The 63,652-nt window shown below is 40.5% G+C and overlaps 2 long non-coding RNA genes across 2 annotated transcripts; one reads left to right on the forward strand and one right to left on the reverse strand.

The window, feature by feature from the left end:
- Window positions 1-8,166: 8,166 nt before the first annotated feature.
- Window positions 8,167-22,080, reverse strand: LOC116216487. Its single transcript, XR_004159322.1, has 2 exons — window positions 21,856-22,080; window positions 8,167-8,354 (listed from the first exon to the last, which is right to left on the reverse strand). It is a non-coding gene; the product is annotated as an uncharacterized LOC116216487 (long non-coding RNA).
- A 15,930-nt stretch (window positions 22,081-38,010) lies between these two features.
- LOC109367045 lies at window positions 38,011-42,618 on the forward strand. The gene is made up of 2 exons (XR_002113782.1): window positions 38,011-38,067; window positions 42,424-42,618. It is a non-coding gene; the product is annotated as an uncharacterized LOC109367045 (long non-coding RNA).
- Window positions 42,619-63,652: the final 21,034 nt, after the last annotated feature.

A 63,652-nucleotide genomic window follows, 5' to 3' on the forward strand; every position in this document is an offset into this window, starting at 1 on the left:
GAAAGACGACTGAGAGGGGACCTGATCCAGGTTTATAATATCTGAGGTGTGGCGGCCATAGTGGTGAGGCCAGTCTCTTTTCAGTGGTACGTGGAGACAGGACGAGGGGAAACGGACATAAGCTACAGCATAGGAAGTTTTGCACGAATGTGCGTAAGAACTTCTTCACGGTGAGGGTGACGGAGCACTGGAACAGGCTGCCCAGGGAGGTTGTGGAGTCTCCTTCTCTGGAGATATTCAAGTCTCGCCTGGACGCCTACCTGTGCGACCTGGTGTAGGGAACCTGCTTTGGCAGGGGGTTGGTCTCGATGATCTCTGGAGGTCCCTTCCAACCCCTACAATTCTGTGATTCTGTGATTCTGTGTAGAAGTGGTGCTGAATCGCCGTTAGAGTAGTTGAGTACATTGCATCATTCTTTATGATCAGAGAAAGTGAGGGAAGTTAATGAGCAGCAAGCTTGCCATCATCACTCCCACAAAAACCATTTGGCCACACAGCACAGAGCACCACAGAGCTGAGAGATACTAATCCATGGGAAACAAGAAGATTCTGCTCACCACAAGCAGTAGTGTGATTAGTGGCAATGTCAGAAGAATCTGATGTGGTGGATGAACCCCTTGCCTATGCTCTTCCCTAATCAGATTTCTCAAATGTGACTTAAACAAACCACTGTTCCAGGGTAACCACATAAAGAATGCAAAACACTTAAAACACTATACACACCAGTTTCATTCCTGGGACTGTATGTAAATGCACCCTAACTTTGCTGACCACTTTTCTGTCCACATTCAACCCATTGCCAACTACATGTTCTGTAGCACAAACTATCACAAATTTCCCTTCCCACATTCAGAGCAGACACCAGCTGCTCAGTGCCACCACTTCAACTCTGCCACTGATGACAAAAAAGTTGTTCGGGCAGCAATAAAATAGTAAAGTTGGGAAAAGGAGCTCCCTTCCAAAGGGAATAAAGCATGATCACTCTCTGCTAGCTCCTCTTACCGTGGGCAGTGCTCCTGCCCATAGAAACAGCTGTAGAGCCATTACAATGGACAGGAAGGAGCATCAGGCTGCTGGGGAAAGGTGAGAAATTTTCTAGATGTTGGAAGGAATGAAAAGAGAAAGAAAGTGGATAACCCAGTGTGTGGGAGAAAGAGGAGAGATTTTTCTTTTCCTCTTTGAGGGAAAAGAATTTGGCAATATGTATAACCATGCTATGCCAATGGGTACCAGAGTTACAGAATGTAACTGATCCACTGTTTTTATTAGCATACATGTAGCCAAGTGGTGAAAACACTGCATTTCCCATCTACATTCCATTCGTGATCTAAGCATAAATTGGAATTGAATGACTAGATCACTTTGTAACTCTTTACAGAGCACACCATAGAAACATACTGAGTTTACACACCAATTGTCTGCAAATCCATCCTAGATGTTTACTGGGGATGAACAACCTGTTTGTAGGAGCACCAGATAATCAAGTTCAGTTGCTGCATTGGTGAAACTTGTGCTCTTAAGAGCTCCTACTTTCCCCACCACATTGCATGTACATCACAAACCATACATACAATACACAGAATTTCACCATCAGCAATGGTTGGTGCTGTTAGTGATTGCAGTCAGAGGTGTACTGAGATGCTGACAAGGAAGAAGAAGTAGATTTTTCCCACTTAAAGAGTCTATTTCTGTAAGTGTTCTTCTACATCTCATGTCCCACCATCTGGCTTACAAAGAGCAGATATTCTTGCTGTTTCAGAAATGAAAGCTCCAATAATCAGCAAGCCATTGTATGAATTTGTACTTGATGCATTCTTGCAGCTGAATTTACGAATCTATAATTTCCTCCTTGATGGCTTTCATAAATGATAGTGAGACTGAAATGGTTAGTTTACTTTTTTGTGGAGGTTATTAAAAGTAAATACACTGTTAACTGCATTTGTTTCCAGTGGAAATGTGCTTTGATCTCCAGGTGAGGTAATACATCCCTTCACCTCTTCTGATGTACTCTATCTGTTCTCTTTAGAAGTGACAATTGCAAGGCTATGTGTTATTGAAAGGTTTGCCACATCAGGATTTGAAAAGCAGATCTGTATGCAAATGTTTCTCTTTCTGTGGCTGAAACTACCCAGTCCCTGCAGTCTTTTCTTACAGTAAGCATTAGAGATTTTCAAGAAAAAAACCCCAGCAATTTGGACCTCCTCAGTCTAGTTACCCATTATCTAACCTTCTCTTCAAAATCAGACTAAATAAGATTCCTGACTCCAAACCGAGCTCCAAGGAGATTGAAGTACTGACACAGGATTCTAGGGACTCTACTTCAAAGAGACAGTGTAATGTATCCTTAAAAATGTTGGGCATTGGTAAGCTAAACTTCATTAAAGATGAAATAATTCTCCCTAAAGATAACCAATGTTCAATGTCGGGAACAGGATTGATTAGATGCCTAGAATATAGCCGCTCTGTACATTTATCTGTTCACAGGCCATTACTTCATGGGCATCATATTGCCCTCATCCAATATGTTTTGTTGAGCCTCCTGTAAATACTACCATACCAGTCGTGAGACTGTGGCTTTTGAATCTTCTTTAAGTCTACATAACATTAAAACAAATAAATAAGTAATTAACAACAAAGGTCTTCAGAATAAAGGCAACACAAAACCTTAGGAAAAAAGAATGTGATATGTTATGTCAGTCCTTCACCAAGGCAGCAGTTTTTCCCCATTCCCTAAATGTGTCCCAAGATCAAATGCACAGAATTGTAAGCATGCAGATCAGCAGGCCAGGGGAAGAAGGGCTATAACTCATGAAAGGCTTCTGCGTCCCATGACTGTTTCACATGAGCTAGATGGAGTAAGCAGGGACATCCTCCATAAACATTGAGTTTAACACCTTTCAGAAAATGCATCCCATTCACTGACGTGCTTGTTTAGCAGTAGTCCTTTCTACAAGTTAACAGGCTTATAGCAACCTTAAATTTATCTCGCTGCATAAACGATGGTTTCAAGCCTCAGTTCAGATGCTAATTGGGGAATATTATATGATGATCATCCAAATCCTGTGACACTGACACTCAGTACAAGCCAGGTGACATATTGTATGTGCACAGCAAGAAAAGTCACTTTCCCAAAAATATTAGAGTAAAATTTTGTTCAGAGAGTTTAGAATAATTATGTTTTATAGTGCTGCTTCTCTGCGTGTCTCTGGCTGGCAACACACGATATGAATTAAACATTAGATGTATTATGCTAGTGCTGCTAGATGTTTTACTAGCCATGGCTCCAATCCTTTGAAAAAACTGTCATGAAACTCTGTCATGATTGACTTTCTTGTTCAAACAGTGATGACTACGTGGTTATCCCCCATACCTTGGATCAGGAGTCTGAGTCTTTCAATCACCCAGAAGGGCTAAAAATGTTAAGTCAAGAAGTGTAAGTTTTTCTACACAAAGGGAACAATGGTGACTTTCCACAAAAAAAAATCTTGACAGCAGACAGATTGGAAGATATGGTGAGGGCACTGCAAGTCAGGATGATCAGCTCTGCCTCTGGTTTTAACTCTGTTCCATCCCTTTGTTTATCTGAATCTGTTCACTGCTTTAAATTTAAATTTAAGTTATTTGATATATTCCCCATTTACTTCCCTTTTTATACAGCACCTTGTACATGGTGGGGAGGAGGGTCCATTTCCTCTGTCTTAAATGACTACAGTATTATTAAGAGGTAGAGATATTTTCTTTAATGCTAACAGAACAACAAGAAAGGAGAATTCATTTCTAAACAGTCCATGCACATTATCTGTCCAGTAGGAAGAAAATAGATGCCTCATCTGGTGAAAACCTTCATGATGGCACCCCAATTGAGCTACATGAATTTACTGACCTAGTCTGTGAAGTGTAACAGATCCTACAAAAGAGACATAAAGCTAGATCTGGAATGCACTTAACCAGCAGTGCAGAAAAGACCTCAGCAGAACTGAAATGCAACATGTTCTCCAGAAAACTAGCCCAACAACATTGATTAATTACACTTAGCCATTTTTAAAAGAGATCCTCAGAAAATTAGATCATCTCCAAGTGGAGAGAAAGCAATGAGCAAGGAATAAGACAGCCAAGACAGTAGTGAGTTAGCTTCTAAAAACTGTTGGGATTCAAAAGAATTAAACATTAATTCTAGTTATTTAAATCATTATTTTAACTGTATCTCTCTATTGGCCTGATCCAAAGCAATTTAAGTCATAATCTGGAAACAAAGGCCTGTAGTTCCACTCAGAAACCAGTAGGTCTTTGTGTAGTGTAATCTACTGTGTATGTGCCCCATAAACTATATATGCATAGTTTTCTTATTAATAATGATGTGAAACATTACCAAGGCTGAATCTCAAGTGAGAGAAAAAAGTTGCTTAAAGTCATTCAATTGTTATAACAAGGCACAACAGAGAAATCCTTGAATCAATAAAAATTTAGGCTGAATCTCAGGAAAAAAAAATCATCATATAGTGATGTGTATTAAACTGTTAAATAGCCTTTTAGACCAGTAAGAAATTTTTCCCTAAGCATTTAGCATGAGATTGGACAGAAACTTGCCAATACAACCAACACACTGCAGGGTGATTCTCTTCAATGGAGCATATAGCCTGAAGAGGCTTTTTACATCAAACTTCAATGAGGTGGATATAGACAGCCCAATTTCTACATGGTACCTTGAAAGAAATGCAAACTCGCTCTAAGGACTTGCAGCAACTCTGAAGACCTAAGAACCTGTGCCTGTTTGCACACTGATTTACAGCCCAAAGATGATACTTCACTGCTCAGTCAAGCTGCTGTGCCTTTGGTACCATGCAGTATAGTGAGCTCTGAGAAGCTCTTACTTACATAATTTTGATAGCTCGTTATCTTAGATGACATGTTAGGACAATAAAGCTTCACAACTCTTTCCAGTCCTGCCAGTACACCTCAAGTAAACTTCAGCATCTAAGCACATGCTGTTTCCTAGTTAGTCTTGTCTAACAAAAAAAAAAAAAAAAAAAAAGGCGTTTTTCCACCAAAAGATTCCACCAAAAAATTCTCAACAATGTCCTTACTGATCTTTTCTGGAAGTGCAAAAATATGGAGAAATTTTTGTCATTTGTCTTTTTGTTGGTGGGTTGTTTGTTTTGTTTTTTTTTTTTTTCTGGAGGAAAAACAGTTTCAAAATACAAAGCAGATGACAAACTTCAAACACAAAAGGCAAGTTTGTGAGAAAAGGAAAAATCATTAGTACCAATCAGTAGTGTGGGTAGTAGTTTGTGTGACGCACAGATAGAGATGACCACGTAAGACACAACACAAGTAACCCAAGGGGGGTCTTTTGAGGCCAAATGTATGCTCGTTTGTGTAATCATGTAATGAATATTAGGTACATAAATGCTGTTCTTTTGCCTGCTGTCCTTCCACAGTTAAAAGAAAGAGATGCCTTCAGGTGGAAAATCACGCAACATGGATCATTGAAATCTATTACTGTTCCCTATCCTTTGACTTTAAGCTTGAATTAGGTAGCTAGTTGGGGCGTTACAACAGAATATTGAAGTTAGGTGGTCAAAAGCAGGTCTGGGTGTTTAGGCATCTAAGCAAATGTGTTAAAGTGAAAGAACTACCCTCACACCAACATCAGGTCCTGGATATCACTTTATCAAAGGAAAGAAATAGTCATGACAACTACTTTCAGAACCTGCCATCCCCGGACTCCCCGGAAATAATTACCTATGAGGGACACAATGTAGGAACTGCAGCTACAGGACATGCAAGCTCTTTGGGCTTCGATTTGAGCCCATGGAGATGATATATTTGCTGATGAAAACCAGAGGTTTTAGAGGTCTTCAGAGCAGTAGAGTCCAATCTGTTTTTTTCACATCTTCTCTCCAAAGTGTAACAATTATTACTTCCTCCTTTTTCCCATTTACAGCTCACACTGAGCCCTGTTTACTTTTGTGTGGGCAGTTTTGCTAAACAATTGCGCTGATTTCCAGCTCACGTTCTGCATTGCATGAGCAGAGTCTACTCTAAACAAGTAGCTTATTCTAATCATAGGGATACCTTTTAAACTGCTCCCTAAACTTGGGAATAGCAGCAGCACATAATAAAGTCACGCAGAGAATGGAAAGGGTACTCAGTTGTATAATACTAGCAATCTAAAGTTTCTTTTCAGAGGCACATTCATTCACATTAATTGAACACAGAATAATAGTCTAGAAGTTTAAGCATTAGTTTGAAATTTGGGAAACTGAAAGGATATCTGCAAATATGATGCCTAAACACAATAAATTCATCTCATCTGTAATCAAATGTAAAGCAATACAGTAGCAGCAAGAACAGTAGTGGTTTTCAGGGGCTAGTCTGAATTTTTAGGAGAACCAAGCTTTGGTCCTTTGCTTCTATCAGTGTAGAATGAAAATAACAGCTGTTCCCTCCTGTCAGACAGATGTTGAAACGATGAAATTATTAATGATTTGAAGTGCTTAGATTTTATAGGTACTCTGATAGACATGTGTCCAACCTACCCTTCCTTGCCATATAGTTTGCTGTACCAGTCAATCAGGTTCCTTCCTGTACCTTAGTGGTAGTGGTAGTGATGGAAATAGCAATTTACTGCTGTTTCCAAAACTGTCCTCATAACCAAAAGGATGAAGAACTTAAGCCACTGTACTGGACTTTTGTTGCAAGGTTTTGGTAGCAAAGGGCTGCGGGGTTGTCCTCTATGAGCAGAGTCCAGCACTGCCCAACATCAGATCAGATCCACCTCCAGCTGCTCTAACAGGGACCTGCTTCCAGGCAGAGCTGAGCTATGAGCAACACCGGTTCTGTCTCTGGAAGAATAGATTTTAAAAAGAGAAAAAACTGCTGCACAACAGCAACCAGGAGAGAGGAATGAGAAACTGTGTCTCTTTTGCCCAGAATGCTAATTGGTGAGTGATCACCTGCCCTTATCTCAACCCACAAGCCTTTTTTCATCATGCTTTTGTCCCCATTTTGCTGAGAAGGTGGAGTGAGAGAGTGCCATGGCAGTGCTGAGCAGTCTACTGGTGTTCAACCACCAAAGCTATACATTTAATGGTATAAATTTCAGATCTACAGATCAATGCATAGTTGTCAATTTTTTTTCTCATGGTCTTCTAGGAAAAGAAGCATAGCTATTACCTTCATCTCACAAATTGGGAGCCAAAGTCTAGAGATATTACTTCTCAAATATATATTCCTGTTTAAAATATCTGATAAAGAATTCCAGACACAGATTAGAACCCATGAATAACAAATCTTGTGAGCTCTCCTATTCATCTAATTATCTCCCATCTAATTATACTGCTGTATAATTAGATAAAACATGATGCTGTCATTGAGGAAATAGAGCATAGCAATAATACCAAGAAAGAGTATCAGAAACAATAACAATTATAGATATACTTTTCCATGCCTGGAAATTAACTGCAACTTTGCAATAATATTCAAATTTAGGGAAAACAAGGGGACCCTTAGCAGTGTCACTCTGGTATCATGAATTCCAAATATTAGAAAAGCAGTGTTACTGTCCAGAGGTGTCTGACATACAAAAAAACGTTCCTCAAAGTTTTTTGTTTTTTTTTTCTTTTGGATGATCTTCTGGTTCTGCCCATGCATTGTACTCTTAGTCTTGCTGTGCAGTGAACTAAGAGGCCACAAAGTCTTCATAATACAGGGTGAAATGCTGAATCTGAAATTCTTTTCCAGTTGTGGGGAAATGAAAAGAACTTTGCCTTATTGGTGTTGTGGACTTGTACTTAGAATAAATTTAGTTATTCTTGGTATGGCACATTTCCTTTTGTTTATCCCTCCCAACCATTTTAAAATAGCTTTCTAAGTCTCATAGAATCTCTCAATACGTGCTATTTAAAAACAGATTCTTCCTTTACACAGGCTTAAGAGCTACTTCTTGATGACACATCATTGTCCTGGGTTTCTTTGTAAATGCACCCATCTTCACAAAGGCAGTAATTCTGCTCCAGTGCTGTTTATAACGGGGTGTTCATTGCTAAACTAGGACAAAGACCTATTTTCTGGATCAGCTCTACGAGCTCTTCTCTCATGCCATGAACACAATCATTTACTTAGCTCTGAGGACTTGAATCCCAAATATTTTTAACAAGAAACATATTCCCAGAAACATGGCTTTTATTGTTTGTCCATCATGAAACACATCTACTATATTGCTCTGTTATGTCCTTCGTAAAGACATCCAAGTTCCTCAGATGGTGTCCAGCACAAGTTCCACATGGTGTCCAGCACAAGTTCCAGCCCAGACTCCAAAAGAAGTAGATACATATCTGTGCCATCTACTGTACCTGTGAAAGATTGAGGCAACTTCTTACAGAGTCTGAAGCAAAATATTAATCTGTTCTTTCTGATATGAAACTGACCAAGGCCTTCATTTACCCTCTTGACTTTACTCTCTTGAGCCACTGGGACAAATGCACACATAGCAAATGCTTTGGAAGATCACTTCAGGTCCTTAAAGGATAGTATGAGTACTGCCAAACAGACAAAAAACATTTCAGTAGATTGAGACCAGAAGATTAAGATGAATCTGGTTTAAATACTCCAGCATATGAATGTGTACTTGCTAACCTAAGCAAGAACCTAATTGAATTAGACATTTTCAAATAAATCTTGGGCTTGATGAAGTTGATGCTAGACTACTCGGTGAGCAAGCAGACTTTGATTAGCTCAGACCAGACCATGACCATGACCATCTTAGATTCATATCTGCTTTAAAAGGAAGAAATAATTTTAAAAAGCCTCTTTTCTGTGTCCACTGTAGCTATGGGAAGGAGTACCACATTTTAAATACTGAAAGAAAATATAGGTTAGAAGTCACAAAATATTTCTGTATCTGGAGCCCTGGGATAATTTAAACAGCTGACCACACAATCCAGGGAAAGTCACGATGTTACTGGATCTCAGCAAAACAAAACAAAACAAAACAAAACAAAACAAAACAAAACAAAGGAAGAAATCAAACTGTAGAAGACACTGATCACACTCTGGAATAATCTCTTGCAATATTTAATTTAATTCCAACTTTAGGATACCTTAAACACAGAATCCCATTTCTGGTCCTTAATAAACAGTCACGCCAGTGTAATAAACACCTCAGCATTTTCAGTAGTCACCCACACCTCCGCATACAGAAGTTGCTGCTGCACAGGCCACTGGGAAAATGGCAAGTAAATACTATAAACAAACTCAATTTAATTTTATAATTCCCAAGTGATGTGTATATTCGGGGTCCAAGTGCATTCCCCTTCCAGGTGCATTCTGTCTCCGGAATCCAACTGAGTCTTTGAACCAAGTGGAGACCTTACCTTTTCCTTGTTTTTTCTTTCCTCTGTTGCTGTCTGTTAAGTATTAGCCCATGACCTTTCACTGATTGGCTTCAATTAAGGCCATAGATTTCCTCTTCCTGAACCAAAGTCAGGTTACAGTGCAAGAATAATAAAGGCAAAATGACTATGTTGCAGTTCTCCATCTAGTCCTCAGCACTTGGAGTTAAATCTTATTTGGGACTTCCACTTCTCCAGGGCCTCAGAATACAAACTTGCTAGTAGCTTTTAGAAATCTCCAGTATTTCTCTGCACAAACATTTCTCATAGTTTGAGCAAGATTGTCCACCTTATGGATTCCTTGTCTAATAAGGAGTTTTAAAGTTTATGGCCTTTACGTACCTAGTATCATTGGAGATTCACTGGATTTCTTGGCAATGCCAAGAAAATCCAGGTGGGATCAGAGGTCTGGACCAGCTGTTGGAAGAAAAATAATCAAACTGTTCTTCGTTTAGAAAATGCTCCTTTGCTAATAATTATTCTTTTCCACTAAATCCCACAATTTTCATCAATTTACTACATAAACATATTTCCCTCAGGGAAAGTTCTCCTTACTTGGAAGAATATATCTTATTCCAGAATCTAGTTTATTCTCTTGTCACTGATATCACCTTTTCAAAAGAGTTTTTATTGTTCTTTCTTTTCTATTTTTATTGTAGTCCCATTCTTCCTGACAGCATATATCTTCTGATAATCATAGTATTCAGCCTAAATAAGAACAAATATTTGGACTATAGCAATATATGTAGAGAAAATGCTCATCCACTGAAACGTATGTCAAGATTAGAATTTCATGAGTATTTTTGCCATGTAGATGTCAAAACCAAATCCTGTTTTTTTATATATATAGTACTATATATATAAATAAATATATACTGAAGTTCAAGTATTATGCATCAAGTACTCTTTGGAAATGTAAGATAGAAACCTAAATGCCTTTTATAAAGGTTTCCTTCACCAATTCAGAAAGAAGCAGCACATATAGGGTCTCAATCATTCTTTATTTAGGTGTCACTCTCAATACGTCTTTATGAAGAAGGTAGGCTTACAGCATAAAACACCACCATGCAGACTTCCTGCAATGATGAAGACTGACCCAAGAATCACATTTCAGGGCCAAGGGCTGAAGAATTTCATTCATTCTCAAAAGATTCTTGCTCCTTCTAACTGAAGGGCAGCAAAGTTTATACAAATTTCTCAAGTTGAAAGGCACGAGACATCACAAGCGTCAATCTGCATCTGACAACTACTGACATAACCAAAAGCTCTTAGGAAAACAAATCAAACAAATAATGGTTATTTGGAAAAGTGATTTAACTTGATCTTGCTGCACTGTAAAAATTGGAATATGTCCAAGTTGCTAGGGGTATGGTGTGTTCCACAATCTCTCTTTTATGGGGCACAATCAACTTATCAAAAATGATCCCGACTAATTATTTATAATACAGGTTTTCAGATGGTGTTGGTTTTCCCCCAGTTTGACAAGCAGCCAACACCTATATTGCTTCCATCCACTACCAGGCTTCCTCTGCAGAGGGGACTTCATACTGTTTCGAACAGAGGAGATGAAGCAGCTTCTCGTGAACTCAGGAAAGGCCAGCCTGTTTTAGAACATCCATCTGCTTCACTTTAAACATTTCATCCAGGAAAATTTAAAATCTGTCATGAAATTTATGACGTCCTGCTGGACAAATGTTTTCCTTTGCTTCATATGGCACCGACTACTGTAATATAACAAAGTGGAAATTGCTTTTCAGAGAAACATGTAGAGATTTATCAGAGATATCTCATTTAGTAACATTCCAGTGAGATAGGGTCAGTCTCTCATATTTAAGAGGCATGAAGGTTTTAAATTATAAGTTAATCCATTATGAAGTTGTTGTTAAAGGCTTTTTGGAAATGAAGTATCTGTATTGTACACAAAACAGGAAATTAGGAAAACGTTAATTTCGATTCTATGTGCACCTTGTAAGAAGAATTGAAAATTCAGTGCTAAAGAGGTACAACTATTTCTGGTACCTACGGAACACGCATATCAGGGAACTACTGAACTTCAGCTGCAGGAATCTTATTTTCTTCTACAGACCAATGATCCAGCAAATAACCACACAGAGTAGGAAATCCAGGGACCTTGTGTAACTTCAAGTGACAAAACTCTGTGCAGTGGAGGAGATCCTTGCACTGACTGCAGTTATCTCAGCCAGTTTTGCTGACTGGCCTGCTCTTCCATGTGCTGGCAGGTTGCTGAATGATTAAATCCTGAGTTTCCGTATTAGCTGAGAATACATTGCTAGGAAAAGAGGAAAACAGAGGGGCCACTGCCCTTGAGTGTAAAAGAGGAGCACTAATTGGGCACGAGGATGGGAAAAGCAAAGGAGAGACGCTACTTTGATAGGGAAGTAGTTGGGCTTGTTATTAAGTTCAAATCTTTAATAGCCCACTAATTCTTTTGAGACTGCTGCCTGCTTTGTAATTGCTTTTAAAATCTCTATGTTCCCCTGCCTATCAGAGCAAGACCGACCTGCCAGAGCCATTCTTCCCAGTGCACAAGCAGGTTCAGCAGTTTTATCAGTTCTTTCTGTAACACCAAATTAAAAAAGAGCAAAGCTGGTTCAGTGGCTCTGAGGACAAGCAGCACAGTATGACTTGCCTCTGCAAAGAGGATACTCTCTCCCTTCCTAAAACAAGTCAGCCTCATCCCTAAAAGTGGTCAGGAAGAGTCCTTGGCCAAGGCACTGCCGTCCACTCTTACCAAGAGCAGAACAAAGCTCTTCTGATCACAACGGGAGCAGGTAAAAGGGATAGTGGCATACAGATCTCAAACCGCAGTTTAGGAGAGGCAGAGGCTGAGCTACACTAACTCAACACGCAATGTTGAAACTCTTCCGGGGTACTCATGGAGCCTCAACGTGTCTCAGGACATGTATTACAGGGTCTGGAGTGCCACCTTCTGGTACAGCACCCTGTCACATACCCAGCGCGAGTGCAAGATGCAGCAAATGTGGAGAGTGTCCCCATTGGGCTCCTGCCGCTTTGCTGGTCCTGCCTGGGCACAAAATGACTCCCCGGAAATCTCATCCCCTTGAGCCTTCGTGGTGCCTGTATGCTGACACAACAGAGAACAAGTCTCAGACACTCTAGAACTGAAAGAAAGTACTTGCCTTGTCTGCTCAGGCTCGCACCATTGGCAGAGGTGTCAAAGAAATAACTGTGCAGTAAACTAAAGAAATTTCCCCATCAGTGAAAGCCAAGAAGAAACCAAGTATCAAATATATTCAGAGGAGAACACTATTTGAAATATATAATATAAACATTTCTCTAGATTTCGTACAAAAGTTGTAGAATTCCATCCATGCTCTGTGCACAGTTCATTTATGAAAATGAACTCGTACAGTTCTGTGTTGTGTGTGAACTCTTCAGCAGTGTACTACTAGGAGCGCTGACTGCATGTAATCATCTCCCTAACAATACTACATCCAGCAATGATCCTAGCAATCCATAGTTCATGTAATGTGAACGGTATGTACCACACACAGCTTCTGAAAGAATGGGAAAAAAAATTCACCACAGAGAAAGATGAGCAATGACAAAAAGGCAAATCAACATGGACATTTCCTCGAACACTCTGTCTTCCAACCACTGTTCTGAGGAACAAGCCAAATGCAAATTGGCACATACAATTTCAGTTCCTGATCTGGATCAATTTTATGCCAACACAAGGATCTCTAAATATATTTTCACCTACTTCTGATGCAACTGTTTATTATCTGTGTGGTGATTCACTCTTCTCCATCCTGCCCCACCCCAAGCTGTCCATGCAGACTGAACCCTGACACCCAGAACTTTGCTTCCTATTACATTCTGGGAGTTCAGATATGTGGCACAATTTGCTAGGGATCACAGGAACCAGGAACCTGTTACTGGAGCTTCCTGTTGCAGCTGATTTACAGAGAGGACCATGAACACAGAGTAGATGGATGCTAAAAGCTCTGGTTTTGCTCCTAAGAGCACTCGGCTCATCTCTTGACTCTCCCACTCTGTCACATGCTGGTCAAGTCACTGAAGGTAGCATTTGTCTCCTCACATGTAAGAGAATCACATACCTTCCAGCTAGTTTTGATTCTGAAAGGGTGATACACACAGACGCACAGGGTGGCTCTACTCCTTCTCACCATGACCTCTGGGAGGATATACAGCACCAGACTGTAAGGCAACTCACCTGTGGGTATCTGCAACCAGCTGAGGTGAATCTCACTTTACTTATCCTTTCCCCTTCTATCTTGGGAGAAAAATCATAGAATAATAGAATATCATGAATTGAAGTGGGTCATCGAGTCCAACACCTCGGTCCTCATTCTTTCCTTTGTCTTTTCCAGCTAGCTGCAGGAGCAGGAGTATCTGTAAGCATGCTCATATAAACAGAGACAGACACCAAGAGACACTTCACCAACAGAAGGCAAATAACCAAGGGTATGCTCTTCACTTAAATGCTTTTCTTTAAACCCTTTGCTGAACTTGCTTGAATAAAACTTGTAAGTGCTGCATAACATTCTGAGTTTGACAAAGCTGAGCTTCATTAACTTTTGGAAACTAATATCTTCCATTAATTTACAGGAAATCACCCAAAAAAAAAAGAGCCAAGGCCATCTCATAAAACCTATAAAATTTTGTACATCTTGTTTGTCTGTTGAGGGAAAACAGTAGAATTGCTACCACCACCCCAGCAAATGGTCCGACTTCCAGAACTCCTCCAGAAAAGGCATGCTGACTGCTTATAAAAATATGCTAACCTCAGATCCATATCACATCTTGTCTGTGTGAAAACACAGAAACCTTCACCAGAGGCCCAGATCTGCAGAACACTGAAGGCTTTTGCCATCTCTCTGGAAGCTGATTAGATTCTGGGAAATAACTAAAGCTTCCAGCGACACAGTGAATTACTCCCACTGCCTTTTCCCTCGTGTCTTTTCAACATCCATAACTTTCTGCAAACTTTGAAAATCTTCCACTTTCCACAATAACAAACTCATTTGTCTATCTCTCCTCCAACTGAATTTCTGCAGGCTGTGTTTGCTGTGTTTGCCTTGAACTTTAACAATCAAGCATTGGATGGTCCTGTAGCAAAATGAAGCACATCTCGTTTGCTTTGTCCAGCTGCATCAGTGGGTCTAAGGTCAGACATTTCCTGTCTTTTTAGATGGAGTAGAGAGCTATTCATCACAATGGCATCCATTTTAATAATTAGCCCATAACTTCACAGCATTACACAAAATTTCTTACCTAGTAATAAAAGCTCAACAGAGTTCAGTAGCACCTCTTCTTACCAGCAACATAAAGATAGATTTATCTTAGTATTTTGAGCCAGTACCCTTATGTTTTCCTACTGCAGGCAACTATACAAACACCAGCCCACCCTAGAGAAACTTAGGGAATGCTGGAAACCTTGCAGCCTTTCACGGTGCTTCAGCACAATGCTGTTTCACTCAGCCCTTTCTGTCATTCGATACAGGGTAAATATCCAGCGCTCAGTGGCCTCCACACCATTTCCACCTGTGTGGCAGGCCAGTGCTCGCCTGCTGGTTTGTAACACAAAACATGTGGGAATACTGAGAGTCTCAAGAGGTCTGTCTTACACTTCCTGTTCTTTATTTACCTTTCTGCGTTCAGTTTGTTTTTCCATTTATATTTAGCACAGATAAAAGCGGGGTAACCGAGCTCATGTGTCTTTGTGAAATAATGGGAAGAGCTGGATGCAGAAGCCATCAAAGGGCAGGATGTGGCACCTCCACCCCTGAACAAAGAACAGAACTTTGAGCCAGCTTTGAACCATAACACATACAATCAAGTACTTTTTCCCAAACTCCTTAAGCAGGTGAAAATCTCTTTCTCAGGTTGAATAGATTTGTTATTTACAGTCAAAGTGTTGGGAAGGGCATAATTAGGAGATAGCTTTGATCACACCATGCAAAACCCAGCTCTTAGGGCCATGCAATTGCAAGGTGCCCCTTTCCCAGAATGCAAGGCAAAGATACCTCCTAGCCTCTCATCTGTTCATTCAGAGACAGGATCAGGGTGATCTCTAGCTCAGCCTGCCCAAATGGAGTTTGATAGGACCATTAAAGGGTCTTTGTGTGATTGCATAGTCCGGGTGCTCACTGCTTCCTGACTCTATCCACTTGAAAGGCTGTACTACCTTCCGCCAAGCTCTGTTTCCTCCATCATATCAGCCCCAGATGATGAACAGACAAGATGAAAAGCCTGGAGGCTTGGAAAGGTAGCACAAGGACCTGTACATTTAAAAATGTACTTAGTATGTTAGCACAGCTCCGTTCGTAGCTCCTGCTAAAAGACAACATGCGCACCATACTCGCTGGGACACTCATAAGAAAAATCATAGGTGTCTAAAACTCCAAAATGAGTAGGTTACTATTTTTAAAAATCATGTCTTAGATAACTCTTCAGACAAGCTCTAAAAGTACCGTAGTACCAGTACAGGGGTTGGAACCAGGATGTCATCATATGGCATAGAAATGACTAGGGGCTGCAGATCAGAAGTGAGAACAACAGCCCCCACAGCAATGCTTCCCCTGGTATACATCATCTTCTGATGTATGTCTATTATCACAAAAATTAAGTGTATTTTTTATAACATAGTTTGGTGCATTGGCCATAATCATATCAAGAAAAACTCCATTTTGTCTCGATTTTATTTCTTTATGTAAGACTGGGATTATGAGACATTAATCAATGAAGGTACTTTGTTAGACGAGGCACAAAGGTGAACGCACAGAGAAGGATGATCATTAGCTTATAGCCAAGCATGAGACAATATAGGCTGTGACAAATCCAGGCAAAAATGATGGGATAGTACATTGCAACAATAACAAACCATGCCCAGAATTAACTATGCGCACAGCACTAGGGCTTTCCTTCACCTCTATATCACTTTTAAAGAAGCAAATACTTTTCAGGAAGTTGCTGATTTCTGACAAATAACCTCAGGACTTCATCATCTTGAACAAAAAATAATGACCTAGACTATGCCCCAAGTAAAAAAGATGACTGTGCACCTGTAGGAAACAAAATATCTTTATCCCCAAAATAAAGATGTGAAAAGATTCAGGACTTTGTGAGAAAGCCCTCTACAACATAAAGAGACTCAGAATCTGATTAACACAGCAACTAATTTACCCCACAAGCCCTTGTGCAGGTTTTTACCAAATAGAAATGCGTATCTATATTGAGATTTGTCCACTAATTTAAGCTTTATTTTGAGATTTTTGGCAACATCTTTGGCGCTTTTATTTTGATGATTGTCACTCAAAGACACGACCACCTGCAGTGACCTGAAGTACGTTTGATAGGGGATTTATTTTGAGCCCATCCCTGCTCTTACTATCACCAGAAGTTGTTTTATGGTGTTTCAGGAACAGAGCAGAATAGAGCTTTTTAGAAGATGCATGTAGGTTTTCCCTCAGACTCTGACCGCAGCTTTCCTTTATTAGGGACAGGAGGGAAATGTGTTAAACCTTATAGCCCCAGTATAAATTGTAGGGGTCTGACTCTGCCTTCTGGGCAAGGCCTCCAGTGGAAGGCGGAGTGCAGCTAGCATCTTTCTGGGGTGGGTAGACAACCCACAGATAGTAGGATTTATAGTACATGGTGGGACCTATGACTTTGATTTCTAGGTACAATAGTTTTACTCCAGGAATCCCAATGCAAGAGATAATCCACATTCATGGCCTCTGAGAAGTTCTGCTCATGCTGCAGTTCCCCACATGTGAGCCAGGGCTGGCACAGTGACTTCTCAGGAAAGCTTCATAAAGTGGAGTGGAAGATGGGGCTGTGGGGATTTGCTTTGAGCCCCTGAGCCACAGTACACTTGGCTCAGGTCAATGACTCCTCCTAGTCAATGTTAAAGTCATTCATGATTTTTTTGTCTTAAACAATAAAAGTAAAGTTTTATGTGTCCAGAAAGGGTAATAAAAATGTAATGGACGCTCTGAGAGCCTAAATCAAAATCCACCGAAGACAGTGTAAGGGGTTTTGTAGTTTCCACAGACTTTCAATCATGCCTTCTTTACTTCGGTGTTTTTTCAAAAGACCTTTCCGGCTATCAAGGAGGAAAAACCCTTCTTTTTTTAAGACAACATTCTGTGCCTCTCCATGAAGTGTTTGCCATAGTGCTCTTTAGAACAAGGTATAAAAAATAATTCCTTCTTAATATAAAATGTAGCAGTATCTTAAGTCAGAGCATCAAAATACTGAACTAACATTACTATGGCACTTTTGGGGTGAAAATCAGATTGAACCCCATGGGAAGAAAAGCTGTAAGGGAAGGAGAAAATTCTTTAATGACAAAAGCCACTTGTAAGCAGGAATGTTTGCATGATATTGTGTAGGTTATTCTATCTTCTTTTTTAATGTCACACACAAAAATCTCTGCAGACTTAAGAGAAACAAAACGGCTCATGGATATGTTCATGTCAGACTGAGTTACCCAACTGACTGCTACTGACACTCTTTGTTAAGACTGTTTGTAAGTACTTTGAACCAAAGCCTCCTTTACTGTACATAGAAAAGCTTCTTTCAGATACCTTTCAGTCAGACTATCCTTTCAAAGTAAGAAAAATCCTTTTTTGCAAACATCACTGCATGTTTAGCTATTGATTTCTAAAAGAAATAAGACACATGAGAAAAACTGTACCTTTGAGGATTACACTCTTCAATTGGGTGGAGCTGCTAAATTAATAATTGAGCAGAACTGGATATTACCAATGTGTTTCTCTATTCAGACAGTCTCACCTTGCTGCAGCCCAGATATTTTCAAGCAGAGCTGGAATTTCACAGGCTTTTGCAAAGAAGTGAAGCAGTAATCAGTTTTTAATAAAAAGTAATGAAGGAAAGGTGCCTACAGACTCTTTCAGAAGGGCTTCCTGGCCAAGAGGACACAATAAGGCATGCAGTTCCAAAATGTGTCTTTGTCAGGACCATTGTTTTTTCCTATTACTACATATACTGCAGAATTTCTCTTATGCACAAGTTGTGCACAGATTACAGCTTTCTCCTTATGACTCTGACAGAACATAATCATAGAATCCTAAAATGGCTTAAATTGACATTACGGATCACCTAATTCCAATCCCCTGCCATGGGCAGGGCTGCCACCCATCAGATCAGGCTGCCCAGGACTCCCTCCAACCTGCTCTTAAACATCTCTGGGGATGGGATATCCTCAAGTTCTTTGGGCAACCTGTTCCAGAGAAGCTGTTAGTGTTAGTTAGCTTTTCTTTACTTATTCACTATTATTTGTATTGCATTCCTCTAGGTCAAGAAAATCTAGTGTTAACAAGTTTATGATTAAATCTAACACTGGTGTAAATAATTGGGATCAGCCCCAGCATCTGACCCAGTCTTGAGTCCATGACTCTGGCTGGCAGCCTTCAAAAGGAGCATTCCCTTTTCTTTAGGAGATGTCTCAGTTTATTCTTTAAAGCTGGGTTTAGTGGGGCAGCTTTCCAGTCTGTGTGGCTTCCCTTCCAGACCTTTTTCAAAACAGCCCTTTAGTCTCTTGCTCTGTGGTTTCTTTCACATTTGAGACAAGCACTATTCTAAAACCCGCATGTTAGGATCTGGGATTAAAAATAGCCGCTGCAGATGGGTGAGCATGAAGTAGCCATTCATTGCAAACAATGGCCACACCGGAGCCTGTGCCAAGTTCTCAGCCCTGCAAAGCAGTGCAGGCCCATTGACAGGCGCAGTGCTGGACCACAGCTTGTCCTGGACACTCTCAGTCCTTTTGTGTCTTCCCATCTAACTTGCAAAATTTGCAGAGTACATCTGCTCTTCCAGAGGAGATCCACAGCACATCCAGAACTGCCACAGGGGCTTGTGTTCAGTAACCACCAGCAAATGTCTAGATTAAGCTCCTACAGTCAGCACTAAACACCAAACTGTAATAGGCATAATCTGATACTGCAGGGTATTTCACAAGATCCCTGTGAAAATCTGCAATGTACTATTACATATAAATTAGTTCCAGCAAATGTAGAGAAGCACCTATAATTACTAGGAGTTGATATGCAAAAGAAAAGAATTCCTTCCTCCAGATTGTCCATAAATACTTGTTTGAGGTTGCAAATCCTTTAACACACCTTGAACCCCTCAATTTTCATCAGAGTTGTTTCAAAGCAATACTTACCTGTTTGTGCTCTATGTACATCCCATCCCTATGTATCTATGCCCCATACCTTGACCAGGTTTCACTCCCTTTCTCCCCATTACCTCTCTCTACTTCCTATTTCAGAAATCATTAACTCTTCAATACACCTCTGTCCCACAATCTGAGACACCGTGGCTATGAATTTTTTTGCTATTGTAGAATTTAAAACAGTTATACAACTCTGCAAAGCCAGAATAATCATAATTATATATTCATTTATTATAAAATCATAATTACCTTGTTAATTATTATTAATAATATTATTGATTGTTATTAATTAGATATCATAATTATATAATCATTATAGATTCATTTTACACACAAGCTAAAGCAACAAGAAAAAGTCCAGTTAGGCTAAAAGGTAAAGTGGAGAAGCCGCATCAAACCCTTTGCTTGATAGGGTTCACTGGCTTCATTACTGTTTGGTAGGGTACCACTGGCTTCATTAAGTGCAAGATCAAATCTCAGGTACTAAGTAGGTAAATCAGGTAGCCTGAGATTCCAACCTTCTGAACAGCGAACAAGTCCTACTGAGAACATAGACTGTTGAGAGCTCAGCCAGAGTCAAACTTAAAACCTTCTTGATCAGTTTCACACCATTTGACTTGACCTAGTTGTTTATATGCCTAAATAAAAAATTTGTAGATGTGTGCATATGTATAATATATATATATGGATATATATTATATATATATTCACGTAATCGTTCATGTTGGTTTTCACAATTTTTGACACAGGAATAACATAAGTGAAGAGAAATTAGATTTTCTTTTAATTTAGTTGTGATATTGATCCTTCACACAGAGAATTTTTCTCTCTGTCTGATTCTTTTCCAGTATTCAAAGACCTCAGAAAGCTAAATATTGGGATACTGCAGAAGAAGCAAGTTTAAGTGATGTGTAATTTCTCCAGTGTAAAAGAACAAATTATTCTTGTAAAGCTTGTTGTCTTAGAATTACAGAAATTCTGACCTGAGGGAACCTATGGTGGTCCTTAATCCAGCACTCCTTTCAAAGCACTGTTGTCACCAATGTCAGGTCAGGTGTGTTATGGCTTTGTCTAATCAGTGCTTCAAATCATCCAAAGACAGTGACTCCCCATATACTCATTCCAATGTTGCACTGACCTCATTTCTTTTTGCTCATGCTCAATCTGAACTTCCCCAAAAGCAATTACTGGCATTGCCCGCTGTTATTCCTTCTGCCATATTGGAGAGCAGTTTGGCTCCATCATGACTGGGAGGGTGGTCAGGCACTGGAAGAGGATTCCTGGGGCAATGTCATGGCACCAAGCTTGCTGGAGTTCAAGGAGCATTTGGACAATGCTCTCTGTAGGCGTTCGGGAAACTTTGGAATGTTATGGGACAGAACCTCCCCTGGCACGTCAGTAGTAGACAAGAGTAGGAAAGAGAGGCGGTCCACCTGATTCAGCAACCCACGAATGTTTGTATAACTTGGGCTAACCAAACAGGAAGGCAGGATTTCTGTTTAGCCTTACAGTCTGCAGCCTCGCCCTTCAGAACCTGCCTAATCGGAATCCCACTCAATTATTCTCGGGACTCCGAGATATTTGAGAAATATGTTACCAATCTTACATACTGCGAGAAATTTTACTATTCAGAGGCTAACATGTCCCAGTGCCTTATTCAGTCCCTTAACATGACGCTCCCTTGGACCCCTCCGGGGTTGCAACTGTTGGGGTCTGAAGGGGTGAGCAATGGTACCCAGTTCAATTCTCAGGAAACATGTGTTGGATTCGCAGGGTTTGGGGTGGACAGACAACTATCGGACCCCATGATTAAGTGGCACTTCCTTGGGGAGGATAGCCCCTATCAGTCGTTAAGTTTTACCCTCGTCAACCCAAGGGATTCAAAAACATTTTCTTGGCAAGGGCTATATTGTGGGTACACTTGGAATCAAACAAAAGTAGGTTTCCCCAACCCTAACAACTGCACCCAAATTACATAAACAACATCTAGTATAAGTGCACCACCTGCGGCCCCCGCCGTAGAGTATGCAAAGTGACAAACTGGGAATGCTGTTGTAACATTACCCGACAATGGGAACAATAGGGACAGGGGTACCCCTACCGATTGGGAGAGTCTCGTAGGTGGGGGGAGACACTATGGATGAATGACAATAAGGCATTACCCCCAGGGGTGTTCCTGATATGTGGAGATCGGGCTTGGCAAGGAATTCCCCGCAGAGCGGTTGGGGGACCGTGTTATCTGGGGAGACTTACCATCTTGTCCCCGAATCTCTCAGAGTGGTTAAAAATATCGAATTCGAATGTGGGGGGTAGGCACAAAATATCAATACAGCACCTGACCGAGGACTGTGGGGACAAGGTCCGGTTATGGGGCGCTATGGCGCGTATTTTTGCCTCCATAATAGCCCCTATCGGAACAGCACAGGCATTAAAGGAGATCGAACGATTAGCGTGCTGGTCGGTAAAGCAAGCCAATGTGACTTCACAGCTACTGACAGAACTGCTGATGGGTGTGGATGGAATACGACACGCAGTGCTGTATACAGAGCTGCTATAGGCCTTTGTTACTAGCCCAGGGACATGGATGCCAGGAATTCGAAGGAATGTGCTGTTTCAACTTGTGCGATCATTCGGAGTCCGTGAACAAGAAACTACAATGGTTGAAGTCACATGCCGAGAAGATATCAATACAAGAAGACCCATTCACAGAATGGCTGCAGGGGTTGTTTAGGAACTGGGGCTCCTGGCTGATTCCCATAGTTAAAGGACTTGGTTTAGCCTTAGTCGCTAATAATCGTAGCTTCTGTACCCTGCTTTATAAATTGTATCCAGAGACCAGAGATGTTTGCAGATAAACTATAACTTGTAGGCGTTGTGAGCTATACGGGATGTAACGGGGCAAGGCTTTCCTGCCATGGGGAGGGGGAGATGTAGGCATTCGAGAAACTTCTGAATGTTACAGGACAGAACCTCTCCTGGCACGTCAGTAGTAGATAAGAGTAGGTGACACCCAAGAGAGGCGGTAACGAAGTAGAGACACTATAAGTAGAAGTGTAGGATGCAATAAAATCGCCATTTTCCAGCATGCCACATTGAGTTTGGTTGTGCTGTTATTGGCACCTGAGCCATGATAAGCCAGGTTCGCTGAGAAGAGCCACATCATCGGTATCCGATGCAACAGCTCTCACAGCCTTAAGGTCTGACTTTTGAGTAGTCTTGTATGGAGCCAAGATTTGGAACCAATGATCCTTATGGGTCCCTTCCAACTGGGAACATTCTATGATTCTGTAATTCTATGATCTGTGTAATTCTCATTGAGCAGCTTTTGGCTGATCACCTGAAGCCACCTCTTCACAAGAGCATGGATTCTCATGGGTTGCAGCTGCCACTCAAAACTACCCTGGGTGTTCTACACTGCAGTAGAGCCTCTTGAACAGAAGACCTTACAGCTGAGTATCTGGTGATAAACAAAGAGAGACAGACAGGCTCTTCATCTTGGTCAAGTTATCTCTACTGGAGCCCAGAACTTACTCCCTTCTTTGTTGAACTTTGTAAGTTTTCTGTTAAGCCAATTTTCAAAATTCTTCAAAGTCCTTCAGAATCGAATATTTCCATTTAGCGCATTGATTCCTCCTTTTAATTTAGTTCTCTCTCCATATCCACTAAGAATGTGCTTCCCTCCTCATGCCTCCATATTCACTAAGAATGTGCTCTCCCTCCTCATGCATTGCTGAAAATAGACCAATGTTGATGTCAATATGAATCCCTGAGCTATTACTGTCACCCCTCTGGGATTGGTGCTTCACTTCTTACTCGCTAAGTGGACTTCAGGCCCTTTGATCTTAGAGCTCTATACAATTTTCAACTCACCTAATAGTTTATTTTTCCAGGTGGAAGAAGGTAGAGTGTGCTTTACCTTTGCCTCGTTCTCTCTGAAGCTTTTCTTCCAGCCAGAGTAAAAGAGGGTTTACAGAAATATGATGCTCTGTATTTTAATCAAGTTCACTAGTTTCCAGAATCCCAGAATTGAAGAATTTTAAAGATAAGGGCATGGTGAAAATTGATACTTTTGTCACCGCATTAAGTTGCATCCACTGAGGTTGTCTTGGAAGCTTTGAGTAAAGCTGTGAAACATCTTTTACATTTTACATAAACAAGGGAGCTGGCAACTCAGAGACTAAGAAGAGCCAATTCTCTTGGCCCCACAAGCTACGCAGCAGCAGCCTAGCGTGGCTGGGAGCCATCAGGCACAAACCACCATACGCAGCTCCGCAGAAGTCAGACCTCTGGAAAGAGGTCATAGGAGGAGGCACCAGGACCCTGTTGGAGACCCACCACTCTATTACAGAGCAGAGCTGGCTTCCAGCTGGCTTCCAGGGGGACCTGGCAGCATCTCACTTCAATTAAGTAATTTTCTGATTTTGCTGTTGAAATCCTTCCCCCTCATTTTTAACCAATAGCTCCATTCACTCAACTTCACTTTTACAATGAGATAATAAATTTCTGGGGGGAAAGCCATGTATTTCAGTCTCTACTGCACTAAGCATAAAAATGAAATAACAGTGCGTGACTGTTCTTTAGTGGCTTTTAAATTGTTAGGAAATGAGAACTCCGTGAGCAGGTAGAGTGCGGGGTTTTGATGACAACTTATGAATCAGACAACACACAAAGGAAACAAAGGGAAAGAGAAAATTATCTTCCTAATTTGTTCACAAACAGATTGTCAAAATGTGCTCCTGCTGAAAGCAATTATTTTAACATTGAAATGACTAGGTACAAACCTGGTTCAATTGTGAACTGATGGCATGTGAACCCCTGTGAGATGTAAGATGGAGAACAGTACCAAGGAACCAGCACAGTGTGTGTCCCAGAGCCACCATCCAGGTGAAGGCAAATGAATCATCACAGAATCACATCGTAGAATGGCTCAGGCTGGAGGGGGCTTTAAAGACCATCTAACCCCTATGCCATTGGCAAACTTGTCACTCAGCAGATTGGACTCCCGGGGCCCCACCCTGGCCTTGAACACCTCCAGGAATGGAGCATCCACAACTTCATTAGTACATGCATTTGTACCTGCTCACATAAGCAAGCTTCCAAAAAAGAAATTCCCAAAACAGCAGTTAGTCCCTGAAGACATTGGTTCTCAAAGCAAATTGATTGAATTCAGAACATTTTAATTTCTCTGCAACTCCAGTATAATGACAGGGTACATTGGCCCTATACTGTGGCTGGAAACAGTGCTCTGAAGAACAAAGATGGCCTTGAGAGATCATAGATTTTTAAAAGAAAAAATGAGCAGAAAAACAAAAACTCTTTTAAGGGTGTGGCTGCTAATCTTTGATATGAAAAAGAGAAATTTCCCAGGGGTAGCACCACTTCCTACAGAACCTGAGGATTCTGTAAGTGATTTCATCAACCTAGGATTACAGGAAGGGAGGACCCTTCATCTCTTTCCATCAGTGATTAAACCTTCCCTGAGCTGACATGGGTCTGCTATGGGCAGTGGCTGTGGAGATACTCAGAACCATGATAGAATACCTGGAGACATCTTAGAAGGCAGTCCCATAGCTTCCCATGCACTTTTCACACAGTGCTGGATATCCACCAGACCCACATACTTCACCCCATTGTAAAACAACACCTAAAGCAGTAAGTGGCACTAACACTATCCTGTGATCTATAGACTAAAACTGAGTCCAAGCTGTTTCTATCAGTCAGCACTGCAGCGCTCATGTCTGTATCCACCAGTAGGAGATCACTGAAGTATCAAAACTAAGGAAACATTCTCTCCGTGATTTGTCTTGGAATAAATAATCCAGGTTCAACTGATATGCAGCAGGGGCCTGATCCTACACTGCCTTCTCAGGCTACCACAGTGACAGAAAGTTTTCATCAAAACAGAGCATAAAAGCACAGTTTTTAATTCCCCCTCTTCCTCTGGTATGTTACTACAGCCTGTGTTTCTGTAAGCAGTCATTCATTTCATTTTCATTCATTCCCATCTATGAGCAAAAAGATGCAAAGTACTGTTCAGGAGAAGATATGAATACTAAAATTAGACTCAATTCTTTTGCTGTGGCTTCAGAGGTAAAAAATTAAAGCTTCCCTTTGGGAAATATTCATGGTGATTATTGTTATAATAAACAATTAAGTGATGGAGTGGTTACATGAGATCTAGGGAGACAGCATCTATCTGTCAGACTGCATGCTGAAATGGTGGTTTTTTCATATATAAATGTGTCTTCATGGGCACTGAGCTCCTAAGATCCCTAAGGTGCAATAACCAGTTGATTTATGGCAGCATGGAGCTGCTTGCAGCACAGATTTTGTTGACTTTGAGATCAGTCACACAAAGAAAAGTTCTTTTAACATACATCGAAATTAGTGTTAAAAAGAGATGCTGAATCTGACAGAACATACAATTCTTACAGTCCTGCCTGGTCTTCCACAGTGTCAAAGGGACCTTAATATTTATGACAGAAATTTTCAGGTAAATAATTTGGCTTGTTCTGTAAATCGGCTGTTACGGTTCGTAATCCCTCAGATCTCTCTCAGATGAGGGACCTCCCAGAGACTGAGCTATTGTTTGCTGTTTGAACTGACAGCCCGGCCAAGAGTTAGGACTAAAATGGAAACAAGAAGATCTTATTTCCACCCTAATGGAAAAAAGTATTTCACAATGTGATAAGAATAAAATAATTGAAATATTGCAGTCTTCTTAAATCTTGTAATGCCCTTAAGCCTTTCTGCAATTGTAGCAGAGACACAATTATCATTTAATTTTCCAAAGATTTGGAACCCTCCAGAAAAATAATCACTTAAATCAGCTTTCCTTTCTCCTCACACCATTGACTTGTGCTTGGACAATGCACTGAAGAGGAGAGCACCACGAGGACAACGTAAAGCTGATGATGTTTTAATTGGCACTCGGAGCACAAAATGAAGAGCAGAGTCTGCCCTCCTGATGACTGATACTGCTCTGATAAATTATTTTTTCTTTTTTTAATGAAAACAATTAGGCATCAGTCATCCAGCACCAAATCTGATCACATTGTGCAGGAAACAACCTCCTTCCCACCTGCTGCCAGCATGACACAGCTCTGCAAAAGAAGTGGCCCAGTTGCTCCCTGTTGTTTCTCTTGGGAACTCATCAGTCAGGGCAATTGTCATTAGGAAGGTGCGAGAAATTTTGCTAGTTCGAAAAAAAAGTTTGTGTATCACTTCATCACAGCTGAACTAGGCCTCCAGAAGAACTCCAACGGCAATCATTTCTTCTTTTTGTTTTTATCAGTACTGACTCAGAAAACACGATGAGATTCACTAGAAAGAAAATCAGCACCATTCCTCTTTAAGTGGCAATTACAAATGCATTAGATGGAGAATACTACATCCAATTGCTGCTGCCTCGGGGCTATTTGCAGCCAGCTTTCAATCTGTATTACCTGTGTTTTAATGTGTGACCACCCTCCAACTGCCTTTCCACAACCTTTCATTATCTCACACAAGAGGCACTCGAGATCACTATCCGTGGTGATACTGACTAAAGGTTAGACCGATTTTTAGGCTCATGCTGTTGGGTGGAAATGATGTGATCAATTGTGTGGATTAAATCTACTACAGTAAATGTAAAAGATGATCCAGGGCCAATTGTTCATGTTTTTCCTCTGACATTGTTGACCAAACTCTGCATACATTTGCCTCAGATGGACACCTGGCTCTTGTCAGCTGTATGTGAGTTCACCCAATCCCAGTGGAGGGGACCCAGGAGGACTGCTCATATTTCTGGATGGCTGAGCAGAAAGCCAGATCTCGTCTAACACCTGTCTAAATCTCACCTAAATTTTCCTTCCAGGTATTTGTGAGGGTCATAAATTATCCTTAAAGGTCAGTGTTGAAACAAGACTTTTTAAAACTATGCGTTTTCAAAAAGCAATCTTTTCTACTGTGATACTTTTCACTGTTGATACTTTCCTTTCCTTGGGAAGACTCATCACCCTGTACTGCTTGAAGCTTTTCCTGGTTTTAAGCTGCAGAGTGCTGTTCCTTTTGCAAGTGAGCAAATGGATCTATTGTTGTGAGCAGCATCAACAGTTTGCAGAAGCAGTCGCAGCATGGGCTGCTCTCTATTAGCTGGTTACCACAGCAAATCCATGCGAACATCTCCCCAGAGGGAGTGCAGAAAATCACACTGCGTGCCGCATGATTTTGGGCTCTTATTGTGTGGGTTTTTTCAGTTTTTACAAGGGAACAAAACCACACTGTGAAACACAGAGCAGTTCTTACTGAACCCCAGCAAAGCCTTGTTTTTGGAACAGCTCCCGAAACTATCTCATCAGATGGAGAAAGTAAAAAAGAAACAATTGTGAAATGTATCAACCCAGGGCCATGGAGCGCTGATCTCCTTTCAACAAGCTGCATTTTCCAAGCATGTCATGAAACTGCAGGTGGAACTGATGGGGTCCTGATGAACTCCAAATGCGGATGCCATTAACACAGCCACTCTGAGAGCCCCTCTCCTTGTGTTGCACTCCACGACCTGCTGCAAAAACAAGCGTTCCCATTCATTCTCCATTCACACCAATCTTAGATGTTGTATTAATTGAATGGTATTACCTGCAAGAAAATAGGGGCAGAAATAAATAATCTTTCCTGACATAAAAAAAATAATTACTGCAAATTCAGAGTGACAGTGTACCTGAGAGACTCAGCGAAACCAAACTCACAGTAAAAGTAGAATACGAAGTGTCTGAATTTAAAATAGCTCTCTATGTGAACTTAAAATAATCTCCTGTTGTTCACTGTTCCAATAGGAGTTTTCAAAGAGTAGCGGATCGATTATTAGGAGGAAAAGATCAGGAAAAATGGTTATACCACAAAGATAAATCAAATACACTTGAATGACAAGCAGCAAACATCTGGTTATTTTCTTAAATGAAGGAGCAGTATCGCAAGGCTTCCCTCAGTGCCAAAAAAATTTGACACATCACATCTTGTATCTACTTTCTATAGGCTTACCAGGAGGAACATTTTCTGTGTATATTTGTTCTTCCCTGTCTTATTCTGCTTCCTGAAAATTTAGTGCTCAGAATGTCCAGGGCCCTTTAAAGCTAGAGAAAAAGAGAGGGCTTTTAGCCCTTCTTTGCCTCCTGTGACATGATTTGCCCACAGTTTAACACGGACTCCTGCCTTCTGAGCTGAGAAGACACAGCTGGTTGTATTGCTAAGCTGCAAACATCAATGCATGCCAGTTAGGAGATGAACTTTAAAAAGCAATGCAGAGAAATGTCCATTTAAAAATGTGGGTTATACCTGGACGTCTTTTTTATTCCAACTTTAGAACGTCAGCTTTTACTTTTTCGTTCGTTTCCAACAAACACACACAAAATCTGTTTTCAAACAGTATGTGAAAATATAAATTCTTAATATTTCATTGTTACCCCTTGTTATCCCCTTTGGGACTATATTATGCTCTTGTGTCTACCATTCATTTCTCCTTGTCACACGCTTTCTGCTGTACCTTTTCTCCCATACTCAAGGGAACTGTGTATCCTTTCTTCCCTGTTGCCCTTGATCTCTCCTGTTCCCTTTGTATGGTCACTCAGTCTCTTTCTTCAAATCAGCGCCTCCTTTCCCTTGAGCAAAATCACACTGTACCTGGCTCTTCTTCTGACTATTTGTGTTTTTTCATCATCTGCTGTTGGCCAGAATGATTTCTGGGAAATCTGTCTTCCTAATGGCCTGCTTCTGCGTCCTCCTCAAACAAGCTGCCTCCCAAGCATTCAGGAGCCAGAGGCTGCTGTTCTTTCTATCCTTGAAACACTTCCCTCCCCCTCTTCCCCCCCCCCTTTTTTTATCATCTACTTTTTTTCTTTTTCTTCCTAACTCCCCATGAGATGTTCTCCATTTTCTCCTCTGCAGTTTCACTACGTGAAAAAAGTCTTTCAGGGTACATGTTACTGGCTGCAAAGATGATATGACTGACAGAATTAATTGCACTTTCAACATCTCACCCAGCTTCAGAGGTCTAAAACTTAGCTGAATAGTTAAGCATTTTTATATGCTTATGGAGTGTCCTCTTTAAAGCCCTCAATTTATGTACCAAGCAGGACAATTTAATCTAACCTTTGCAACAAAGACAATCTCCTGTGAGTAAAGGCTGAGAGAGCTGGTCCTGTTCATCCTGGAGAAGAGATGGCTCCGGAGAGACCTTATCAATATCTATCAATACCTTATGGGAAGGTGTCAAGAGGATGGAGCCAGGATCTTTATGGTAGCGCCCAGTGCCTGGACAAAAGGCAGTATACACAAACTGGAAGATAAGAGTTTCTGTCTGAACGTAAGGAAGAACACCTGTGCAGGTGGCACAGCTTATCTAGAGGCTATGAAGTCTCCTCCTTAGTGCTCTTCAAATGCCACCTGAACATGGCCCTGTGTCTCCTGCTGTGGGTGTCCCTGCTTGAGCAGGGGTTGAGCCAGGTGGACCCTGAGGTCCCTGCCAACCTCAATTATTCTACAGATTTTTGAGTCTATCAGTTCACACAGTTAACACATGCCTTTGCCAAACTCATGCAGCATATTTTCACATTTATTAATTAATTAGAGCGGTAGCACATTAATTGTTCCAATGATGCTTTCCTTCAAAATTTCATCTTAAAACCTCTCTTATTCTCATTCCCACTGGTGTTATGCCTCTACTTCATAGTCAGTACCATAACTTCTACTGAAAACTGAATCCAAGCATTAATTTAATCTTACTGACACATTTTATTATCCTTAACCATTACAAATTTATCACTGTATAGCACTTCTTTTCCTATATGACTCAAGAATTTTCTGTTATTTATTTTATCATATTTTCCTAGGTCTATCTCAGCTTGACATTTGGCAGTTTGCAGTTCATTCCTCCACGTTTGACATCTCTGACTGCTCAGGGCCTTTTTTCCACTTCTATAAAACTCTTCCCCTTCTAATCTCCTTCTTAAGGCAGCTATTTATCTTACTGAACCTGGAGAGCTTCTCTGCAAGATTTTCCTCATGGTCAGAATATAAAATTCTGTCACTTCAACAAAGAAATTTGTGACCACTCACCCCCTGGAATAGCTGGCCCTAGCTGTCATCAGTACCACTTGTTCTCTAGTCTACACCAGTCAAATTAAGACTCTCTCAATGCTTAACACATATCAACATAATCCCCAGTAGTCTGCATCTCCTTAACACTGTTATGGTATCTACTCATACCTGTTGCTTTCCCTGATACTCTTCTCTCACCCTTGAGATCCAACACAACATCACTGTCTGAAGAACTTTTGTTACCAAATGACTATGTTCAGGAGTAATTATGGTTTATTCTGTCCTTACCTTTATTTCTGGTTATCTTGAACACTGTTGAACAATGTTTTCCTCAATACCCAACCAAGAATGCTATTCCACTTATATGTCTTGCAAGAAAAAACTGCATCAACTACTCAAGCATCTTCAATATTAATGTCATCCCTTTGCAACCAATTCCTTTATCAACTTCATAACCTTGTTTCATCTCACTACCTTCCTCCCATATTCTTCTATTCTTCTCAGAGTCTGGAAAATTACACAAGTGTACCCCCGTGTAAATAGTATTTTGCAGTGGTGCCTGACTCATTTGTAGAGGAGCATCATGGCTTTGATACTCAGGTAGTTTCATAGATTTGTGGGTTGTTTTTTTTTTTTCCTGTTCCCCATAGGATCCCTTTTAAACTTGCAACCATATCATAGCTTCTGTGTACATATACACCTCTGCTGACAAGGTCATAAATTTTTTTGCAGTGAGGAATTCTCATTTTCTTAATCTTCCTTCTTCCTTGTGTCTCCTCTGAGATCATGCACTCCTTTTGTTCCAAGTTAAACGGAGGTTTGGTAAGAAAAAATCTGCTTTGTGTTTATAAACAGCCAAAGGTAATGCGTTTCTATGAACCATTCTATAAGTTAGGAAAGGGTCTTGGGCACTGATCATTTAATATTCAGGAAACTAGACTTGATTGCAATGTACATTTCATATATAAGATAGATTTCCAAATACTTATTTGGGGTCAGGTTAAGAAAGACCTGTTAATCATAACTGGCATTTATGAAAGTTCCTTTCAAAGGCAGGGTTTGTTCTTCAATTGTGTTTACTCCAGCTTGATCACACTTGTTCCAGTATATTCCTTATCTGATGCGTCTTTTTCCTATGTTGTCTGTATTTCTGTGTTGTCCATACTTTCTATTTTGCTTTCTTTGCTGTTTGGCTTCCTTTCCCTCTTCCATTTTGCCTTGCTATCTGTTCCTATACACTTTCCAGGAGCATCTCACACCCCTTGACATTTCTCCCATACATACTTGCAGGAAAGAGACATGAACAGACCTTCTAAGTTCTTGACTTTCTAGCACTGTTTGCAGGCACCTCATGAAACAAATCCAGGTTTTTATTTTTGCTATGGATTAACCTTACCACTTTGGTCATTTCTTTTGTTTCACAAGATATCTGTGTTGGCTTAACTAATGAGAAATAGATATCTCATATTCACTCCAGCTTATACCTTCTTCTAGTATCTACACCTGTGAAACTATCTAATATGTAGGTGTGTACTTCCTGGACATGTACTGTCACTTTCATCACTATATCACATACCAAAGCTGCATTTCTGGTAATAGCCGTCACTCTAGACTGCATGAAGTTGAAGGTTGTAGGTTATTTAATTGCATCATATCACCTTCCACTTCTGCAATGCACAGCTGTGAATATAGAGCTGTACACAACAGATGAGTAGTGCTTAAGAATCTTTCAGAATCTGAGGTTTTAAATAATCTCAAGAGTGACTTGAAGAATTAAGTACCTACAGAATTCTATCAAACTATTCAAAATCCGTTTCATATTTATCTTCATCTAAGTCCATGGAGCATTTAAAGCAGTACAAACTTTGTCTCCATCGTAGCATTTTATGTGCTACTCTATTCTTGAAACTTAATAACATTTAACTTTTCTGCAGCTGGGTTAATTTTGGATGTCTTCAATGAAGGAGATTCCACAAGCTCCCTGCACTACCTGCTCCAGTGCTCCATCACCCACATAGTAAAGAAGTGTTTCTTCATTTTCAGACGGAACCTCACATGTTTCAGTTCATGCCCATTGCCTCTTATCCTGTCACTGGGCAGCACTAAAAAGACAGTCTGGTCCCATTCGCTTGACACTTCCCCTTAAGATATTTGTATACATAGATAAAATTCTGTCTCATTCTTTTCTTCTCCAGATTGTACAGTCCCAGCACCCTGTCTTTCCTCATAAGGGAGATACTCTAAGCCCCTAATCAACTTTATAGCCCTCCACTGGCCTCTCTCAAGGAATTCCATGTTTCTCTTGTACTGGAGATTTCGGCGCTGGGCACAGCACTTCAAGTGCAGATTCATTAAGGCAGAGAAGAGAGGAGGATCACCTCCCTCAGCCTGCTGGCTATGCTCTTCCTAAGGCACCCCAGGATACTATCAGCCTTCTTTGCCTCAAGGGCACATTGCTGATTCATGGAAACCTGATGGCTATCATGGCACTTTAGCAGAATAGTTTAGCCTTTCAATTTTCCCACAGCTGCCACAAGCCAAATGAAGAATATAAATAAATAAATAAATAAATAAATAAATAAATAAATAAAATAGGAAAGCTTTTAGAATTACATTATACTTTTAACAATCATAGAATCTGAATGGTTTGGGTTGGAAGGGACCTTTAAGATCATCTAGTTCCAATCCCCTGCTATAGGCAGGGATACCTCCCTCTAGACCAGGTTGCTCACAGCCCCATCCAGCCTGGCTTTGAATGCTTCCAGGGAGGGAGCATCGACGCCTTGCTGGGCAACCGGTTCCAGTGTCTCACCACCCTCACAGTCAAGAATTTATTCCTAATATCTAATCTAGATCTACCCTCTTCCAGTTTAAAAACATTTCCCCTTGTTCTGTTGCTACCTGCCCTTATAAAAAGTCCCTCCCCAGCCTTCCTGTAGTCCCTCCTTCAGGTACTGGAAGGCGGCTATGAAGTCCCCTGGAGCCTTCTCTTCTCTAAGCTGGAGAGTCCCAGCTCTCCCAGGCTGTCCCCGTAGGGGTGCTCCACCCCTCTGATCATCTTCGTGACCCTCCTCTAAACCCTCTCCAACAGCTCCATGTCCTTCTTGTGTTGGAGGCCCCAGAACTGGATGCAGTGCTCCAGGTGGGGTCTCACAAGGGCAGAGTAGAGGGGCAGAATCACCTCCCTTAACCTGCTGGTCATGATTCTCTTGATGCAACTCAGAATACAGTTGGCCTACTGGGCTGCAAGCATAGCCCAAGACAAGACAACAATAATCTTAACGATATTCCCTGGATAAACCCCGCCTTCTTCCACTTCTCTTCAGTTCTTCAGGATGCTGATTTCACAGGCCAGCTGTGATTTCTTAAGTGTGTCTTTTGTTTACTGAAAGCTACAAAGTAAAGGAGACAGCAAAAAGATCTAAACTAACATGGTTGATTATTTATGAATCTCAAAGAAAAAAATAACCCCTAACAATCATTCTGACTTTCTGATGAGCATAATTATCAATGTTTTCAAACAAACAGAGCCAGTTGTTCCGTTCTATTCTGTCCTGGACAAGCTCATAAAGCTGTTATTTGTTTGTGTAGTGATTAGCTCCAGTGACCTAAAGCATTAAGTTGTTCCATTTTGTTGCAGTAGAGATTTCAGCTGTAGGAATGTTCCTCTCTTCCCAATGCCAGACAAAATGTAATAGGAAAGACACTGAGCTCATATATTCACTCAAGGCACCGGTTAGCTTACATCTTGGCTGCACTGAATCAAGGTGACTCCATTAAAGATGTGGCAGGGAAAAGATGAGGGAATTAAATTGCTGAGATTGCTCCAAAAGCAATCTCCTTATACTGCCTTTTCTCTGCTTCCATACTGTCTGCCCACAAGAACTTCTACAATTTCCCATTTCAACATATCCTTTTTATCAAGGATCTACTATAGAGCAATATTTTGTTAATAGTTTATATGAGTGACTCTGTGCTGCCATTTAACTGCTGACCAAAGGACTTTATCTTAGGCAAATTAAGACATTCAAAACACAAAAACAAAGAGTTTGGTGGAGTAAGTTAGGTCAGAAATGATCAGAAGAACATCTGATCATCCAGATCAATCACCTGCTGAAAGTGGGGCTAGCTTCAAATTTGGATTCAGTTCTCTCCAATCAAGTTCTGCATATCTCCAAAAGATAAAAAAACCCACAATATCTTTAGGCAGCCTATCTCTCCCAAGGCCACCGCATATTTATAGTCACTATTCTTCAGAATGTGTGCATTCCCATCTGACATATGACTTTCAAGAATCCCTGTGTTGGCTCATTTTCACGCTTGTAATCCTGGTTAAAATATCTCCACAAGCCCTTGAATGTTTGGCCTGCACTACTGTCTGAGTTATTGGAAAGGAGGAAGAAAAGCTGGACCAAGAATCAATAATTTCTACCCCCAAGCAGTAGGCAGTCACGTGTTACTGCCTTCCTCCTGCCTGGTTGGACCACAGATTCTGGAAACCTTCCATGGAAAACTCAAGGTGCAGCAGAATTTTTTCTAGCTATGCCAGCACATCACTAGCTCCTGAAGAAAAAGCAGCAGCTCCTGTAGCTTTAGGTAGATTAGGGTTGCCAGCTGAGCTGTGTGAAACAAACTTCTAGTTTGCACCACAGCCCACACCACTGAGTTATTTCCACCCCAGTAAAAAGCTGTTATGATAATAATCACAGAAAATTGTACAGCCCTCAGGCAGCTAAAAGAAAGATATATGGAAAATTGAGCAAAAGCTAAAAGGTCTGAGAGCATCAGAAATTTCCCAACTTCCTTGTTGGACCAAAACTAAAATGAAACAATTCCTGGCCAAGACTTTAGCAGAAGCTCAGCATCAGACTTGGGACACCGGTGTCAAACCCTCCACCTGAAGTATGCCTACATACTAGACCGCATGAAACAAAATAGCAGCATGGCCAGGAGTTTTAAAAGTAGAAACTCAGCTCAGACCTCTGCATTCAGATCCATGCATGTAGGTAAAACAGCTTTTTTTAAGAACGGAGCACTCAAAGCCATCAACACCAAACACAGCTGCTGGGATCCAGTATTTTTTTCATACTTATGTATTTATTAGCCCAAATAAAAATGTCAAAGCCTAATATTAATCTCCTGCTTTTTGAAACTCTTGGCTTGAGCCTGTTTTGTTTCATTTTTGTCCCAACAAAGAAATAAATCTGTCCAATCATTCAACTCTTTGTGAATATTTCAGAACTGGGAGACTATCCAGTTACAAGGAAAAATGGTTTGAAAGGCAACCCACACATGGGATCAGATGTAGGAAGCTCCTGTCAGCTCCAGAAGAGGTGAATTCTGTTTGTGTTTAGGTAGGAGAAATACAGCACATTTGCTACTTTCAAAGAGCAGGCAGTGAGAAACGTGAGACTTCTTCCAAACTTCCACAAAAGCTTGAAGAATGTTTTGTTTGTTTGCAGGAGTCAGCTGAAGTACAACTGGTGCCAAAAGGAACCAGTTTTAAAAATCAGTAACAGCTTGATGCCTTGCTCATACACAGCAGAGCTCAAGCAGAGAAGCAGATCGGAGACCAAACGCCCACTGGAAGCAGAAATCCATCCAGAACATTGCTGGAATTCATTCACTGATCATGATGGTCCCACATCTCCAGTGCAAATGAACTGAGCTGCCAAGAAGTTATTGTCTGGAATGACCCAGACTGCAGAAGCCATTAGATGATGATGGTTTTTTAATATCTTCTTGGAAAAATCAAAAGCTTTGTACCAGACACAGGAAGATATTTGTGCTATTATAGAAGAGAAAGGAGAATGTAACATAAGGAGAAAATAAAAAGAGAGTTATTCCCCTTATTTTATCTTCGCACATTCATATCCTTTGTGGAATTTCTGCACCTTTTTTTTTAGTGATTTAACCTACCATAGACATTGATGCATTAAGGTGCTTGCTATCTGCATTCTCATCCTAAACCTCAGCTTGACACCGTTTTCTCCTCCAAGCCCTCTTCAAGCAGAAGTAGCAATTACTGCTGCTGCTCTGGAGCCCTCTGGTCCACATCTGCTTCTTCAGTAACAAGGTGCTGCCAAGCAGAGAGGACCATGACTGAGCTCTCCTTTCCTTTCCCATTGCAGGACAAGAAGATAAAATCTAGCTTAAATGGCTCAGGGGATCAGGAATGACAGAGACAGACTGTGCAATTCATGGAATCATACAATCATAGCTTAGGTTCAAAGGGACCTCAAGGATCATCAAGCTCCAACCCCCTGCCGCAGGAAGGGCCACCAACCTTCATATCTAATACTAGTCCAGGCTGCCAAGGGCCCATCCAATCTGGCCTTCAACATCTCCAGGGATGGGGTATCCACAACCCCTCTGGGCAGCCTGTTCCAGCACCTCACTACTCTCATAGTAAAGAACTTCCCTCTGACATCCAACCTAAATCTTCCCTCTTTCAACTTAAAACCATTTCCCCTTGTCCTGCTATTTATCTACCCTTGTAAAGTTTACTCCCCTGCTGTTTGTAGGCTCCCTTTAGGTACTGAAAGGCTGCAATGAGGTCACCCCACAGCCTTCTCTCCTCCAGGCTGAACAAGCCCAGCTCCCTCAGCCTGTCTTTGTGGGGGAGGTGATCCAGCCCCCGATCATCTTTGCAGTCCTTGTATGGACTCTCTCCAACAGCTCCCTGTCTTTCTTGTAATGGAGACCCCAGACCTGGACTCAATAATCCAGATGGAACCTCAAGAGTACAGAGTAAAGAGGGGCAATTACAAAGTCTTTTCCCCTTTGAAAAACAAGTTTACAACTTGCATGGAAGATTTAATAGTAATAATAATAATAACCATGTAGGATTTCTAAAAAGCTTCTGGGATAATCAGACGGCTTGTAGCTTGCTTCCAAGCAGAGCATTAAAGAAGATGCAAGGGTCTGACAGAAGGATGACTGCATACTGGACCTACCAATATGGGGGGAGGGGGAGGAAGGGGGGAAGGTGAGGGGTGAAGGATTTAGGGGATGCTGTACACAAAAGGCTGCTTTTGTTCCAGCCATCATAGTAACCCTTGTGAAGATGTCCTGGTTTCAGCTGGGACAGATTTTTTTACACTTCATAGTTTCTGACATAATGCTGTTTTGGTTAGAGGAGAAAAACAGTGTTCATAACACATCAATGTTTCTAGTTGTTGCTGAGGAGCGTGGTACAGCACATTTCAGTTTCTCAGCTACTTATACCATCCTGCCAGCGAGGGGACTCATAGAGCACAATGAGCCAGAAAGGGCCAGAAACATGACAGCTGACCTAAGCTGGCCAAGGCAATATTCCATACCATTATGACAACATGGGAAGCTACTGGCAGCACTGTTCTAATGGATGGTGCCTTCTCCCTATAACATCAGGTATGATGAGTGAGTGAATCTTTCTCTCCATCCCTCCCACATTTGCAGCTATGCCCCCTCCAGCAGAGTTTGCCACGTGAAACGTCCACAATAACTCAAAATCATCAACAAAGAACCAGCAGTAACAATTTTCTTCCCTTTGCAGAGTTACCCAAGCAGCAAGCAAAGCCACCTGGCCCCTTTCCAATTCCCTCTCTTGGACAGGTCTCCAGGCTCTCTTTCACTGCTTCTTTCCTATGTGCACAGTAGCCAAAATTTGTCACCTTGTAGGCATGTAATAGTTACCCATTCTCATGACACCTTCCTACAAATGTTTTTTATTTGCCCTTCTGCAAACCAATAGATCTATAAAATATGGTCAAAGCCAGGGGGTTCTTCAGATATTTTCTCTGAAAAAAAATAAATACAAAGCAATGAGTTATGGTTATTAAAATAAGATGTAGTACTGCTTTGCAGACAATCTCTGGCTTTGTTTTCTCAGGCATTCAGCCAACAGGGAGGCGAAGCAAAGAGCAAAACTGCAGAGTGCAAAGTCTAATTTAAAGAATAATTATTATCATTATATTGCAAGACCACATTCCCTCACTGGGACCTACATAAGAAGTTCCAGTCTCCAACTGACATTTGGCAGTCAGGCTCAGAAGACAGGGATCTTGCAAATGTTATCTGTAGCAAAAGATACAGAGTGGTGGGGTTGGGGCTTCAAATAGTATTCAGAGGGTGCTGAGACCACCCTGTCTCCAAGGAGTTCTCAGCCTGAAAATGAGAGCTGTCACTGAAGTGGGGCAGGATATGAGACACAGTTCAGAGTGAGGTTATGGAGACCATATCCTGCCTTCAGGTGAGATCACAGCAAAATTCCAAAACCTGTAGCCTCCTCCTGCCAAATGTGCCTCTGCTTCTCTATCTTCAAAACCTGCTACACACCACTGTTGTGAGGGATCCTGGACCCTGAACAAGCAAGATCTTACAAGACACCGCCATCCATCCTAGGCAAAGCCACATGATTTGATGACAGTACCTAGACTGAAGGTATAAACCCATCCCAAGTAGCTCCTGCAGTTCTTGAGGATATTTAAACATGTCAGATGGTAACTTGAAAAGGTTGAACACTTAGCAGTGTGGAGAGCTGCCTGAAGTTAGCTGATAGCAATATCAGGTTAAGGGCAATGGCTGAATCTCCTTCCCACTCTCTCTCCTTCCCACTCCAGTGCAGGAGCAGTTTGGGACTGGAGTACTTTCAGAGACCCCGAGGCCTGATTTCAAAGCTGTGTTATAAGGAGCAGAAGTCAATGGTGGGATAAATATAGATATCTTGTCTGAGTTTTTGTTTTTACAAATGCAGCCCCAAGTGACTGAGACATATTGGTGAGTCCAACACTTGCACCCAGTGCACCTACAGAGCACACAGAGCTCTCCTGCCCCTATCACAGTGCTGATTTAATTTGGAATAGGAATAGTTGCCTTTGTGCAGAGGGCTCCTGATGTCTCCGACAAAAATGATATCCAAAGAAAAAAGAGGCTAACCATACAATGCAATGCAGTATAACTGCACAAAGAGACAAAGCAACCCCAATGAGAAAGCCCTCATCTGTGTCAATAGCTGACAGGAAAAAGATAATGTTAGCTAAAAACATCTAAAGATTCCAAAAGCCACATTAAAAGTGCAACAATAGTAATCATTAAATGTTAATGATGATGATGATGATGATAGCAATAATAAAAATAATATCTTTTAAGAGACACAGCAGGAGTGTGTGAGAATTTGCGTTTAGAACAGATCAGATAAGATTTTCATTTAATTAAAGCTGATCAGAGCTGCCAGGCTGAACCCAGCTGAGGCGTGCTGAAGGAAGTAAGAGGGCTGTTGGGGAAGGTCTGAGCTTTGTGGAAGTGTCCGTGAGCTTTGACATATCCTTGACACATGTCTACACATCCTCCAGCACCTGGACAGGGACAAGCATATGGCTCTGAAATCTCCCCCTGACCTCATTATCCAAGGGTCACTGGCTCGGCGGCTCCAACAGCTCCCGACTACCTAGGGAGGATTTAACCCATGACTGCTCACGTGGGCTGAAATGCTGGAGACAAAGGATTCCTCTCAGACATTTAATTGAAAGCAGTTGAAGGCAGAGGCTTTGAGATTTTTGCTTCTTATGAATGAAGCTCTGCAAATGAGTGGAGCCAAAAAGTTTCAATATTGTCGTTTCACCACCAGCAGTGGCAGAGCAGGACTTGCTCACGCTGCTGGCCAAGCGGTGGGACTCCCACCTGGCAGGAAAAAGCACAAGGGTGTCAGAGCATTTCACTCCTTATGGCCATTAATCTTTGGCCTTCCATCTACCAGCACCATTAATTATCAGTGACCGAAAAAGGACCAACTACCAGAGTATGAAGCTGATGAGAAACCACACAAAACTCAGCAGCTCCTGGGAAAACAGCAAGTTTTTTGAGGCTTGATTCAAGAGGTGGTGGCTCACCTTTGGGAGCTGACAGCTGATGCACAGCAGGCAAGGAGAGAAGAGAAAAACCTGCTTTAGTGGAGAAAACTGTAGAAAGCCAGGTGAAACAAAAGCCAAAGAAGGAGTTATGCTAAGTTATGTATTTGACTCCATAGGGAGGCAAAGGAGAAGTCTTGCCTTCCTATAAGGAGCAGAGCTGCCTGCTGGATGGTGCTTGCCTCCACGTGCCCAGTTCTCCTGGTACACAAACCAGTTAGTAGGTTTAGAAGTAGTGAAGATATCTCTACACAGTGCTGTGTCAGAGCAGATACAAGAAAAGAGGGATAAAGGTAGTAGCTGGAAGGGGCTGTCTGCTGGCTAGTTCTACTAGCTCTGCTGACGTACAACTGCTACCAAAGCCATAATATTTATAGAAATAGTCTCCTTTGACCAAATACAAGTGCAACACTGCTGTATTACATTATGCTGCAGAGATTGGCCCAAAAACATCTGCATATCATGACAGAACAGATGCATGGGATCTGAACGCAATGAGACAAGTTTCCAGTAAAAAAGCAGGGAGTAAAGAAAGAAAAGCCCAAAGCTATCGCTGTGTTTAACTGCATTCTCTAACTTTCCGTGTTTCTTAATGAAGAAAGAAAATAAAATGCTGAAGGGAATGATGCTTAGAAATGTTTCCATAGCCTCAGCTGACAAGGAAGTCAATCCAAACAAGAGGACATAGCTTAAATCTTCCAGAAAATCATCCAAGTTACAGTAAGTCTGAGATATCTCACAAGTGAATGCCTCTCTCTAAAATTACCAAGTTTTGCTATTAACCTCAGCCGGACCAAGGTCTCACCCAATATTTTGATTAGGAAGCTCTCTTTTATTGCACTCTTCTGGATATAACATTACCTTATGTTGTCTTCTGGGCCCCACAAAATCCCATTATAATTAATCTTACTTCTACGATAACTCTGGCTCAAAGGTTGCTGTCATAATGACCATGAATATAATTGCCTCACCATGCTGCAAGCTGTAGTAAATCATCAGCCACCATACAAAAGATCAAAGTAGGCTAATTAAACTGTATCTTTAGCTGTCTACTGCAGACATTTCAAACTGCTTTGGCTCCCAGCTGGAAATCAGTGTTTCACAAGAGCTAAAGCAACTCTGAACAAAGACCAAGGAAAATATATACTTGTACTTAAACAGCTGCTTATTCTGTCAAACTGTAATAAAAATGCTGAAAAGACAACTTGTAGATAGCATATAATACAGTCAAAAGCATCCACAAGAATCAACAATAGTAAGAACCAGGCAAGATTGTACAAAAAATATTAAATAGTTTCTTGACTTTAGTCATGTAGAAACAGCATACCTTAATTTTCTTAATTGACAAAGTGTAAAAAGTAGAAGTACTTGGCAGACCTCTCTCGGTTATCCACAAATACCACTGGTTTTCCAGTGAAGGAATGGTACTGGCTCCTACGGCCATTTATTAACTTCAGAACAACTGGAATGTTAAGGAGCTGATCCTTCACTGTCTCCATCTAGAATAAGAAGTTGGATTAATGTTAAGGAAAGTATCTCTCCCTCCCAAAGACTTCCAAAATCAACAAAAAGTTTGCAGTGAGGCCTGAATTCACGAATGGTAAATTAATGTTTTCACCTAATTCACAAAGAAACTTAGATTTTAAAAAGTGGGCTCTCTGAGCCACATCATAATATGTATTCTATGTCAATTACACATCATCTGATGTTTCAGAGGAATCAAGATCAGGAACTGAAATGCTCTTTGGGCTTTTCCATGTTGAGCTGAAATCTGGCCAGAATTTCTTTTAATACCACATTTTCCTGCATGCGTAGAAGGCCTCATCATAGTGATTCCCTTCCTCTCCTTCTCTTCCAGTGCAGGGAGACAATACCTTATCGGACTGCAATGCTGCATTAAGAGATGAGGAAGAAGAGAATCTACTAGGGGAGCCCAGTTACAAAGAAAGAAAAAATGATGGATTCAATACAAATCTGACAAGGCATGAAAGCAGTGTTTCCAAATCAAAATATTTCTGGTTTTGGCAAAATACAAAATACACTATTTTATGACGGGGTTTTTTCAGGAATTGGAATTTATGAAAAAGAAAGAAGTGTTGCTTTTCAGAGAACGCAGGTTTTTAAAAATGTGTTAAAAAATATTCCCATCCCAAAGATGTTGTCCAGAAAATGTTTTCTGAGTTGAACCTGAAGATGTTTAGCTGCCAAAAATTCACCATAAACCTCATATTCCCTTCAGAGTAAAAAGTATTTACTCTAAAAATTCTAGAGGAAGGATTCTTCTGTGCAATTTTTTAAAACATCAGCAAAACTAGTTTTTGGCAACTGGATATATATAAGTTACATTAGCAAAATGTTACTTTCTGTGTTGAAAGTCAGCAGAATTCAAACCTACCAGGGACTTCTGCTAAAGTACAGCTCTGTTTCCAAGTTGCAGACAGAATCAGAAAACCCAAGGAAAACTTACTATCACCAGCTGATCTCAATCCTTTCAGAACTTCACCTTGTCTCTGACAGCATCCATTGATACAGATTCCTGTGTGACACATACAGCATTCACATGCAAAGTGAGGTGAAATGGAGAAATCAAGCTCATCAACCATAGATGAGTCTTGGAGGTAATCTCTGGTACCAAACACAGCAACCTATAACACAAGAAGCTAAAGCAAAATATAATATTAGCATTGTGACCACAACTATTTCAAATAATAGGCAATTAATAGTTTGAGTAGGTCTTTTTTTCTCTCTTTAGTTGAGCGATTAAGCCCACACAACTATGTGTGTTGATCAGCCCAAATACTTTTTATAATTATTAGCAGAAATGAAATTAGAAGTGTGATTTGGATCGAAATGAAAAGTATTATCCAGTCCAAAACAAAGTACTGTTTCACTATAAGGTTATTTCACTCATTTTATTAACACATTTTTATAAATGTTTATTTTGAAATGGGAATGCTACCTGAAAATGGCAAGTTTGAAAACTGTATTTTCAAAACATGGAAAGAAAATGTATTGCCATTTTCAATGTACATTTTCCTCTTCCTTCTACCTTCTTTTGCCATATCCAGCCCACACTGGTGGTTTTAGTCATTGACATTGGTATTTTCCTGGCCACATCACAAGTACCTCTGAAATGGACATCAGCATCTCAGTAAGCCTTAGCCCAGCATGAAAATATGAAGTACCTTGGATGAAGTGAACCCCTAAGTACATATTTCTACCACCGACTCTAAAGCACATCTAAGCAAGTAGTACAGGTGACTTAGAATCATAGAATCATAGAATGGCCTGGATTAGAAAGGACTTCAAAGATCATCGAGTTTTTTTGCTTCTTATGTTTCAAGGTAGGTGAATTAAACATCATCTCTTCAGCTTGTCATTTCACTGATAATTTGTTGTTTGGTAACATCAGGAGCTACCCAGCTGCACTGAAGCACCTTCAGGTAGTGTTTGGCTGTATGCTCTTCATGGTCTAGGTTATTTCAGATTCAGAATCATAGAATCAAAGAATGATTAGGTTGGAGTGAACCTTAAAGATCATCTAGTTCCAATCCTCTGCCACGGGCAGGGCTATCACCTAACAAATCAGGCTGCTCAGGACCCCACTGAGCCTGGACTTGATTGCTTCCAGGGATGGGGCATCCACAACCTTTCTGGGCAATCTATTCCATCACCTCACCACCATCACCTCATCCCCATTCATGGAACAGATCCTCTTGAAGGCCTACTTATGCACGTGGAAAATAAAGTTGAGGTGATTGATGGTAACCAACACACCTTCACCAAGGCAAGTCATGCCTGACAAACTTGGTGGACTTTTTTATGATGGAGTTACAGCATCAGTAAGAGTAACTGACATCATCTACCTGGACTTGTGCAAAGCATTTAACACTGTCCCACATAACATCTTGATCACAAAATTGGAGAAAAACATATTTGGGGGTGGACCACTCACTGAAAAAGGAATTGGCTGGATTGTCACACACAGAGAGTTCTGGTCAATGGCTCAATGTCCAAGAGGAGACCAGTAGTAAGTGGCATTCCTCAGGGGTCAGTGCTGGGACAAGTGCTATTTGACATCTTTGTAGCTGACATGGACAGTGGGAACAAATGCACCCTCAGCAAGTTTGCAGATGACACCAAGCTGAGTGGTGCAGTTGACATGCTAGAGGGAAGGGATGCCATCCAAAGATACCTGGACGGGCTTGAAAGGTGGGCCCATGCCAACCTCATGAAGTTCAACAAGGTCCTGCACCAAAGTCGGGGCAATCTCAAGCACAAAGACAGGCTGGACAGAGAATGGCTTGAGAGCAGCCCTGAGGAGAAGGATTTGGGAGTGTCGGTTGATGAAGGATTCAGCATGAGCTGGCAATGTGCATTTGCAGCCCAGAGTGCCAACTGAGTTGCATCAAGAGAAGTGCACCTAGCAGGTCAAGGGAGGTGATTCCGCTCCTCTGCTCTCGTGAGAACTCACCTGGAGTATTTTGTTCAGTTCTGGGGCCCTCAACATAAGAAGGACATGGAGCTGTCGGAGAAGGTCCAGAGGAGGGCCACAAAGACAATCAGAGGGCTGGAGCACCTCCCCTACAGAGACTAGTCGAGAGAGCTGGGGCTCTTCACAGAATCATATCATAGAATCATAGAATTACTTGGGTTGGAAGGGACCTCAAGGATCATCAAGCTCCAACCCTCCCACCACAAGCAGGGCTGCCAAACTGCACGTTTAATACTAGATAAGGCTGCCCAGGGCCCCATCCAGTCTGGCCTTGAACACCTCCAGGGATGGGGCCTCCACAACCTCTCTGGGCAGCCTTTTCCAGCACCTCTGTAAAGAACTTCCCCCTGACATCCAACCTAAATCATCCCTCATTCAACTTAAAACCATTTCCCCTCATCTTGCTATTTATCTACCCCTGTAAAGAGTTGGTTCTCCTCCTGTTTATAGGCCCCCTTTAGGTACTGAAAGGCTGCAATGAGGTTACCCTGCAGCCTTCTCTCCTCCAGGCTGAAAAAGTCCAGTTCCCTCATCCTGTCTTCGGAGAGGTGCTCCAGCCTTCTGATCATCTTTGTGGTCCTTCACTCCATAGCTCCCTGTCTTTCTTGTACTAGGGGCTCCAGACCTGGACGCAGTACTCCAGACGGAGCTTCAAGTGGGCAGAGGACAGTCATCTCCCTCCCCCCTGCTGGCCACCCCTCTTCTGATGCAGCCCAAGGTACAGCTGGCTTTCTGGGCTGCAAGCGCACACTACTGACTCATGTCCAGCTTTTCATCCATTAGGACCCCCAAGTTCTTCTCCACAGGGCTGCTCTCAGTGAATTCTTCTCCCACTCTGTACTCAAGCACAACACCTTGCACTTTATTTATTTCCACTCCAAGTAGATCTCTTTAGTTCAGCTCTACTTATTCTGGTTTTGGCCATGAATCAGTATTCTCCCTCAAGTGGCTCTTTGTTCTGAAATAAGAGCTGTGCTTGTATGTGTTTGGAAGAAACATTTGAGGCTGACATACTTTAGGATAAGTATGGTATTCAAGGTTAGGTAAGAAGCACTTTCACAGTCATCAGATCAACAAAAAAGTAATTCATCTGTAATTGAAATGACATCTAAATGCTTCTCCAGTCGAATACTCTCACAGAATATCCTGGGAATAAAAGATGAAAAATATCCAGCATCTACTATACTGTTTTTGACTGTTCTGACCATCTTTCTCACCTGTTTGTCCTCTTGCGCCAGCCTTTGAATTTCCAGTGTGACACATTAGGTAGGAAACATGATTGGGTTGGACCTGGAATTATAAGTAGAGGAATCAGTGTCCAGAGCCAGGCAGAAATAGAGCAGTCATGTATGATGCCAGACACAGCCTAAGATAATGTGAAATGTCCTCCTCTTTTAGCACTCTGCTTGCATCAGCAGTAGTAGAGGATGCTCCTGATCCTTCCTAATATCCAAACTAAATCTGCCCTGAACACAACATGAAACCGTTTCCTCACATCCTCTCACTTGTCATCTGAGAAGAGAGTGACTCTCTCCTTGTTGCAACCTCCTTACAGGAAGTTGTAAAGGGTGATGAGCTCTCCTCTGAGCTTCCTTTTCTGCAGATTGAACAATCCCAATTCCCTCATCCTCTCCTCAGTCTTCTTTTCTGGTCCTTTCACCAATTTCATTGCCTTTCTCTGTTCAAAAGAACTCATCTAAGCCATTTTCATGCTTGCAGATGCTACGTGCTCTCCTGAAGCAGCATGTTTCAGAAGTTCATCACCCATCATTTACTAGTTCCTTCCTTCTATTTGTTCCAAGCGGTAGATCAGAAGAATCACATACCAGAAACATTTCTTTCTCTTCACTGACTCAGAAGGGCACTTAGGCACATCACTGAGATGATTAAAGACAGTGAGTCAGAGTCCATTTCTTAAAGGGATTTATTAAGTTTGTGATTTCATAAGATAACATTTTTAATTGTTTCTCTTGTATTAGAGATTATAATTAAAAAACAGAATTGACATTCCTACATAGGTATAAATAGACCTAACTAGGGAAACAAGGTTATATACAAATGAATTGATCCTACACTGAGCTGTCTCTGCCATGGTAGTCCTGCTTTTTCAGTCTGGCTGTGAGCTTCTGCCTGACCTATAATGGTAGAGGCCCATCCTAATGGTCCATCCCTAGCACTGCTCCAGCCACAGGGCAAGTCAGTCCGTCTGGTTGAACATCCAAAGAGCTGCCTGGGCCTCAGAGTGATCTTTCTGTGCTTAGAATAGTGGGAGCTCACTGTCAGAGCAAGGAGATATGAGCACAGATGCATCACTCAGTAGCATCTCACCACAGAAGTGACCACACAGCAACACAGCATCTGCTTCCAGGATGGTCGTAGGAGGCAATTGGCCACTTCTCCAGTAGAAGATGAAGTCCCCAAAGTATCTAATTAACATACCTGGATTTCTAGGGAATCTGTAGGGTTCACAAGCTCATGAACTGCAAAAGCAAAAAGAATTAGTAAATAAGAGGAGATAAATAGGCTGCAGAATAGTACCCCAGACAACAGACAGATTGGTGTAAGTGAGACTCTAGAGTGAAGCAATCAGATCACTATTTGTCACACAGTTTTGCTTCAACTAATTTGTTCCTTATATCCAAATAGATTGCAGTGAGAGTTCTTTGGAAGAGGACCAGAAAGTTCATTCGGAGTGCCAGGAAATGAACCAACCAGTTTCAACGTTCATTTTTATAAATATTCCTGTTCATAGTGAGGTTTACCTCTGGAATATCCAGCTGTCAGTTACAGATAGTTTGATCAGCTGCATTCACTGCCCAAAGCCTAGCATTAGATTTTGCTATGAAGGTATTTGCAGGTACTTTACCCTTGTATGGTACATAAGAAAAATTAAAAAAAAACAAACAGTATAAGGTGGCAGTGAGAGGTCACCCTTGCTGTGACTGGGTGCTCTACAAGCCCTGAGTCCAGGTGGTCTGCACTTGGTGTGTGCTTTTGGAGGTCTGTTGTCTCCAGTTCAAAGTAGTTTCCCTGAAGCAGAAGGTACAAGATACAGCCAGCTCTACACCAAACCATTACAGATGGCATCAGACCCTTCTAGAGTCACTGATTTCCCTGTCATTCACTGGAAGGCTGCATCAGCAGTTATATCTACAGAAATAATTCATGAGAAAGCAAATCTGAGCACTGCCTTCTCCTAATCCATGAAGAATGATGTTGTGAGTGGAAGGTCCGTGGCATACATAATAAATGCACTCTTTAGAGTAGCTGCAGAGGGGGACTTACCTTCAGCCATAGGAGAGAATTGCATCTCTGGAGATATTATTACCAGCTCTGAGGCCCAGGACACTCTCCCTCTGAAGTGATATATCCATCAGAAGAACAACACATTGCTTTTGTCCTTGACATATGAGGTATTTAGGACCCACAGCCTAATTCTCATCTGCTGCTGTTCTGGTTCATGGTGTCATTAGTATTTATGGACTTTTGCCATTGCAGCACACAGGTTTCCTAGGGAACACGATACATGCAGCAACTTCCTCACAATTTTATTACCCCTCCGACGCAATAAACCTTACTCCCCTTTTTCTATCTGACATGTTTCCTCAAAAGAATGCTTATGGGGGGATTGTTAAAGTCTTTCATGCCAATTCATAGTCCAGCTCTTGCCAATTTTCTATCCCTTTGCTTTTTAAACGTAAGAATCAAAGTAGGGCATTTGTCCTACATATTTTTCCTCTTTATGTTTCTATCACACCTTATATAAGATATTTGTTACTCATCCTTCTTCTGGAAATTTGGAGACATTCGCAAAAATCAGTTGGAGATATAAGAATCTCTGTGTCCAAAAGACTGTTAGCACATCAATCCAATCCCATGGTTCCCATCTCTTAGTCCACAAACCTCAATTAAATTTCCAGAGATTCTTGTATGTTCTGTTTGCATTAACCTCAGAGAGCACATGGGTGATCCAATATGTAATAGAGGATATGCATTTTCTCTACAAGCATGTATATGTATTTTCTCTACAAGCATTTGACTGCATTTCAGTTCATTTTTTTGCATTTCAACTCCATAAATCTTGTATACTCCACTCCAAAACAGTTCTTGACACTTTCACTTATTCTGAATAGTACTTTCTCTCATCTAAATTAATGGCTTTGCTTGAGTAAACACAGTATGAAGTGAGAGAAGAGGGAGAGGATATCTTCCAGCTTTTAAGCTTAGGCTTCAAATCAAAGAAAAGCCGTAAATAGTGAAGATTTGAATGGTCACACTTTTCTCCCTACCTCATCTCAAATAAATAAAACTCCAGCACAAAAGAAAAAAAAAGAAAAAAGAAAAAAAACAAAACAGATTCCTATAGTCTGAAGAGGAGTTTCCCTTTAACCTCTTAATGCACTGTATCCTGAGATCTGTCAGTAGTGTCACACACACATCTCCATTATCCATGACAAAAAATCAAGCAGAGAATAAGGGAGAGAATTGATTTCCTACAGAAGTCAATGTTATCTGGAGCACTGAAGTGGAGCAGGGCACTTTAGGATAAACGCTTAATGCTTTATCTGATCACATAAATACTTTCAGATAAAATAAACTGGATTTAAATAACATCCTAGCTGTGACACAGACTGACAAAAGTCAGGAAATGCCCAAGATAAGGCCACATCCTTTGCCCTGTGGAAAAAAAGGGAGAGAGATAAAAGGCTCTGTCCATGCTAAGACTGATCCATCAGCTTCATCTATGGGCTGTTCATCACCATCTGAGCCTTGTGTCCAGACTTACAAGAACATGTGAAGGTAGGAGGGACATCTACTCTTGCAGAAACCATTTATGAAAGAGTCACATTTTGATTCAGTAGCGTTTTCCTGAAGATCAGTCAACTTTGAAGTCAACTACCTAGTTAACCGTTCAGCATACCTGAGCAACCTCTTCAGAGAGGTCTGCTGGATGTAGAACTTATAAAGCATACTCTCCATCTCTGCGTTTTGACAAAGGGATGGGCTCTTAATCTTTAAGTTTACTTTTGGCATCATGATTGCATTTCTCTGCCCTCTGCTTATTTCACTAAGTCGTTTCTGTGTGGGTCCAGCTCCTGTTGGCAAAGTTCCAACCTCTAGTTTTACTTGATTTCTTTTTTTCTCTTAGATCTTCAGTTCTTATCCCTGCATCATCTGGAAAATGTCAAATTGTTGTTTGCTGAGAATTTGCACAATAGAAGGTTTTATTAAGTTGAAATGAGAAAAATGAGAAACACATCAATTTATTCCTGAAACATATGAAGGATATTGGCTGAAGGTTGTGAAATTCTGCCATCCTTGATCTCATAGAACAAGAAAGAAAAGCTCGAAAGATGTAGTGGGTATAAGTAACATTAAAAACATGAGTGTAGATAGGAGTTTGATTATTTCGGAATGCTTTTATGAACAAATCCCAAGGATGCAGACTGCCAGAGGTGGGATGTGTTAGTTTGTACACAGTGGTATATGCATATTGAAATAATTCAGTAGCAACAGAGATAAGACTTAGATATGATCTTAAGTCATTGTCAGTAGTTCTCACAGGTTGTTTCTGTCAGCTCCTGGGGCAAAGACTGATTCAGAAGAACATATGAGCACATGCTTAACTCTTAGCAGGTTTCTGGTCCTGTTGAAGTGTATGTGACTAAATTGCTTCAATGAATTGGAAGTTCAGTAGCTGTACAAAGTAAATGTGGAACACTCATAAGTGAGCACTATAACAAACAAAGACTAAAACTACAAGACAATTTGTTAGACTTCTTGAAAAATAACATTAAAGGCATAAACTGTATCACTGCAAAATGAATGCTGTGTTTCTAAGACTACATCCTGATTCTATCAAAATCCACATGAAAAACAGGCACAGATAAAAATTAAAATTGTAACAAAGGAGTTGATATAAATCACAATTGTGCAGTATCTCAACACAGTGATTATTGACTCAAACCTATCACTATTTCACAACATTAACAAAGGTTCCACTTAAGTGGTTTTAAAATAAGTACATTCATGATTTGTCTTTTTACCAATGGGAAAGAATTAGGATATATCATAAAGGTAACATTCCTTGTAAAGTAAAAATGCTTATTTTTCCTGGAACAAACATATAAATAAAATCCTCGCATAACAAATGCATTATGGACAGCTCAGGTTTTATGCTGGCATCCTAGAAATCAGAAGATATGGCTGAAGTACAAATTTTAGATACTTGTATAAATAACACTAACACACATGAATGTCAAGGGATCAGTTGACTAAAGGTCGCTGAAAAAAAAATGCTTTCAGTCACTTTGTTATTTACCAAAAGAAGAAAACTGAAAGGAGTTAGACAAATTTATGGAGAACAGATCCATGAAGTAATACTAAAAGGTCCAGAAGGACAAGACTTACATTCTTTCCCAAAAAAAAGTCTTCCCTATCATTGCTGGAGAAGAAGTAGTAGACTCGAGTGGTCATTGGTATTAATAAGATAGTGATTTTTATGTTATCATTTATATCTACCACAGTTAATTAATCTTAGCAAAATAATTCCATGAAGTCAAAACCTCTGTCTTCAAAAGTCTACATTTTACTAGAGATCTGGGAATCAATTCAGTTTCCTCAACGTTGGGCTTTACTGTCTTTAGAGATGCCTATATCTGGATCCATCTAGGCTTGGAAATTCAACTCAAAGCCTACAGGAAACCTACACCCTCATCCACTTGAAGCAACAGTGGAAGGGTTGGAAGAGACCCTTAAAGATTGAATCCAATTCCTGGGAATGAGAATGCCTGAGGGCATTTCAAATAGTATTGAATACCTAAAAAAATGGAGTGACACCTATGCTCAATAGATTCAATCAAATTTAGGGAACGATTTGACTTTTCACAAAAGAGACCACTACTAGTTAGTTTCCCAAATGATGCCTTAAAATTCATTGACAGTATTGAGCCAGATGGTGTGATTCACTTGCCTAAACAAAAGTGCACAGTGTTATTCAAGTTATCCCAGGGTGTCTGAAACATTTAATGGAGCTGGTAAGCAGATCAGTGTCTATCTGGATCAGCAACTATATGCAAAGGTTCCCTAGGCATCTCAGATAAGCTGAAACCATATCAAGAAGTTGACTCCTCTCCTCAGCCTTTGGTAGCAGATGAAAGCTTCATTCACAAATACACACCAAAGTTTACTTACTGATACACTGAGTGCAGTCTTGCCTACAACATCTTTTATTGGTGGTGAGTGTCCATCCAAAGAGACATTGTAAAACAGTGACCCACAGATCTTTGACAATCATCTCTCTGTTCCTAATCTGTCTCCACAATGTTGTAAATCTGCTAATTGCAGACAGCAAAGCACTGTCTTCACCTACACTTTCTCCAAAGACACAGTACATATCAGCACCCTATGGAAAACTGGATTCAGAAAGTACATTGGGAAGGATTTAACATCTACAGGGAAAAAGATTTTCTATGCAAAAAGCAGAGTAGATGCATATTTATCAGTAGTGTTGAATCAATCTGGATGATTAAAACAAGTTAGTGGAATGAGTCTTAATTTTGAAGTTGAAACTGCATGCTGCCACTGCACCTTAGTTTCTATTTCAATTAAATACAAGCTAATTACAGCCAAATATTTCAGGGAAATTTCAGAAGAAGATTTAATGCTAAATTCTATCACAGAATATCAAGCCTGAATCTTCAGTACAGGATAAAAGAATCAGACTTTACCGTACCAATAGTTCAGAGTACGATCAGTTTAGCAAAGACAGTCGCTCTCCAAGTACCCGTCTTTTTCCGCTTAACCAATAGACCACTGATGCACACCGAAAGGCATTCTAATTTATTTTTGCTCTGTCCTGCTTACTGATTAGATTACAGATCAATGGAGAAGAAACTTGACAAACCACAACAGTTTTTGTTTTGAGTCTGTTTTCAGCTGCAGAAATATTACCTCTGAAAAGCAAGAGTTTTCTGGCAAAGAGCATGAACGTTGCACGCTATACTCCATCGCTCTTAAAACAGGCCACAGTTTCTGACAGTCTCTGTATCTGCTCCTTCATGGCATTGTTCCATGGGAAGAGAAACAGAGGGAAGATTGATCTTGTGAGGCTCCAAATGCAAGAGTGTTTGTAGAAAAGGAGCAGTTGCTTATTATGACTTTCCTGATCTGACAAAGAAGAGCACATGGTCAGGACAAGAGAATTCTAGCCAGGCAATAAATATGGAGTGAAAAAACACATTAATACACTCACTTACCACACACAATGTCACATAAATCATGTGGAATACCATTCTCTCAGGCTGAACTGTAACTGAGGGTGGCAAGTTTAACTTTCTAGTCATTAAGACTGTTTGCATGTCTAAGAGCCTGTTAAGAGCTGAGATGAGAAGTTGACCTCTTTTCTATACAGACCTCTGCGAAGGGCAGCAACAACCATATTTTTACCCAGTGCTGAGAAGAAGGTTTCAGACAAGATAGATACACATAAATGTTGAGTTCTCATTTGGATGCTATGCCTTTTTTTTAGGTTGCTTTCTTCCTATACAGTAATTTATTTAGGTTGAAAATAAGTATTTATTCTTTTTGTATATGGAAACATAGCAGCAAGACTGCAAACACTGCTTGTTACTGCCCTTAGAAGGAAGTAAGAGCCAGTTGGGTTGGGAAAGCAAGAAAGATCCCCTTGCTGATACTTGACTCTGATTGCAGCCATGAAAGAGGACTGTGTACATTCAGATGTCTACTCTGCAATTTCATAGCATTATCCTCGGGCTTGCCTTCTGATTTTAGCTACAGTCAAAATCCTCATTTCTTCCACAATTACAATTATTTTCAGTTTCAAATTCTTCATTCCTTTTCTCTTAAGCGAGTCATCCTGCACATTATTTCTTTTTACAGAGGAAAGAGCTGTTGAAGCCTCCTTTTTACTGATCGCTGCATACCTGCTCTGTAAAACACACCACTGGGGTGTATGAACGCTTTCTGATGAGAGAAAGTACCCTTAAAAATAAAATCAGAAAGGTGTTCCTACTGGGGTCTATGAGCCATGAGTTCACTCTCACAGGTGTATCTGTGATATACAGATAAAATGGCATGTCCTAAAGTTTCTGCTTCTTCTAAAATAATTAATCTTTCCTCCTTTGCAGCTAAGTCCTAAGCTAACAACACCATCTGCCACATACAGTTTCACTTCTGACTTCTTAAAAGTGAAATTTGTCCCAGTTTGTTAAAAAAAAAAGCCACTTAGTATGAAAGAAATTGTTTATTATATTCAGTGCAAGGAAAAAAAAAAAAAACAGGAGAAACTCTAGTACTATGAACAAGATAAGATTAAACTTGGTTTATTTATCCCAAATTGAAGGAGAGAGCAAAAGGAGCTCAAATACTTGATTCCAGCTTCCGCCTCTCTGTATTCACTGTGAGACCTTATTTATACATAATCTGATTTTCTGGAGAGCAACAGAAACATACTGTTAAGAATACAAAAGGATACTCTCCAAATAAAATAAGTAGGCCAGCCTTTCCCATTAAGAATCATGCAGCCTCTGCCTTCCACTGCTCTTCATCTCCAATCTGCATCCATGCAATTCCTATTCACATTCTCAAAGTATAATCCTACTCTTTTTACATACAAGCAATGTTGTGGTGAATTACTATTCCACAGATAAATGAGGTTTCCAGGAATATGTCATAAAAAATCATAGTAACTATATTATGGTGCAAGCATAGTACCATGCTATTTACAGATTGACCATAATCCTCATTCTGAATCATTATGGTTTATCATATCAATAGAGCTTTTAAGCCCTGGAAACAGAGACCACAATGGTTCCCCCAGTACTGGCCTATAGTACTGCAGACAGCAACTGTTACATGGGGACATCTTCGGCCCACATATTCACAACTGCTGACTTGGGGTTTTTTTGTTTATTTGTTTGCTTTTCTTTTTTCTTTTTTTCTTTTTTTTAAGAAAGGAAGTCATTTAAAAAAAATATAATAAGTACCCTTGTGAAAAGTAAAACTGCTGTACTTTTATATATGTCACTTCACTGCATTAATCTACATAATGGAATAAAAGGATTTCAGCCTCAGAAAATCCAAGGGATATCTTCTAGTAATTCTTTTACAAAGATATCCACATTATACCCAAACGCAAGTCAAATGTAAATTGGATTGAATCCTTTGCAAGTCAGAAGTTTGGGTGTCAGTTTTTATGTTTCGCAAGGTTTTGTGCAAACACGTTATAAAGTGTTTGCTTTTTTTTTATTTTTATTCTAAAGATATGACAGCAGTGTTAAATTAGCAAGGTAGAAGTGCTCCAACATTCAATCACTGTAGAAGTTCATTTGATGGCTTTAATGTTACCTACAATGTAAAAATCCAAATGAACTGGCTCAAAGTGGTGACTCATCACTCTATTAAGATATTTGGAACAGTAAACTAATTCCACAGATCATAGATTTTTGTCATGGAAGTAATGACAATGACATCTTACTGCCGCAACAGTGGCAAAAAATAAACTACAGTGATTTAGTTTGCGCACAAAGCTACAAGTATATTCATATTTGCAAGCCTATGTGAGGGCCACAAAGATGGTGAAGGGCCTGGAGCATCTCCCCTATGAAGAAAGGCTAAGTAAACTGGGTCTGTTTAGCCTTGAGAAAAGAAGACTGAGAGGGGACCTGATCCAGGTTTATAAATATCTGAGGTGTGGCGGCCATAGTGGTGAGGCCAGTCTCTTTTCAGTGGTACGTGGAGACAGGACGAGGGGAAACGGACATAAGCTGCAGCATAGGAAGTTTCGCACGAATGTGCGTAAGAACTTCTTCACGGTGAGGGTGACGGAGCACTGGAACAGGCTGCCCAGGGAGGTTGTGGAGTCTCCTTCTCTGGAGATATTCAAGTCTCGCCTGGACGCCTACCTGTGCGACCTGGTGTAGGGAACCTGCTTTGGCAGGGGGGTTGGTCTCGATGATCTCTAGAGGTCCCTTCCAACCCCTACTATTCTGTGATTCTGTGATCCCTTGATATGATTGATCCCTTGATAGCCTATGTGCTATCCCTTGATAGCAGAGAGTCTAAGACCTCTATTTTCCCTGGGAATGCCATTGTGACATGCCTTTGACCACCTATGAAACAAATTTGAGCGTCACTCCACCCTAGCACTTCTAAGTTCCTGCTATCTCTTGGTTATTTTTCCACATTCCTGGTGGCTACCATATCTGTGGCTTTGACAGGAGAATGTAATTTGGTGAGGGACACTGGCTAGGCTTTGATTTGCAAAGAAAATATCTGACTGCAGACAATGCCATGAATAAAGATCTATAACATCCAGAAGAGTTAAGAGAATATGACGTATTTGTTGTTTATTTCTCATAATGCACTTGTTTCAGGGTGCTTGAGGAAGCCAGCAATGACGAGGTTTAAAACCTAAAGACAACATTTCCCCTGGTGCGTAAGTACAACATGGGGTTTCTTCCAGAGAATTCTGTGTGTCCTCCAGGCATGAACCAATTTTCTCAAAAGACCTCCACCAGAATTCCTGGAGCTATCGAGGAGGAGGGGAGGATAAGCTATGGAAAGAATGACATAAACGAGCAGTCAGGGATGTAGTTTTCTCTACTGCAGCAGCTGCTTCAGTAATCAAAAGGTTTTGGGAGAAGTGTGTTCCACGTTATTTTAAATCCTTCCACTATCTGTGAACACCCAAATCTTTACACTCAAGCTATGGTCGGTAAGCAAAGGTAAAGTTCCAGTTACTTTGTTTTTAAGAGAATATATTCTATGCAGGTTTTGAAATCCATTAAAAAATTAAAGTCATCTTCAGCAAAACAACTTTTTACACCAACATTGTTGTAAGCTTATTAATATTTGTGTATACTTTTCTTCCATAGATCCTAGAAAGAAAATTTTCTTTTTTAAAGCTATTTTTACAAGAAAAGTAATAATTTATTATGTTTATTAGACTAATGATTTATGATTACCTATATGGAAAAGAAAAGAGCCTGCCTTTGAGACACTTATTTGTCATGAATCTTTTTCTTCCCCAATGTGTATCTTGGGTCAGTAGTGGTTTTCACACCAGCTAACTCACCGTCAGTCTTCATTTTCATGCTTTCATTTGTTTAGTTACCATTTTCTGAAATATGATTAATGAGTGAAAAGTATTGCTTTCATAGTACAGCATACATCATCTGAACCACAAAAATATAAAAATATTGCTGACCAAGATCTCAGACAGATTCTACAGCTAATCAACCTCTCCCTGCCCTGGAGGTAGGCCCAAACCAAAATCACAGCTCCAGATAATACGAGACTTTTGGAAACTTTCAATCCAGAGTAAAAAAACATCATTTAGACTCACATCTAATTATAACAACCTGGGGTTGAAATGCAAATGTAGTGTCTCTCCTGCACCTTTGCTGTGCAGAGTCAATGGCAAAACTCTTACTGCCTCCAGCAGGGGTGAGGATCATCTTGATAGTGGAATCAACAGAGATAGTTAGGAAAAATAAAAATAAAAAGGAAAAAATAAATGAATGAATCATGATTTCTTTTCTTTTTTAAGTGAAAGACAGCATTTCTGTGCCCATTTTTCTTAAAAGGAAAATCTGCTCTCGGGATAGGAATGCTTAAGTGAGTCTCACCCCTCGACACCCTGGAAAAAAGTATTTCCAAATCTTTATTTTTTTCTTGCAGACTTCTAATGCATAGGCACTTCTGTAGTTAATCCACAAATAGCAGCTATGTTAATAACTTGCAGTTTTCTTTTTCCTTATTTCCATCTGAGTTTTTGAAGATCCTCTTGGCATTTATTATCACTATACTTACAGACACTTAAAGTGCCCCAAAACAAGCTGCACAGGTGTAAGCATATTAACATGAATACCATCATGCTGACATTGATTTTGTTATTCAGGTTAGCTACATAGCTGCAGGGAAAGCAGAAGGACTTCTGGGCTCAGGCAAAGTCTCAGATACACTCAGTTGTGAATTCCAGGTGCCCACATTTATTTCAGTCCATATCCCCATTTTCAGGACATAAGTTGATTGCTCCATTCTCTTTCCTAGTTTCTCAGTCTTCATGTTATCCTCAAAATAAGTAGATTTTACCCAATCTTCTAAGAAACCCACAGTGTATATGGAAAATACACATCATTTTCCAATATGAGAATGTCCCAGCACACAAGCCAAGAAATGTACATCTTGAAGCCTTAACGGATTAGATCTGTTTTGGCAGTTACTGTAAATACAAAAGAATTGCACAGAATTTATAACCACAGTGCAGTTTAACAAGCCTTCAGGTTAATATCATATTCCCTCCCTCCAGTTCAGACTGTGTGATCCCTTCAAGAGGGATGAATTATCTGCAAAATTCTGTAGAAAAAATTTCAGATTATTCATGAACCACATGGTAAACATTGCCTTACTAACTGTCTGTAGTGCAATTTCATTGCACCTAAGTGCATACATGCATTCCCACACTTCCAAAGATGCTTTGGAAGATATTTTCTCTTAAGTGAGAAAATTGCTCCTTCACAAAATGCGCAGTATGGAAAGAACAAGTCTCAATCCATCACCATTTTGTTCATCATGCTGGAACATTGCTGAAAGCTGAGCCAGAGGATTTGTAAGATACCAACACAAAGTATTTTTTCATTTGAGATTTAAAAGTTTTCTTAACATTACATCGATTTTGCTAATAATTTTCACACACCAGATGCTGAGATGAAGGAGAATATATTTGACCTAAAAATCACAGTGATAAACGCTGCAAGATACTGGAGAAAGAAGAAGAGGTTGTGCCTGCCAGTACAACATGGAACATAGGTAGATTTCAGGAGAATCATAACCACAACTGGCAGTATATCAGAGCTTTACTGTCCTGAGTCAAGAAATTTCCTCCCATCGGGAAATAAGTTCTGTAAAGGTGAACACCTGCTGACACCCTTTATTTAAAGTTCCCCTCCCATAAACCCACCATGCATTCAGTGCTACAGCAGTAAGTGCACTGCAATAGTTCAAAATCAAAAATGCAGCAAGTGACCAAAGAATGAGGCTTACTGCTAACCAGACCAGATTAGAGTTTGATATTCCACATGGAAAATCCATTTTCACATGTGCTATTGGAATAGACAGTCATGTCAACAGAGTGTTTGCAGCAAATTTTGAAGACATCTATTATTTTTGCCAAGTATTGCAGTGTGAAGCTGCCCTAGCCCTGAGATGCCCCATTGTTCAGTAGTTATAACATTTGCTTTCTGCATTTTTTAATTAGACTTTTTGAACACTTCTTTTTGGCATGATGTTTTAATTCCAGCAATGGTCTAATTTTGGGGGGAAAAATACTAAAATACTCTTATGTTAATTATATATTTATTTTCCTCTAGAACTAAAAGCTATTTCTATGTTGGCATAGAAATGAGAATTTAAAAAAAGCTGATATTTTAGAATTACTGAAGTAAAATTTCAGACACTCAGATGTTTTGGTCAGTAGCAAGGTTATCACATAAGGGCTCTGTTGTCAATGATGTCTGACCAGAACATTTAGACCAAGGCAATCTTATTTAGGAAAGCACATTCTTTAGCATACATACACTCAAGAAATTTCCTTTAAAGGAAAAATGATTAAAAATTAAAATTAGTTTTAGGAGATTGAGTTCCTTTGCAATTTGCAAGTATTGATAGATAACTATATTGATTGAAGTTTCATCAAAACAGCTTGGCAATATAATTATTCTTCTTTTTCTAGGTAAACCACATATGGAAAAAAAGTAAATGAAACTTCAGATTGGAAGGAAAAGGGGAATACGGCAAAGTCAGGAAATTGCAAGCTTTCAAGTTGAAAGCACAGCTTTATATTTGACTTCTGGTGTCAACCTCTAATAAAATGGCTTAGATTTTAGATCATTCTCTGTTAAACATCAACTGATGCAGAACAGAATTATAACATTTTGTATAGTGTACTTCTTGCAGATATAAAGATCATTGATATTAGTAAATCTTGTTAATTTACTTCCAAAAATACTAACAGATGACAATAACCAGTTCTAATTCAACTTAAAAGATCAGAATTGCTGGTTTTGAATTATTTTTTTTTTTTAACTTGAATCAATCAATAGGATGACATTGATTGTCCTAGTTAAATAAATGAATTTGCTTCATGTAAACAAAGGCTCCTGTGAGGCACTTTCTCAATGAGATCTGGCCAAATTTCATGAATAGCTCTGATATGAAACTTTGTGAGGAAAATATGAGAAAAATGTTATTAGAACACAAAATGTGTGTTTCAAAATTCACCAAATGTACCTCATTCAAATGCTCCAAAAATGATACCATTCAGCCAACTGGGTGAACCGTCCAGGCACTGGAACCTCAAAAGTACAAGGCAAGTTTGGGTCATAAGTTTCCCTTTAGATAATGCTTTTAACTAAATCTTTTGAGTCTGCTGGCCTAAGATCCGTAAGAAAATCTGCTCTTCTACATCATGCAGGTTAAGCCTGTTTGTAGGAGTGGAAGTGGAAATGCATCCCTCAGCCTGCTCTCCCCTCTATTTTCCCTCTCTTTTTGAGGTCATCCCTACTGCTCCCATTGGGCTCCCCTGGCCCTGGCCACTGATTCTGCCTGTGATGTTGTGCAGCACCTCTGGAAGAAAAGAGGTTATGCAGAGGTTATTTGTGGGGGCAGATTATTCGGTGACTTCTCTTCAATACTAGTCCCTTTAGAAGAGGGCTGGGTCATCCACTGTTCCACAGGACTGATCCACACTCTGGTGATGTCAAGGAGCTTTGATTTCCTATCTGATCACAGCAGCCCTTCTAAATACTTTTATCCACCTCACTCTTAGTTCACTCATTACCTTGTGCCAGTGCTGTATCTTTGTTGCTTGTACAGTGCCTGTCTTGAGATTGGAAAATAAGGAGAGTAGAATTTGAGCCATGAGAGTCCAAGGAAGATGAGCAAAGGAAAAAATCCCTGCTCCACCTGATTCCTTTTTGGAGCGGATGAAATAACCAAAAGGTGGAGTGACAGAGAAGCAGGCAGTATTCTCCTGGTAAATCTCTATGTCCCCAGCACAGCGAACTGTCATTATAAGGGAGCCAAACCTGCACTGAACCATGATAGGTCCCAATGACTGTGTGACCAACTCGCTTAGAGTTGGAGAAGCAGCATCTTCTTATTAAAGTGGCCTTATTTAGCATCTGGTTGCTTTTGAAGTTACAAGGGAAGAAGTCTCCTCTTGGAGTGAAGCACTGCAGATACCATAACTAAAGTGCCTCTAAAATAATGTTTTTCCTTCTCTCTTGAGATGGCTGTGTTGGATGCCTGGGGGGCCTCTCCAACATTGATTTCTTAAGAAAACGGAGTGTTTTTCTTTGAGCCAAGTGAGGAGGATCAGTGTGGTTGTCATTTTTTCAGTACCACTGGTGAGGCACGTCAGCCATGGTATAGATGCCTAAGTACAAAGCTATAGGGAGAAAAAGAATAATGATGGTATCGGTCAGCATGTCCTTTTCTCACCCTCACTGCCTGTCGCCAGCAGCCTGAGGAATGCTTCATGGAGCTTTCACGTTCACAGAGAAACACACACACACACATAGACAGACACACACATGCATACACACACACCCTGCTGAGCTGTTTGTACAGGAGAGCTCTCCCTCCACGTGCTCTCCACGGGGACCTCCTGCTGTGCTGGAGCAGCCCATCACTGATCACCTCCATGCCTTGTCTGGAGGCCTCTCACCATCTGGACCACCTGTGAGAAAATGTTTTCTTAAAGAGGGGAAGATTAAGGAATGGGGATTTACACCTCAGTCCCCAAGGTAATGACCAGATGGCAAATGGCTTGTTTTCACTTGATGATTCAGAGCGACTGAACCAGGCCTACCGAAGCAGCTTGGATTTCACCTCCAACCAAGTTTGTTGCTTTACAACCGAAAGGGTTTGCTTCCCACTCTTCAGATAATGATTTTAAGGCAAGCTCACATTTAAAGCAGAACACTGGTGCTGGGGGGGTGGACTGCAACATGCTGGGACTACAGCCCTACTGCTTCTCACAGTGCCTTAACTCTTGGCTTGCCACTGGTGGGTCTCGCCAAGAGCTCATGGTGGGAATCTGCTCACCTGAGTAAGCAAAGAAAAAGGTGGCTATCTCTCCCAGAAATTTGCAAAAAGACTGTAAAAATGAGGATTGTCATCAGTCTTTCATTTTAACCTTTCTGCTCTGATAAGAAAGATGAAATTGTAGTGGTTGCCTTTTGAGGACTTTAAGCTTTTCAAAAATAGCAATAGAAGAAGCAGTACTAATATTAAGTATCAATGAAACAGGAAGAAACAGAACATATTCCATGAAAAGTTGTAGGAAATGCTTTATTTCCTTTAAAAAAAAGGAGTGAAACATTTAATTAAACCTAAAATGAACGTTCTATTTAAGGTCTTCTTGTAAATGTAAGCTCCCTGTCCTAAATTAAAGTAATATGACATTCAAATATCATCTTCCAAAATGCTAAAGCCAACTAAACTACAGATTTGATGTCTAATTTGGCATTTGTTCTGTTCCTAAATCTTCTGCTAACTTTCTGTATGTTAGCTGGAATATACTGTACAGTTTGTATGGTTTGCTGTTGGTTTCTTTTCTTTCTTTCTTTCTTTTTTTTTATTTATTCATTTTATTTTCTATTCAAAGAGTTTTCTGAAATGAGTAACAAATGCAAGCAATCACCAAAGAGTATGCCAAGTAGTACTGGGACCCTCTCTAGTTTTGCTTTACAGAGTTTCATTACGGGCTTGCTATAGCAATTGCCATAGCAGTTTAGTCATTTGTCTTATGGCCTTTTCTCATTCACTGCCCTGCCTCATAGCTATGGAAAAAAATGAGATTATATTAGAGGTTTCTTCCTTAACCCTGCCATACAGGGCTTATTTTCTCCCTTTGATGTATTTTGTTTCTATCGGTTTAGATGTTTCCCTTTATGTCCCTTTGAATTCCAGGATTTCAGATTCCTTATTTCCATGTGCTGGAAGGGTCATATTACCCTATCTTCTGCCTTGGAAGCTTATTCCCAGATCAAGAGAAACATTTTCAGCTGAATTAAAATATTGCCTTTTCAAAGTATTTTCAACTGCCAACTTCAAAGCACAGCTCTGCCTATGGAATGATGATTGATAATCAACTTTAAGTTTCTAAATCCAAAAATTAATGGAGAAAGACCATTTACTTCCTTCGTTGACCCTGAAACAAGCTTTTCTTTTCATTATATGGTCAACCACCACACAGCAGTTTGTAGAAGAGCAGAAGGCATGGGTTGCTTTTAACAAGGAATGGTCCATGTGGCATCCACCAAAATAAGTGATATATAGACCATGTGTGGATATGACTTGACAAAGTTAGAGGTGCGATTAATTTTGTTCTCTAGGTTTACTCTACAGACTACACTTATAGATGTGCATGTGATTCAGTGCTGTGCAACTTAAGTCAGTTTTATTAAGTGCCTTGGTATGCTTGGTATGGCCTTGACTCGGCTTTACTGAAACAAATTCTTGGCCCGTGAGAGAGTGAATAAAAAGTCATGCAGAATAAGGAAAA

The sequence above is a fragment of the Meleagris gallopavo genome, chromosome 3 (genome assembly GCF_000146605.3).
Source record: "Meleagris gallopavo isolate NT-WF06-2002-E0010 breed Aviagen turkey brand Nicholas breeding stock chromosome 3, Turkey_5.1, whole genome shotgun sequence".
Classification (NCBI taxonomy): domain Eukaryota; kingdom Metazoa; phylum Chordata; class Aves; order Galliformes; family Phasianidae; genus Meleagris; species Meleagris gallopavo.